Source organism: Echiichthys vipera (genome assembly GCF_963691815.1).
Source record: "Echiichthys vipera genome assembly, chromosome: 23".
Taxonomy (NCBI): domain Eukaryota; kingdom Metazoa; phylum Chordata; class Actinopteri; order Perciformes; family Trachinidae; genus Echiichthys; species Echiichthys vipera.
In genome coordinates this window covers 14,563,024-14,635,112 of record NC_139848.1, presented here as the reverse complement: position 1 = coordinate 14,635,112, position 72,089 = coordinate 14,563,024, and the positions used below count along the sequence as shown (strand labels likewise).

General features: G+C 42.0%; 4 protein-coding genes across 4 annotated transcripts in view; 3 read left to right on the top strand and 1 right to left on the bottom strand.

Moving 5' to 3' along the window:
- The window catches only part of LOC310964681 (ubiquitin-protein ligase E3A), a 15,223-nt gene extending 13,330 nt beyond the window's left edge, over positions 1–1,893 (top strand). Inside the window, exon 11 of the mRNA XM_083937918.1 lies at positions 314–1,893. Within this exon, the coding sequence (XP_083794044.1) occupies positions 314–434 (121 nt within the window). The 3' untranslated portion in view covers positions 435–1,893. The remainder of the gene's footprint in view (positions 1–313) is intronic.
- An 8,403-nt stretch (positions 1,894–10,296) lies between these two features.
- LOC310964923 (cyclic nucleotide-gated channel alpha-3-like) lies at positions 10,297–20,969 on the bottom strand (the record flags this gene model as incomplete). Its single annotated transcript, XM_083938248.1, has 8 exons — positions 10,297–11,660; positions 11,748–11,854; positions 11,938–12,039; positions 13,219–13,404; positions 13,684–13,740; positions 14,010–14,102; positions 20,380–20,536; positions 20,852–20,969. The coding sequence occupies 8 exons, from the start codon at positions 20,967–20,969 to the stop codon at positions 10,297–10,299; spliced, it is 2,184 nt and encodes a 727-aa protein (XP_083794374.1).
- A 21,487-nt stretch (positions 20,970–42,456) lies between these two features.
- On the top strand, positions 42,457–57,750 carry LOC310964781 (uncharacterized protein; the record flags this gene model as incomplete). Its single annotated transcript, XM_083938040.1, has 14 exons — positions 42,457–42,545; positions 43,555–43,671; positions 43,771–43,884; positions 45,346–45,462; positions 45,556–45,669; positions 45,768–45,863; positions 46,849–46,927; positions 47,336–47,564; positions 48,541–50,359; positions 50,471–50,644; positions 51,355–51,528; positions 51,659–51,826; positions 54,811–54,857; positions 57,191–57,750. 14 exons carry the CDS (start codon positions 42,457–42,459, stop codon positions 57,748–57,750), a joined length of 3,897 nt encoding a protein of 1,298 aa, XP_083794166.1.
- Positions 57,751–63,388: 5,638 nt separating this feature from the next.
- Positions 63,389–69,619, top strand: LOC310964569 (uncharacterized protein). The gene is made up of 4 exons (XM_083937747.1): positions 63,389–63,475; positions 63,556–63,609; positions 64,586–64,708; positions 69,317–69,619. The coding sequence occupies exons 2-4, from the start codon at positions 63,564–63,566 to the stop codon at positions 69,415–69,417; spliced, it is 270 nt and encodes an 89-aa protein (XP_083793873.1). The 5' UTR covers positions 63,389–63,475; positions 63,556–63,563; the 3' UTR covers positions 69,418–69,619.
- Positions 69,620–72,089: the final 2,470 nt, after the last annotated feature.

Sequence of the window (72,089 nt, the reverse complement as noted above, 5' to 3'; positions counted from 1 at the left end):
AGGGTCTTGAAATGCGGTCTCCAGGCCTGCAGCTAAACCCTACTCTGCTGTTTTGCTAAAACCAGAAATTATGCTAGTGCTTACTGATTGGCTATCGCATCACAGCATCACACAAATTCTCCTGAAAAAAATCAATATATGGACCACTTTACACTGACTTTGTTTGCAATGATGTCGCGGCCGTCACGTCCGGTCTGAACACAGCTTTACAGGAAGAGAAGGAAGAGATGAACACAGGATGAAAAGTGTAAAACGTACTTTTCCCCATCACTGGGACTAAACCCCGGTTGTGTGTGTGGTCTTGTCTCGGCAGGTTACCGACGTCTCACACTTGCTTTAACGTGCTGCTGCTGCCTGAGTACAGCAGCAGGGAGAAGCTGAGGGAGAGACTGCTGAAAGCCATCACCTATGCCAAAGGGTTTGGCATGCTCTGAGCCCCCCCCCCCCCCCCCGCTCCAAAACACACAGCAAAAACGGACTCCTTCTCAGAAAAGCCCATCGAACCCTGCTCTGCCCTTCCTTTATCAGACACGATCTAAAAAGGTGACAAAAGACAGAGTGTTTGTGAGGAAAAGTAAATTACGAGCGAGGTGGACGGTTCCAACAGAGCGCCGCAGCGGTCCTTCTGCTGTGCGTCCCATCAGTCAGTGTAAACACAGAGACCTCCTGATCAAACACCCACCCCGTCGTCTTCTTGTGTCGTCAATGTACAGAGAGGATCATTTTCCTTATTATTTATTTTAAGGTTAAAATGGGTTATTTGTCATGCCCGCCTGGCGTCATAGCTTCCCGTACTCGGGCGGGGAAAACAAGGGAGGGTTCTGTAAACTAGGGACAATAAAAAAGTGTAATTATGGCGTAAAATCCTCCAATGGTCTTTTTCGACACTTACATACATCAAATAAGCCATCGAGATGTTTTTTTTTTGTCGTGTAACAATTATTAACGGGGAAATCCGGGAGAGTCGCTAACAGTCGGACGTGGCTAACACTGATTAGCTTGGGGCAGTATGGTGAAGGCATTCAATCGTCTTTTTTAACTACTAATACTGCTCAAGATAACAGAGAAGAGTCCCTACACAGAAAACAAAGCAGCAACAGCGTAGTTAGTGGACCCAGAGTTTATTAAAAGAGTGTTTTAAAGACTTACCTACTGGCCCCTGTACCAGCTCCTCTCATAGTAAATTCCATTCCAGTGGATTACCAAAGTCAATCCCAAAGGAAGGAGCCCATAGGTGCTTTGTTTTGTGTGTAGGGACTCTTCTCATGCTACCACAGAGGTTTGCTGTTATTTTGAGCAGAATTAGTGGTTAACAAAGACGTTTGAATGCCTTCACCGTACTGCCCCAAGCTAATCAGTGTTAGCCACGTCCGACTTTTAGCAACTCTCCCGGTTTTCCCCAACTGTCTCGATGGCTTATTTGATGAATGCAAGTACCGAAAAAGACCCTGGGAGGATTTTACGCCCGGATTACACTTTAAACCCCAGTTATTGAACAAAAAAAACATGTGTAAAAGTAGAACCTGAGGAGATCTAGTTGTAGAGTTGTAGAGTTACTACAGAATATTGTATTCCCCGCAGAAGAAAAGAGTTCTCGCTGATCATTCCACTCACAGCCACGTCCATTTTTGACCCATAAGCGTTTAGAAAGTCATTTGGTCCAGAACGGCACATGACGTAGTTCCTTGTTGGTTTTTTGGGCCTTTTTGTTTCCGGGGTTGGGGTTAGACTCAAATCTTGTCAGAGCTGTGTAAGTGCACTTAGACATTTTCAGAATGTTTATTTTTTCGTTTCGTTTATTTTTGGCCACAGGTTGCCAACTGATTGTTTGAAGCATTTTATTTCCATGTCTTCCTGTGTTGACGATTCTAAATAATAAAAACAGTATTTATATATCGATGCGGTTGGGACAGTGCGAAAGCCGTATTGTGCACGTTTTGGAGGATGTAACAGACCGGTCACTGATGATGATCTCCCATAACAGGCGGTAGAAACCCCAGTGAGCACTTTGTGAAGCGCAGGTTCACAGCCGCCTGTCTCGGTTCGGTTTAAGCCGAGTTTCTCTAGAGTCACAGAGGCAGTGTGTGCTGAGCTTTGGGACGCTGGCTGTGGTTACATCTGTAAAGATAAAGTGTTTGTAAAAGCACAATCTGAAACAACGAGCCCAGGGTCAATCGATTCTGAAGCCACTGATTCTCAGAAGATGGTTTCCTATCAGTCCTCTGAGGTTTACGGAAAAGAGGATCAGGGCCATGTGATTTTTACGGTATAATGTAAGATTTTTTTCATCAAAATTCAGTTTTTTTTTTCTTCTTTTTTTTCTTCTGAGTTCAGTCTTTTAAAGTCAGGATAAAGTAAGATTTTTTTTCATTAAACTTCAGATTTTGTTTTTATACGGTTTTTTTTTTTACATTTTATCTATTTTTGACTTCTCTGCATAAAAAAAAGTCAAATTCCGAAAAAAGTTTTAAAGAATTATCCTCATTTTCTGAATTCTCAAATTCTGAGGTCTTAAAAAAAAAGTGCAAAAATAACAAATTCTGCGAAAAAAGTCAGAATTCCGAAAAAAAGACATTTTCTAGAATTGAGAATAAAGTCAGAATTCAGACTTTCTTTATTACTTCTTTTTTCATACTTTTTTCCTCCTTCCCCTTGTTATTCTGAGTTCACCGTCCTTTTAACATCAGAATGATGTCCCCTCAAAATTCAGATTAATTTTTTATTTTTGAGTTTTCTCAGAATTATGAGTTTTAAATAAAAAGAAAAATTAAGATTCAATTTAAAAACCTTTCCCTCAGAATTGAGAATAAAATCTGAATTCTATCTTAATACGAAATTCAATCTCAGACTTATTTTTCAGACTTTTTTTCCCTCATAATTCTGACTTTAAAGTCAACATTCTGACTTTGACTCACGTGGCCCTCGTCCTCTTCCGTAGCTGTTAGGATAATAACACTAAGCAGGCGGAAACGGTTAACCCGGCTCTTTAGGACAAACAGATCCAACTTTCCCATAACATTCACAATCTATCGCTTACTCTGACCTTGAAGCGAGGCTGGGCCAGCTGTCTTTGTTGTGAACGCTCAAACATCCTCTGACTCGGGGGGAGACGGAACTGTTGGACACGTCACTGTGATCGGCTTCACGCCTGGATCCGTCACTTTCAAAGGGAATGAACGCAGGTGTAACCACTGTCAATGGAAAAGTCTACCAAAAAGGTGAATAATGGCACTTTTTCCTGTTTGAATATCAACTGTGAAACCATCCTCCCACAGAACAGCCAGATCTTTTTGTTGTTTTTGTTCAGTTGTACCTTAAAGAACAGGATTTTCTTGCAAAAAGTCTTCAATCGTTGACACTGTAGAGGAGTGCTCATTGTTTAAACCACTTATTTGAGAGTGAAACGGTTTACTTTTAACGGTTGAATCAAATAACTGCGGTAAGTATGGTAGCTTAAGGTCTGCTGTCACCATTCTGTGCACCCAGTACAACATGGAAATAAATTGGCAGACTCTTGGTTGGTTCAGTTCTGTGAACCATCACAAATCCGACTTAACACCCTTTCAAAATAAAATCGCGTCATACCTTTTGCGTTGTTGAAATACAAGGCTTGGAGTCCGAAATAGTTCTTTGAAAGGGCGTTACCTCACGACTTAGAGATGAAGATGGACGTGATATCACTGAACAAAATACCCAGCGACAGGCGCCGTAGTGGACGGGCGGTAAAGTGACATGACGTGAAACTAACATCAGCGCGATTGTAAAAAAAACTACCTACATTGACAGAAACCATCTTTAGGGAGCTGTCAAGACGTCAAAGAGACAAAAATACATTCAAAGTCTGCTCATAGATTTTCAGACCTTGGAGCAGTGAAAAATACACCTCAGAAATGTTTAAACACACACGTCCTTTAACTGTCACCTGTTTTACCTCCAAATAAGTGGTTGAGATACTTTCAGTAGACTCCTCTAAAGGTATAGCGTTCATGTAATGGTCTGCTTACTTGCTTTTTCTGAGCTTTCAGCCACATCTCGTTATCCTAATCAGGGGATGAAGCTGACTCAGGTGTCGTCCCTTGACCTGCGTTTGCGTCCTCAGTCACCAGTTGGAGATGGTAACTCGTGTCTCTGTTCCCAGACTTTCTCGGGATGGAACGTTTTCGGTTAAATGTCGAGGGCCGTCGAGAAACCGCGTGACCACCATAAATGACGTCGACTGTCTGTGAAAACCAGAGCTAAACCAGTCACAGCGTCACTGGGTAGACGTCCAAAGGTCACTGACGAGACCAAGGATCATGTAATTACGACAATTGGGCAAACTCCATCCACCGATTTAGAGATATAGTTGAAAGCTCTTCTTAAGAGATGTTTATTTTTATCCAGGTGTCGTGTTCAGATGGATAGCGTTTGGCTGAAAGTCTCCGCAGAACGTAGCGTTGGAGATCTGCAGAATGACGCGTAACGCATCTTTTCACGTCGGCTGACCTGACTCCACCATATAGATTGATTCGCATTTGCTCAGCATATCCATCTGGTAACTCGTTTGGAGATCTTTTGATCTTTTGCCTCAAAACCAACGCTAATTGGTTCGGTCGCTTGGCAAACGGCTCCAAATTTTCTCCACTGCACGTTACCAAACTGATCTGCGAGTAAAATACAATGGAGCTCAGAGTTCAGGATGGTCTTACGAGGCTAGGACCCCCAGGAAGTGCGCCGGACTTTGAAGCCAATTTGATATAGTGGCCGAATGGTGAAATTGCAACTTTTTTCCCATTCGATTTACATGGCGTCTGTAAATCCGTAGATACATTTTTTCCGAGCATCACAACCCCCCGGCTGAATTCTGTCCGGATACATTTTGAAAGTCTAGGAAGAGCCGCACGATTAAATCATTTAATCTCCATTCAAGTTAGCAGGAGCGCTAAACAGGAAGTAGTCCAGTCACTAGTGCTCCCGCTCTGCAGACCCTGTAGTAGTGCCGATCATCCGGGTATTCCTTAGACGCGGGGGTCTTCAGGAGCCACTGAGCAGCTTTCATCGGAATAAACGGGGCTCCACCTCAAATCCGGTTCTCTTTAAACATCCATGGTTCTGCAATATTTCAGCAATGCATCGTTCCACGGGGACGTCGGCCGCGGAGACAGGCCAAACACCGCTCATCTGAACGCGACGCCATGACACAGACCTTGATTAAAATGGGTAAATACCCAGATTATTGAAATATTTGTTTTATCCAAAGCTCTTAGGGGACTAGGACTCTCTCCTGATGGTCGAGTCGTTCATGGCAGACGGGCGTATTTATTCAGTCCTGGTTGTTGGAGTGTTGTCTTTGGAGATTGTGACGTCTCGCTCATACACTGGTGCATCGAAGCCCGAGGTTCTTGCTGTCCTAACGACTTGTCCGCAAGAGGATCTCTTTTTCAAAAAACTGTGCCGCAAAAACATACCACTTAATCAAGTTCGCAACAGCGGCCGCTCTCTCTGTTCCATTACGTTCTCATCCGTTCTCATTGTCATGGTTCCTGGCTGCACCTGGGCAAGAAACGACGTCGGAGAACACTTTTCATTGCTTGTTTTTCAGCCTTCATCGGAGGACGGTACAAGGAGTGCCCCGAAAAACGCGGACAAACGGTGGACTGTGTTGGAGATTCACGACAGCATACTGTATGTTTGTGTGATTAATAACTTAGCCGGCGTTGTTGTACCGCAGTAACGGTCAATCACGGTGAAAACAAAGGTTACCTGCAACTGTTATTGAGCCCAGGTGTGGTTTCAGCTGTTTACTCTGTACCTCTGTTGTAATGCTGAAGACGCTGCTCACGTGGACGTGTGAAAGGGCCGGAGAGCCGCGGCGAAGGTAAAAGGTGAACGGTCAACCTGATTATGGAAAGGGAAGCAGTTTATCATCGATCGGTTCGACATCACAGTTACACTCTTAAAAGATACAAATTGATGAAAGGCTACAATATTCAGTGTTGTGAAAACATGCTAAATAAAGATGACAGCTTTTTTCCAAACTTGTGTCGCCTTTTTTCATCCTGACTCGAGTCCTTTTTGTTGTCGTGACGGTGAATCTTTATTGTTCAAAATAAAACATGCGTAATGGTCCAGTTGGATCATGGTGCCACATTATATGGTATGGAGTTTCCAGCAGTGTTTTTTTTTGGTCACTACCACCTGTGTCTTATTAGTGAGAGACCGATACATCAGCCGGCCGATATTATAGGCAGATATTTGCGTTTACGTGTATCAGTATCAGCTGATGCGGGTTACATGCAATACTTTTTTCACGCCGTTATTTACAGACCGGCGTCGACACGTTGCTGGAGACGCCTTTTTCAAGTTCAATGAATGTGCCTTTTTTTTTTATTTACTCATGAAACTATACACTAAACTTGGGAACGGTATTAAACATATAGACTAAAATATTCTTCTTCTTATGGTTGACTGTGGCTCAGTGTGAGAGTGGATCGTCCTCCATTTGAGAGATCGGCGGTTCGATCCCCAGCTCCCCCTGTCCGCATGTCGAAGTTCATCATCTCATCTTATCTTCAGCCTCTTATCCGGGGTCGGGTCGCGGGGGCAGCAGCTTTAGCAGGGGACCCCAAACTTCCCTTTCCCGGGCCACATTAACCAGCTCTAACTGGGGGATCCCGAGGCGTTCCCAGGCCAGTGTGGAGATATAATCTCTCCACCTAGACCTGGGTCTTCCCCGAGGCCTCCTCCCAGCTGGACGTGCCTGGAACACCTCCCTAGGGAGGCGCCCAGGGGGCATCCTTACTAGATGCCCGAACCACCTCAACTGGCTCCTTTGGAAAAGACACTGAACCCCGAATTGCTCCCCGTGCTGCACATTGGTGTGTAAATGGTTAGATTAGATGGTATGTAGATCTCCATCTGTGTGAACGGGTGAATGTGACAAGAAGTGTGAAAGTGCCTTGAGTAGTCAGAAGACTAGAAAGGGGCTATATTAGTACAAGACCGTTTACCATCAAATTGGCAGTCAATTTCCATCATCGGCCAAGGCTGATGGAAAAAAAGAATCCACATCGGTCGATCTCTAATTACAGCTAATCAGCTAATGATGAAAAATCCAAAAACGTAATGAACCAAGGGTTGGCTAAACACCCAGGGCCCTGCTGCCTCCTCATGCAGTCACTTTTGATTCTTTTTTATTAGGGGGTAAGGCACAGAACAGGATCCAGTGATATAATTACATTGAGTATCACACCATGCATCACAACTGAAAATATAACCATACGGCAACAATGGAAATACTGGGCATCCTGATGCACGAAGAGCAAGATATACAGTCTGCCTCCCAGGATGTCTTCTTATTTTATACTTGTGGCCCAATAGGAACATGACTGGGCGACAAACAAACAATTTGCACATAAAAAAAAACAAATAAGTAACTGAGGGTTCTTGTAAGTAAGTGTTGAAGCTACAGTATAAACAGAAATACAGGGGAAGCCAAAAGACAGGAGAGGAGAAAAATAAATGAATAAAGATAAGGAAGCGAGGGGGTGGGGGTCCGTCAATCAGGAGGCAGAGAAATGATATATATATATATAAAATATATCAGAGTGCCCTTTGAATATCTGATCTTCTCCAGCTTTAGAAAAGACATGGTGTCATTGAGCCACTGAGTGCTAGAGGGAGCTTCCAGGGAAGAAGAAAGATGTCGATGGCGGTTAGAGGTGAACCGATTACGGTCGTCTGGGAACCCGGATATGGCGACATGAGGGGGGTGGGGGGCTGTATTTTTGCTACGGGTGTCGAAATAATGCTGCCAGAAGCGAGAGAGTAACAAACAAGAGTAAATCATGGTTTAAAGTGCAAGATGAAGCACGGCATTTGTCTCAAACGATACGAAGTATAAGCGTGAGAGGAGCGCAGGCTGAGCGAGTGTAAATGTTCTGAAGAGCAGTGACCCATCAGTCAACGTCCAGGTGCAGAACCAGTTCCTGTTTTCAAGCAGCTCGGACTTAAGTAACTGGTGATTAACCCAAAGTGGGCCGGGGCTTAGAAGCTCCTCCCACTGTGGACTTGGTGGTGATGAGGGAAACCCTGGAAACAAAGCGTCGGCGCATTGTCTAATTAGAAGGTGACACTTCTCCTGAGAGAACTGTCAAAATGTGAAAAAAACATCCTTGTAAAGGTCTTTAAAACATTTCAGGCCCTTAAGCCTGTGAATGTTCTCATTTGTCCAGGTCATCGTTCTCCCCAAAGCAATTTCAGTCAAAATCAACAGACCTAGTTATTTGTCTAGGAAGACGTTTCACCTCTCATCCAAGAGGCTCCATCAGTTCATGTACGCAGGCTGGGACTGGACCAGGACAAGGACCAGGACCAGGCTGGGACTGGATCTGGACCAGGACCAGGACCAGGCTGGGACTGGATCTGGACCAGGACCAGGACCAGGACCAGGCTGGGACTGGATCTGGACCAGGACCAGGACCAGGACCAGGACCAGGACCAGGCTGGGACTGGTCCAACTAACTGGTGTGAGATCCAGGTATTTAACCTCTCACAAGGCCGATGATGTCACTGGAGCCCTTTGTGCTCTAAGTGCCAACGACCGTCGTCCGGGTGTATTTCAGGCCCTTTGTATGCCATGCAAAAAAAAGGAATCTGAAAATGGAGGCCAAAATACCTAAATAAGGGAGCTAAAGTAGATGCCGACTTGAATTTGAAGAGCCTAAATTGATACCAAATATTAAGTGCAGAGCGTAACACTTGGTCATTTGTAAAGCTGTTTCTTTATCGAGCAGATTTGAGAGCGAAACTATCGGAACCGCAGTTCAAAGTGTCCTGCTATGACACAGAGCTGGTTTAAAATTGGCGAAATATCCTTTAAATTGTTGCATTTTAATCGTTTAGCAGCAAGGACGAGTCACAGAGGCTCACCTAGTTTCACTGACCGCGTTAAACCTTCAATATTAAGCCGTCCGTCTTTGACCCCGTCCTTAAATAATGCTGACGTCGTTACTGTTTCATTCACATTCTCAACACTTTACTTGGTGTGTTGCTGCTTAGTTGAAATAGCTGCTGAAATAGTCACAAACTTCAAATGAGTTTATTTCAAACAGATTTCCGTGAGTGGGAGAAACCACACATTACTGAAGATCAAGGCAGAAGATTTGTTTTTTTTAGCTTTACAGCATATAAATATGTTCTACTGGTAAAATACAATTATGAATGTGAAAAACAAGCATCATAAAGCGTAGCGTTGTCAGGCGGCTTTGTCATTTATCACTAAAATCAATCATTCAAATGATCAATGCAAATTTTGGTTCTCAGACCAAATTGGTACCTTTTTATTAAAACCTTTAATTACTCATTAAAAAGTTGTTTTTAATTGAACCGAATGAGCCACGTTTCTTAATTACAACACACAAACAGCTGGTATGGTATGGAGGCCCGAACCTGCCAAAGTTAAAAAGAAATAAATGACAACATGAATAAATTAAAATACCATTAAATGAACCAAAAATATTATTATAAATAAATAACAACATAAATAAAAATGCCATTAAATGAACCAAAAATAATATTATAAATAAATAAATAACATAAATAAATTCAAATGCCATTAAATGTACCAAAAATAATATTAAATATAAATGTAGACATTTATTTATTAACTGTTTAACTCTCTTCTTTATTCATATACATTTGTAAATATCTATTTATTTGAATTGCATTTCTTTTCTCATTTATTAAAATTAATTTATACGTTTTTTATTTTCTTTTTAATTCCTTTATGCATTTCTTCTCTTCATAAATCAAAAATACCTAGTGGTACTATTAATAGTCACATGTGTATGAATAATGATAGAATATATATATATCAAAATATAATAATAAATTAATGCAAATAAACACAATGGAAAATTAAAGAAGAAAGTAAATAAATATGGAAAGGAATACAAAGGTAAAAAATAAAACAGCTAATTAAAACAGACTTTTTAATCAATTAATTAAATATGATTTTTGGTACATTTAATGGCATATAAATGTATTTATTTGTGCATTTATTTTGGCAGGCTCAGTCTTCCACATATTGAAACGTTGCCTGAATATTATCAGCACAAAATGAAGGAAATGATCAGAGAGCATGCGTTTAAAACACGTAAATGTTAAGTATCATTAACGTATTGAGTCATCGGTGTTTATGAAAACGTTAAACTTCTTCTGTTTGACCGTATACGCGACTGTCTGAAGAGTCAGTACCAGGGGATGTCATCAGTGGAAGCGCCCCTCAGCCTGGTGGTGGTCGTGCCACGCCAACATCTACTCATCATCTTCTGTTCTGAGGGTTCTGACCTGGTTCGACATGTTCGTGAGCCGCTGCTTGAGTTTACGCTGGGAGGAGTCATACTGGGATGTAAGCTTTCTAAACTTCGCCGACATGACGTCCAAATTGGCTTCAATCCGGTTGACTTTATTCTCCAAGTCTTTGGCGTCCGTGGCGGCCAGCAGCGATTCGTCTATGAGGTTGTCTTTCATCAGGATGGCTCTTCCCTTCTCCTCCAGGATTTGTTTGGCGTCGGGATACTCAGTCAGCGCCTCCATCAGATCGTCTTTGGACAGGGCGAACAGATCCGAGTAGCCCACGCTGCGGATGTTGGCCGTTCTCCTGTTACCCGCTTTGCTGCCTTTGATCCCGAGGATGCTGATTTCCCCGAAGTACGCCCCGTCGCTGAGGACCACGAATTGGGTGACCCCATCATCGGCAACCACGGCCAGCTTTCCTCCTTTGATGATATACATTTCCCTGCCAATGTCCCCCTTCTTACAGATGTAGTCGCCAGGACTGAAGACTTGAGGCTGGAGTTTAAGGACCAACTCGACCAGCAAACCCGCTTCACAGTCTTGAAAGATGCGCACTTTTCTCAGGGTCTCCAGGTGTACGTTGATGGCGATCTCGGCCTTCAGTTTGTCCGGCAGGTTCTTCAGCACCAGCTTTTCGTCGCATGTTTTCTCCTCTGTCCACAGGTAGTCGAACCACTTCACCACTCTTACCTCCAGGTCTCTGGTGACCTTGCGAAATTGCATATATTGCTTTACGGAGTCGATCTTGGACTGGAACTCTACGCGCGCAGTGCTCATGTTGGAGATCATGGCACCAACGTTGCCCACAATCGTAGCAAAGATCAGAACCCCGGTGAGGAAGTCGGCCACCACGAAAAAGTACTCAATGTCTCGGACCGGGGGTGGTGTCTCACCGATGGTGGTCAGGGTGAGAGTGGACCAGTAAAAGCAGTAGATGTACTGCCTGGCCAGGCGGGCCGCCTCAGGGTTCTTCTTCATGTCTGGATACACCCAGGTGTCCGAACCAAAGCCGAGCGTCTTGGAGATGGCGAAGAAGAGGCAAGCGTTCCAGTGGATGATGATGATGATGTAAAGCACAAGGTTAGCAATTCGGAAGATGTTGGGGAAGTTGGTTCGCGTTTCAGTCCGGTCAAAGAACTCAAAGAGGCGTCCCAACCTGAAGAGACGGTTGAACCTCCACTCGGGGTTGTCAATTCCAACTGCGAGGAAGACTATATCTGTGGGGAAAATAGATATGACGTCGAATTTGAACTGACGTGTCTTCATGTACTTTTCTTTCAGGACCTTGTCGTCCCTAACAAGAAGTCCTTGTTCCAGAAAACCTGTTGACACAATAGAATGACATCATTACCATCATATACTCAGTTTTCTCTAATCCTCACACATTCAGCAAAGCTTCTGTCACGGACCTGTCCTGGCTCTCACAAAGGTGTCAAGGAAGTAGAAGGCATCTGAAATGTAGTCCAAAGCTATCCAAAGCGTTGTATTTTTGTACTGCAGTTCATTAAAACAAGCCCTAAAGGGAAGCACAACCATGACAAAGACTTTCAGAAAAAACAAAAAGGGAAAGAGGAAATAGAAAATGCGGTAGATTCAGACCTGGCGACCAGCAGCATTAGGTTGTAGAACACTGGGACGGCCATGGTGCACAGCCAGTAATAGTACGTGTCTGTGGCGGGGTCCATGATCCACACCTCCTTTCTGAAAGAGAAAAGGGATTTTATTGTGTTAAAGCTTGTTCACCGTAGTGACTTTGAATTTCAAATTTGGTCCGACTGCTATTTGTGTTTCTGTCTTTAAGTTTTGGCAAAGGTTAGAATGGATTGTGTTTCCAAAGAGACTTTCACAGATTTGGATCTTTATTTTTTACCTTTATCACACGAGGTACTTTAAAAGTTGAACATAATATATATATGAAAAGCTATATTTCATAAAAAAATAACACACCCCCGGGGCAGATTGAGGGGTACAGAATGGAAGTATTGCTATTCCAAAAAAAATAATAATTTAGTCTGAATTCATATTTTAAAAATCTTTTGATGGATTTGACAATACCAAAACCAATGCGGGTTGCCAAGGTTGTCTGTTGTTGGGTGCAGCTAAGTTTCATTTTTACTTGGCTAATGGCTAACGGCTAGCGGTAACTTTAGTCGAAATTGGCGGTTACCCTGTATGAGTCATCTTTTGACGTGGAGCAGACTGAACGCTTGACACACTCGGCAACGGATCTGGCAATTCTGCTGGAATTCTTTTTTGTTGTTGCGACTACGATCTTGACACACTAGATGGCGCTATTCTGCTCCTTCTCCATATTCTACCTTTAACCTTTGTTACTTCTACCCCGCACAGATCGCAGCAGCACGTCTGAAAACCTTCGGGGCGGGGTCATGTTTCCCGCTCTGTTGCGTCACCTCTTCTTTTAGCAACACTCTGTAAGCGTTTGGGAACTGAGGAGACTGATTTGTGGTATGTGTTCCTATTCTAGCTTAAAGCAGGATTTCAGCTGCTCAACAGTTCGGGGTCCCAGTTGTGATACTTTCATGTTTCATAAAGCTCCAAACATTTTCACCGGTGACCAGTCGGGACGGCAGGAGGCCAGTTTAGAACCCGGACTCTTTGACTACGGAGCGGTGCTGTTGTGCAGAACGTGTTTTGACGTTCTCTATTTGGCACCACGTGTCGCTCTAAAACCTGGTTACGGTTGAGCTTTAAAAGTGCGTTTACAAATGTGCAGGTGACCCATGTGCCTTAATAACAAGCCAGATGGCCCTGCTCCATTTTGTGGTTCCAAAAGATCCCAAATCTGTACAAAACTATGAATAAAAGTATCTATTATTGGACAGAGAGTTGCAGACTTAGAAAACAGTATGTTGTACTCACGGTTCTTCCTTTTTAACATCCTTTTTGTCATCTTTCTTATCGTCCTTTTTGGGTTCTTCTTTCTTATCGTCTTTTTTGGGTTCTTCTTTCTTATCGTCCTTTTTGGGTTCTTCTTTCTTATCGTCTTTTTTGGGTTCTTCTTTCTTATCGTCCTTTTTGGGTTCTTCTTTCTTATCGTCTTTTTTCCTGTAAATGTCCAGAAAGAGGCAGGTGAGATCGAATATCTTTAGTTTTAGTTTAGTTTAGTTTATGAAAAGAGCCTGAGGGGGGCGCGGTGATACAGTACAGTCCTGCTACTGTCTATTATTGAAATATTAAATTTAGTCATCATGCACTAATTGTTTAAACATTTTAATATGAATGCACTGAACTGCAGCTGATTTAAAATTTAAAAGAGAGACTCTGTGTGTGTGTGTGTGTGTGTGTGTGTGTGGGTGTTTTATGATCCATATATAATCATCTTACCCATCGTTGTTGTTGCAGTTGTTCATGTTTTGTTCAGCAAGGGCCCGTCGACCGTCACTGGAAGAGAAAGAAATAATTGCATCGGCTTTTTTTGTAACTAAGACCATAATAAATAATTACATCGGTCGAACCTGATGGTGTTATACACAGGGACAACACCAGGGTGTGCTAGAGGACTGGATATGTAAATACAATACAAAACAGAAAGCAAAAACAATTTAAAAAAAGTAATAATAAAGCAAAATTATCGCAGGACCCCACGCGCTCTCGCAGGACCCCGCACGCACTTGTAGGACCCCACACGCGCTCGCAGGTGTTCAGCTCACCTGCTCCTCATGTTGTCCTCCATCCTCTGGCCACTGAGGCTGGACCCTGCAGGGCCAACACTGCTCCTCCCAAAGGGCATCGTGAGGGACGGCCTTGGAAAAGAGAAGAAACAGAACTCAAGTAAGACTTTTTTTCTGATGGCCAGCGTGTCTCAGGCTGAATTTAAGTGTAAGTTATCTATAGTCCCCTCCCCTGATCAGATGTCTGATCCTTGGAGAGGCTGATGAGCTGACAGTCCAAATGTCCAACACAACAAAAGACACAGATGTTCATCAGGGAACGTGTATTGACAAGTGCCAATCAGAAGCTTTGGGTCTGTGGATGAACTATTGAAAAGAAAACAATGTTGACTGTTTCTACTGAATAACCAGACGGAAATACAACAACAAAAAAGTTAAAAAGCACCTTAAGGTGTAATTCCGCCATAAAATCATCCCATGGTCTTTTTCCGCACTTACATACATCACAGTGGTGGCTGCTGGTCTTTCATGGAGGGGAGGCTTATTTTTCCAACCTACATTATAAATGTGTTTATTTATTTATATGTAAATTCTACCCTTTTCGTTCCTTTTCAAGAAATTTATCTGTGACCTTGTCGTAACATCTAGGCGTCTTTTCCAGGGACTTGACCAGTGTCCTCTTAAAAAGATGAAGCTTTGAAGCGCGTATTGAGTCAATGAAATGTACACACAGCAGATATATTTCATCACTTTTTCGTTTTTTTTGGGTGATATTTTAGTGGAAGTTGAGCGTGTCTTGCAGTGTGAGAGCAATCACCACTGATACATACCAAAACAATGTCCTGCACATGCCAAAGCCGTAAGTGCGGATTGGAACTCATTACAGGAAGGTCATTTTAGCCAATCACAAGGCTGGAAAAATTCATACCAGAAGAAAAACCAATGTTGAACCGAGGCCGGGCAGGTTCCTTCGGGTGGACGGACAGTGAGACCCAAACAAAGTGCTGAAAAGTTGCTAAATAGCAGCAGTATTTTGGCTCGGTCTTCCATAACAGCACTTCTGTTAGCTGGCCACGTCTAGAGGGCTCCACAAGTCTCCATGGGTACAACTGACTTTGACGTTGTTTGTGACGTGTGACGTCAAACAATGTCTACTGTCCCCTCATCACTGCTGAAACCAGACTTTTTCAAAAAGTTCACCCTAGACTTCGGTTACAAAAAACTCTGGTTTCAGGAGCCCCCAGCTGCGGTTACGTTTGGATGAAAGGCCAAACCAGGCATAGAAACACACACTTTCAAAAACACCAGCGTTGGGGCGGCCGGTGGCTCAGTGGTTAGAGCAGCCGCCCCGTGTAAAGAGGCTGAAGGTCCTCGAGGCAGTAAATTGTAGAAAAATATAGAAAAAAATACGAACAATATAAACACAGGGAAATATCCACGGTAACTGTGAACATTAAAATAGAACAAGTGAACTCTTTACCTACTCTGTAAAGTGTCCTGAGATAACTTTTGTTATGATTTGACACTATAAATAAAATTGAATTGAATTGAAATTGAATTGAACTTGTTTTTGGGTGTTGTCTGAGTTAAAGTCCCAGGACTTTGACCCTTTCAGTGTGTTTTCACTTCATCACACTGAAAATGTCTTGATCATCAGATTCAGATACACCTTGATAACAAAGCTTACAAATGTTAGCTAGCTAGTGCTAACATTAGCATCTGTGGTATCTTGGTGCAGATGATATGGAGATATATTGCAGAAAAGCCCACTGTCTCCGTTCTTGTTGAATATAAAAATGTGTATTACAAAAGGTACAGCGTCTTCAAATCTCTTGCACGGAGTTAGCTTATATTGTGTGAGAGGCACTAGGAAGTGTCCTCAGCATCATCAGCAGTAACAGTGAGGCTATTCCTAATAAAAGCCAGCAGTGGGTCCCAGGTTTGGTGGAATGCTGTCAGAGATCCCCTCTGTGAAAACCTTAACTTCTTGAACCTTAGAAATAGTAAAATTTCACGTATCCAACTATGATGAGTCGGTGGAAAAAATGTTTCCATTTGAGGAGAATGGTACGTCTGGGGAGCAGGGTGGTAAAGGCCACGACACTGTGTAGTAATGGGCAGATTTTTAGACGGAGGGAGCCCAAAAAGAGCAGTCAGGGGATTTGGTTCCAAATTTGTGTTAAGAGCCTGTTTGAGGGTTTGAAATATATCGGACCAAAATTCAAAAAGCTTCGGACACGTCCAGAACATGTGTGTGTGGTCTGCTGAGGACTGCTTACAGCAGTTACAAGCATCACTGGGACTAGGGTATATCTTAGCCAGTTTAGCGTTGGTGAATGGGCTCTATGAAGCACCTTCCACTGTAACAGGCCGTGCCTGGCACAAATCAAGGATGAGTGGACCAGTTTCAGTATGTCCCTCCACTGGATCTCATTAATGTCTACCTCCAAATCCTTTTCCCATGCATTTTTAGGTGAGGCAGTGGGGACTGGGCTCAGAAGAGCAATCTTATTATAAATGACAGATATCAGTCGTTTGTGTTGTATGTTGAGAGACAGGAATTGGTCCATCTCAGCTTCAGGGGGGCGGTTCAGAAAATGTGGGGATTGCTTTTGGATAAAATGTCTCATTTGATGGTACCGAAAAAAGCGGCTATCAGAGAGGCTGTATTTGTCAGACATAGATGCAAAGGACAACAAAATACCTTTGTCATACAGGTCCTTAAGCGTTTTGAGGCCCTTATCTGACCATATGTGGAAACCAGGGTTGTTGCAGGAAGGGAGAAACGCGAAACGCGAAACTGGGGCAAGGATTGAAACCCTTTGCAAGCCGTACTGCTTCCTGAACTGGATCCAAATTTTAAAGGAATTAGGAAGTGCTAGTCCCCCTTCAGGTTTAGGGAGTTGAAGAACATGTTTTTAACACGGGTGGGTTTATTTTGCCAGATAAAGGCGTTAGGTTGTTGGTCCAGGTTAGTGAACAAGGCTTTGTTAAGACAAATTGGGAGGTGTTGAAAAAGGTACAGAATCTTTGGTAGAATTACCATCTTAATAAGATTACCCTGCCTGCAAGGGATAGGGGGAGGCCTGCCCATTTAGTCTGACTTGCATCTATCCAATAGTGGCTGGAAGTTCTTTTAAAAAAGGTCCCTGAAGGAGCTGGTGATAAACACCCCCAAATACTCGTCAGCTGTTTTAAAGGGGAATATGGATTGTGGGAGTGATCTTGCCAAGTTGTCGACAAAGAATAACTCACTTTTCTGAATATTCAACTTATACCCCAATAGGTGCCCAAATTTATTCAGGATTGATAAAACTGGGGGAAGGGAGGTTGTGGGGTTTGAAATAAATAAGAGAAGGTCATCGTGGACCAGGCCAAAACGAGTGATGCCTTCACACTCAGCAGACAGCCCTGCCGGGTCCCACGCCTGAAAGGGAAACATGCTGAACGGACGCCGTTAGTGTTTACAGACGCAGAGGGGGTTACATACAGAAGCTTAACCCAAGAAATAAAATTAAAATCAAAGCTGAATTTCTCCAAAATATAAAATAGGAAGCCCCACTCTACCCGGGCGAAGGCTTTTAGTGTGTCTAGCCCCACTACGACCTGAGGAGTGTCCGATCCATGTGAGAGTATGATGTGGAGACATTACATGACTTTGGAGGGTGAGGACCTTAGCAAGGATCTTACAATCTATGTTTAAAAGTGAGACCGGTCTGTAGCTGTCACATGAGGTAGGATCCCTGTCTTTCTTCAGGAGCAATGAAATAGATGCTTCATACAAGGTCGCTGGCAGTCTGCCTTCAGTAAAGGAGTCATTGAACATTCTCACAAGGATGGGAGCTGATAGCATTGATTACGCCTTAAAGAACTCGACTGTAAAACTGTCTGCATAGACTTGATCCCTTCATGCATCTCCAACAGAGAGATGGGTCTACCGAGCTCCGTAGCGATGTTTATATCAATCTGAGGGTACATTAAGTAGTCTAAGGGGTTTGGGGTCGCTGCAGTAATTGGGCTGCACTTAGAAGTATATAATGCAGTGTAGAAATCAGAAAAAGACTTGTTGATCATCACTGGATGAGAAGTGAGGCTACCGTCTGGTAGTTGAATTTTAGAGATCAGTCTAGAAGTCTCCCTGCTCAAAAAAGTTTTGTTTCGATTGTCGTAGTAGTAGCCGTTTCTTATATAGAGGGGGAGATGGCGAGATGGAGTAAGTTCCATCGAGTTTTACCAGTTCCTCTGCAATTTCCACCAGCCTAGCCTGTTCAGCCCTTCTCATTTGAGAAACATAGGATATCAATTGTCCTCGAACGGTAGCTTTAAGTGCTTCCCACAGAGTTCCACTGCTGACATCAGGGGTGTCATTAAACTCTATGTAAGAGCGGATTTGAGTTGCAACAAAATCTTTAAACTTACTATCCGACAGTAAGTGTGAGCTGAACCTCCATAGTGAACGTGGAATTGTATCTCATGGAAAACTAATGTCAACTGTGGTAGGAGGCTGGTCAGAAGTGACTATTGGGTGATATTCACATGCATTCAAACAGTCGAGGAGGTTGTTATCGAGTAAAAAGAAATCTATTCGGGAGAATGTGTGGTGTACATGGAAAAAAGGAGAAAGCTTTGCCCTGGGGGTTTCTAAACCTCCAGGGATCAGAAATTACCAACTGTGATTCATATGTTTTTTCTGTGTGTGCTGATTTGGATAGCATTACCTGTGTAGGAGAAGATCTGTCAAGAGTCACATCCTGCACCAGGTTGAAGTCTCCACCCACGATAATGCAATGACTGTCAGCGTTTGGGATTTTGGAAAATAGCCTTGTAAAAATTTGTTCATCGTCACAGGTAGGTGCATAAACTGAAACTAAGACCACTGGTGTGTTCTGAAGTGTGCTCGAAACTCTGACATAGTGGCCGTCAGTATCTAGGATTATATTTGTTGGCTCAAACAGGACCCTTTTATGAATGATGATGGATGTCCCTCCAACTCTATCTGTAAATTATGAATGGAATAAGTGTCTCATCCAAACCCTCTTAATACGGGAGGTGTTGGCTGAGCTAAGATGTCATTTCTGCAGAAACATCACATCCCCCTGAAGTTGCTGCAACTATGTTCATTCCCTTAGTATTCCAGAAAATCAGACGCACTGCAGTGCCTGTCTTTAAAGCATTGGCCATAGCAACAGTAATAAGTTCAAATGACACTGCATGACCTAAAGTATTCTATAGTAGTCGAGGAAGAGAGTGGGGAGGGAGGGTGAAACAGAACAAAACAACAAAAAAGGGGAATAAAACAACATTGTGACCACTCTGAGGGCTACTACTATAGCAAAAAACATCTTCTGAGCTCTCCAGCTCGCAGCTGCTGAACTGAGCTTCTGGATTCTCTCCCCCCAAAAATAACAGTATTTGAACCTTTAAGTCACAGAGAAAAAAAACAAACAGAAAAAAACATGTAAAGTCAATTAGCCAAGAGAGGGCACCAAGACGTCTTAAGAGAGGCAGGCCATGAAAGCATTCCTCTACACCAGGGGTGGGCAATTCCGGTCCTGGAGAGCCACTGTCCTGCATGTTTTAGGTTTCTCCCTACCCTAACACACCTGAGTCTAACAATAATCAAACTGTGACAAGCATCAGCTGCTTGATAACAAGCAAATCATTAGAATCAGATGTGTGTAGAAACCTAAAACATGCAGGACAGGGGCCATCCAGGACCGGACTTGCCTACCCCTGCTCTACACCAAATAAGATTAATAGAATGCCTGCCTATATGAAACCATATGTATACGCTTTATTGGTGTAGATCCCCACTATACATCAGGTTATGACCAGTGTCAGGCTTCAGTAGAACCCACTGACTAAATGAATAACAGAAAACAAGAATACTTCAGATACTGTAACTTTGTGGCGTTGGGTGATAAATATTTAAGTTCAAATTAAAATAAAGCTTTGAAGAAAATATAGAATAATGAACTGAAATCCACATGTAAACGAGCTTCCAGTACGTGACACGGGAGCCGACTGAAGGCACTCTGAATTTACACAGCAGTATAAAGAGGCACGAAAAGAAGATGATAAAAAGGGGATTCAAAAACGTAACGTCCGTAGTGTGTTCAAAATGTCCGCTTAGTGATTTCTGTTCAAAACTCTTAAGAGTCAGAAAATCACTTAATTAACACTGAGAAAATAAACTCCGGCCACAGTCAGGGGCTGCTAAAGCACAGCTATACATTCAGCACCACGTCGACTCACGGTTATCCAGATAACGTGACAGTGGCTCTTCTGTGCTGAAATCAAAAGCCCTCCACGGTCATCAGGTCTCTTCCTCCCTCCGTCCTTCATCGTGATGACCAGCCTGGCAGGGAACAGCAGCACGGGTCTGAAGCCCCGGTGTTAAAGCTCCTACATCACCTCTCGGTATTGCTGCCGTTGCTCCACCACACCCGGTGCATAACCCTCGTATATGGCGATGGAGAAGCCCCTGTACCGTAGCATCCCTCTCCTGGCTAGGGCCTCGGGTATGATTTTGTCCTTCACCTGGTACCTGTGCAGCCTGACGAGGACTGCGGTGAGTCACATTCTTTGCCGAAAACTTCCATGAGCAACTCACGAAGAAGGCTGTCGGTTACTGCTTCAGGTAGTCCATTCACCCGGTTATTGTTTTGCCAGCTCGTGGACTCCAGGTGGCTAGCATAGCGTTGCTCTCTGTTAGCGTGGCACAGGAGGCATCCAGCGTTAGCAGGCGCTCATCTTGTAAATTCAGATTTACCTTGAGGGAGCCTATCTTCTGAGCGTGGTCGGACACTGTGGCGTGGACGTGGTCCAGCTTTGCTTCGATCATGAAAGGGAGGCTTTGAGATCAGCAGTGAGGGCTTTGCCTTGCTCTTCCTGAAGGCTAATGATGGCGACCATGCTGAACTCGTCACCTGCCTCCTCTGCGGGGCTAACCTCCGCCCCCTGGTCTTTTACAGTCTGTCTGGTCGTATAGGTACACATATTTCGGTGGTGTGTCCGTCAAACGAGCAAATATTACTTTTGGCTGCAACTTTCGGGGTCCTGAAACGGGAAATCATCAAAAGTTGCGGGAGCGAGACTTGACCCGTGTCTACTCCATCTCAGCCAAACCGGAAGTCTAAAACTGGACATTTTAGATCAAACACCATACGAGTATATAACTTTGGACACTTCACATTTAGCTTAGCGCTACTCCCCAGCTCTGCTCTTTTGTCCAAATACGGCCATGTCCGGTGTCAAAAATCCAAGATGGCGACGTTCACCTTGTTTTCAAAACGGTAGTCCACAAACCAACGGATGACGTCAGGGCAACTGCGGCCCTCTCCATTAACCAGTCGGTGGTCTTGAGCTGTTGAAAATGTTTGGGAACTCCTGATGAGGAGAACTGGACTTGGACTTGGACTTGGACACGCGGGTTTTGATTCTGCAACAGATGTCCCTTTGTAAATGAGACATACTGTACTTTATAAAAATGTAATTTCCCTTGTGGGATAATTAAAAAAAGAATTCTTCTTCTTCTTCTTCTTTACACCAGACTGTTTGTGTTGAGTCCCATTAGCTCAGCATGTTTCTCAGCTGTTAACTCAAATCCTTCTCTCCCAGATTACACGGGCTAAAATTAGATTTCCAACCCCGTTTGACTTGTTGAGCTTAAGACTTCAGAGTGGTTTCTTCCTCCTAAATCACACCGTAACATTAAATACAATCACTACATGGTGTTTATTTAGTTTACCTGAATGGAGTGATGATGATGAGCAGTTCAGATGGTGAGGAGATGTCTGGGCGAGCTCTGACTGAATCCCATGTTGCTCTTTATTCCTTCTTCTTCCACAAGTCACAGGAGCAGACGACACTGGTGCTTTTCTGAGGGCAGGATCTTCTCCTTCTGTTCACTCTGCACTACGTCAGACGATGAAGGGAGGAGGAGGAGGGGGAGGATCATCTCACCTCCCTCCCTCAGATATATTAAAGCTCAATGTTTTTATACCTCTTAAAGTTCCTGTGTGTAATGTTTTACATGCATTGTTCGTTTTTATTCTAAATGTGTGAACCAGTTGTTACGCAACATAAAAACTGACAAAATGACAAAAAATAAACACAAAATAGAAACAATGGCTTAAAATAGTAGATGAAAAATGATTCAAAATTTATGAAAAATGACTAAAAATTTATAAGACTGATTAAAAATGGGCGCAAAATGACTAAAATAGAGACTAAATGACTAAAAATGTACGCAGAATGAAACTAAATTAACGTAAAATTACTCAAAATTACTAAAAATAGATGCAAAGTCACTAAAAATGGACGCAAAATGATAAAAAAATAAAAACAAAAATCACAAAAATGACTCAAAAATTACTAAAAATGAATGTGAAATTACTAGAAATTGACACAAATGATTCACAATAGACGCAAAATATTTCAAAATGAATGTAAAATTACTAAAAAAAATGGACACAAAATTAAAAATGAACACAAAAATCACTGAAAATGGCCGGAAACCACGGACGTAGCAACACCCTGTCCTGAGTGGGTAACGTCAGCGGATTCATCCAGACTCCTGGCTGACTCGCCTTTTTTTTTAATGACCATCAGCTAACGATAGCTGAGTGAAACCTAAGCTAATATGACAGTTATTAATTTTACAGCATAAAACCAACAGTATGCAGTTCACTGACGTTGATAACAACAGTTTTCTGAGAAGCTTTAAGAAGACAGGAAAAGAGAAACATTTGTATGAAATTATGAATCATATGTGAGCAGGTATCAGCAGGCGGATCAACAGGACTCTTTATTTATATCCCTTCCAGTCACAGTTAATCTTCTTAGTGCAGCTAAAGTGAGACATCAGACTCCTCTCCGCTCTGTTTGTGACTGCTGTGACAGTGAGAGATCACTGAGAGTGTGAAAGGAAATACATCGTCCTCAAAACAGGTCGACATTGATTTGGTCAATAGGTAGATGGGATTGTTATTGTATTAGAGGGACTTTATATTTTACATTAGTTAAATTCAATCAAACTAGCATAATAATATGCAAAATGACTAAAAATAGATTCAAAACCACCACAAAAAGATGCAAAATGACAAAAAATAGGTGCAAACCACCACAAAAAATGCAAAAGGACTAAAAATAGATTCAAAACCATCACAAAAAGATGCAAAATGACTTAAAATAGATGCAAAACCACCACAAAAGATGCAAAATTACTAGAAATAGATACAAAACCACCTCAAAAAGATTCAAAATGACTAAAAATAGATGCAAAACCACCACAAAAATATGCAAAATGACTAAAAATAGATGCAAAACCAGCACAAAAAGATACAAAATGACTAAAAATAGATGCAAAACCGTCAAAAAAATATACAAAATGACTATAATAGATGCAAAACCACCACAAAAAAATGCAAAATGACTAAAAAATGATGCAAAACCACCACAAATAATGCAAAAGGACTAAAAATAGATTCAAAACCATCACATAAAGATGCAAAATGACTTAAAATAGATGCAAAACCACCACAAAAAGATGCAAAATGACTATAAATAGATGCAAAACCACCACAAAAGATGCAAAAGAACAAAAATAGATGCAAAATGACTTAAAATAGATGCAAAACCACCACAAAAAGATGCAAAATGACTAGGAAATAGATGCAAAACCAGCCAAAAAGATGCAAAATGACTAAAAATAGATTCAAAACCAGCACAAAAAGATGCAAAATGACTAAAAATAGATTCAAAACCACCACAAAAAGATACAAAATGACTAAAAATAGATTCAAAACGACTATAAATAGCTGCAAAATGACTAACAATAGATGCAAAACCACGACAAAAAGATACAAAACAAATAGTTTTTCCTTTATCTCTCTTCCTTTACATGTTTGAAATTAATTTAATTGAAACTGAAGTTAATAAGTTAGTTATATTCAAAATATGAGGGTTGTATTGTTTATCTTGGTTTCATTCTCTTGATGGGTCATAATAATTTGCTTCAGGCTCCTTATTTATTATGATATATTTATGTATTTGCGAAATCGTTTGGTGAACTGAGCATAATACTCGCTGTAGACGGCGTGAGCCTGTTTTCATGTGAGCTGGTCAGATTAGCTGCTGTAAATGAGATTAGATTTAATCTGGATAGAGAAGAAGTGATGGATCACAATTCACCTGTTGACTCGTGCGGCTTTAACTACGGTCTCGTGTTCCGGTTATTGTAAAACCTGAACCCTGTGTTTTCTTCTGATTATAGTGACGTTTTTTGTCTGTGCACAGACTTCGGGTTTGAACATTGAACATTTGAGATAATGGAAGTACACAACTCAAAATATACCACACAGGTTCAGATACTTTAAGGCAGAGATGTTATCAGGCTGTTCTCTGGCTTTTTTAGTGCATATGACAACGAAAAGTAACGTGCAGTAGACGTAGTATAGATGCAAAAAGATGCAACATGACTAAAATAGATGCAAAACACCACAAAAAGATGCAAAATGACGAGAAATAGATGCAAAATCACCACCAAAAGATGCAAAATGACTAAAAATAAATGCAACACCACCACCAAAAGATGCAAAATTACTAAAAATAAATGCAAAACACCACAAAAAGATGCAAAACGACAAGAAATAGATGCAAAACCACCACCAAAAGATGCAAAACGAGTAAAAATAGATACAAAACCATCACAAAAAGATGCAAAATGACTAAAAAATGATGCAAAACACCACAAAAAGATGCAAAATGACTGAAAATAGATGCAAAACCATCACAAAAAGATGCAAAACGACAAGAAATAGATGCAAAATCAGCACAAAAAGATGCAAAATGACTAAAAATAGATGCAAAACCACCACAAAAAGATGCAAATGACTGAAAATAGATGCAAAACCACCACAAAAAGATGCAAAATGACTAGAAATAGATGCAAAACAATCCCAAAATCATACAAAACAACTAAAATGATTCCCCAAATAATCCTGAATTATCAGCCTCATGTTTCCCAGCTGGTGAAAGACACGCAGCACGTGTGCATCTTGTTTTTGAACATAAATTCAAAAATACACAGGAGCACTGATCACTATATTCATATGTTACAGAATATGTGGTTTTTCTGTGGAAAACGCAGAGTGACTTGACCAGAACGGACTCTTAGTGACTGTTTGTGTCATTTCTTACATGAGAAATTCAAGTGTGACGCTACTTTAATGTGTAAACCACAGTGAAAAGTGCAGATGAAGTGGCTGACTGCTGGTGCTGCTCCGTCTGCAGCCTCAGCGCGTCTCCAGGCTGCATAATCACCGGCCCCATGTGCATTTATAATTGCCTCCAGTGGACTCAGTGAGTCACCGCGCTGTCGGGAGCCTTTTTAATATCACTGTCATCTGTTCCCAGAGCTGCTGATGTGTTAATGAGCTGCTGACGGCCAGCACACGTCCCACTCAGCAATTCAATCATTACAGCGTCAGCTCTGTGTGCCTCCCCACAGGACCGTCGTCCACCTTTCCCCCCTCACACACCTGCTGCTCTTCAAACTGCTGAAGAGGTGGAAACCTGTTCTTATACATGCAAAACCACCACAAAAAGATGCAAAATGACTAAAAATAGATGCAAAACCACCACAAAAAGATGCAAAATGACTAAAAATAGATGCAAAACCACAACAAAAAGATGCCAAATGACTAAAAAGAGATGCAAAACCACAACAAAAAGATGCCAAATGACTAAAAATAGATGCAAAACCACAACAAAAAGATGCAAAATGATTAAAAAAAGATGCAAAACCAACACAAAAGTTGCAAAATGACTAAAAATAGATGCAAAACCAACACAAAAGATGCAAAATGATTAAAAATAGATGCAAAACCACAACAAAAGATGCAAAATGACTAAAAATTGATGCAAAACCGACACAAAAGATGCAAAATGACTAGAAATAGATGCAAAAACCATCACAAAAGATGCAAAATCACTACAAATAGATGCAAAACCAACACAAAAGATGCAAAATGACTAAAAATAGATAAAAAACCACCACAAAAAGATGCAAAATGACTAAAAATAGATGCAAAACCACAACAAAAAGATGCCAAATGACTAAAAATAGATGCAAAACCACAACAAAAAGATGCCAAATGACTAAAAATAGATGCAAAACCACAACAAAAAGATGCAAAATGATTAAAAAAAGATGCAAAACCAACACAAAAGTTGCAAAATGACTAAAAATAGATGCAAAACCAACACAAAAGATGCAAAATGATTAGAAATAGATGCAAAACCACAACAAAAGATGCAAAATGACTAAAAATTGATGCAAAACCAACACAAAAGATGCAAAATGACTAGAAATAGATGCAAAAACCATCACAAAAGATGCAAAATCACTACAAATAGATGCAAAACCAACACAAAAGATGCAAAATGACTAAAAATAGATAAAAAACCACCACAAAAAGATGCAAAATGACTAAAAATAGATGCAAAACCACCACAAAAAGATGCAAAATGACAAAAAATGGATGCAAAACCATCACAAAAGATGCAAAATGACTCAAATAAAGATGCAAAAACATCACAAAAAGATGCCAAATGACTTAAAATAGATACAAAACCACCACAAAAAGATGCAAAATATCTAAATAAAGACGCAAAACTGCCAGAAAAAGATGCAAAATGACTTAAAATAGATGCAGAACCACAACAAAAAGATTAAAAATGACCCAAAATTGATGCAAAACCACCACAAAATGATTAAAAATGACCCAAAATTGATGCAAAACCGTGCCAAAAAGATGCAAAATGACTAGAAAACAGATGCAAAACCACCCAAAAAGATGCAAAATGACTCAAATTAGTACAATACTAGTTATTATTCTGATTTGAAAGTATAATATAAAGCGGTCAGGTTCAAAGTTGCTCTGATAATCACAAAACTCCCACATGGTTTTGTTCATTTCAGACATATTTCTCATTAGCTTTCATTAGCTCCGCCCAACAGGATGTCGGCCATTTTTAATTGTGAGCATTTTTCATGTATTGTATGCAGACTTTCTCGCAAACCTCCTTGAGAGATAATTCGATTGGCTTCAAATGCGTCTTGTCTGATATTCACGCTAGTGTGACGCTAAATGCCGAAGGAGCAGTGAATAGCTCTAACAACGACGTCATAGGTCATGTGGCATTTCGGGCGGAAATGAGGATTCAGCGGCGATGTCAGCATAATCCAAAAAGCTTCACAATTACGTTCGGTTCGCCTCAAATTTCCCATTCTGGAGAAGAGTCGAGGCCTGAAGACATCTGCACGTCCATGCTGAGTCATGGCGCCACCCACTGACAACAGGAAGTGACAGATTTACATGAAATTACTCGGTGTGGTCTACACGGGATATACAGCTGTGGTTGTTCTCTGGCGCCACATAGTGGACACAGGAAGTGGGTCCAAAATCTGCTTCTCCCCCCTCCCTCGACTGTTTTGAATGTATGTTTATAGTCTGTATATGTTCACTTGTGTTTTTTACAACAAAATAAATACATTTGAAGTTGGAAACCCCCGACATGCAGCAAGGTTTACAGCTTTAAAGTGAAATTCCGGCGTAAAATCATCCCATGGTCTTTTTCGGCACTTACGTACATCAAATAAGCCATCGAGACAGTTTCTTTCATGAGAACTATTGAAGCTGCAGTAGGAAAGTCAAATTTCATGTGTTTACAAGTTTCACGCCCCTCCCCCTCTACCACCATGCTCCTCCGCTCCCTTCCATCGAGTGCTCATCAGCGCGCGTGCACAGGAATCTGGTGGTCCTGTGTCTTCCCTCATCAATAAACTACATGGTGTACACGTTACACTGAGGTAGGCTGACTGACTTACTCATAGCTAGCAACTGCTAACTTTATTTAGCTAATGCCTGGCTTGAGGCGTGTTCCTGTGATATTGTAACATGATCGAGGGGGGAGGGGGGGATCTGTGGTAGATTTTTGTAAAAAACAAACAACAAGCTCTAGGTGCACGTAGAGGCATGTTTTCTTTCTAAAACCAGATGATTTATGTTGTTCTATCGGAGCAGAGTGTCGGTTAAAGTGAATATGACCAAAGAAATGTTGCCGGATCTACTTGTGTTATATGTTGTTCAACTATTTAGTTGGTTACTGTGCCCATGTCTGACATGTTGTAGGGAGGGAAAGTGGGATTTATGTTGTTTTTTGGGGGGGAGTCTGTTCTCGTTTCTTTACTTTAAGGGAAACGTGCAACTGTTGCACTTTTTCTTCTTTCACCGCCTGCAAATACAATCAAAAAATGTGGTGAAGAAAATGAAAAAGTGTTGCAGAGTGGGACTTGAACGGAGAAAACCAGGAGAGTCGCTAACAGCTGGACGTGGCTAACGCTGATTAGCTCGGGGCAGTAGGGTGAAGGCACTCAAACGTCTTTTTTAACCACTAATACTGCTGAAAATAACAGCAAACCTCTGCAGCAGCATGAGAAGAGTCCCTACACAGAAAGCAAAGCACCAACAGCGTAGTTAGTGAACCCAGAGTTTATTACAAGAGTGTTTTAAAGACTTACCTACTGGCCCCTGTACCAGCTCCTCTCATAGTAAAGTCCATTCAAGTGGATTACCAAATTCAATCCCAAAGGAAGGAGCCCATTGGTGCTTTGTTTTCTGTGTAGGGACTCTTCTCCTGCTGCTGCAGAGGTTTGCTGTTATTTTGTGCAGTATTAGTGGTTAAAAAAGACCTTTGAATGCCTTCATCGTACTGCCCCGAGCTAATCCCTGTCAGCCAGTGACGTTAAAACATAACAACGTTACTTTAACGAGCAATCTAATGAATTACTCCTCCCATCGTTATAACGCTGTTACTGCTAGTGCCAAAAAATGCGGCTTGTTGTTATTAGCTTAACTGAAAAGTGCATAAATGATGGTGATGGTCGAGAAAGATTCAGAGGTAGAGTGGGGCGGGGTTTGTTGAATCAAAAGCGTTTCGAGTGGGTTCCAGTGTCAGTAATTTATATATGATTGTTATTATAATCTGTTAGCAAAGTCCGGCTGTTAGCCACATCCGGCTATTAGCCACATCCAGCTGTTAGTCACGCCCGGTTGTTAGCGACTCTCCCTGATTTCTCTATTAATAATTGTTACATGACAAAAACTGTCTTCGACGGCTTATTGGATGAATAGAAGTGGTGAAAAAGACCCTGGGATGATTTTACGCTGGAATTACACTTTAATTACAGCTATCTCATCTCATCTTCATCCGCTTATCCGGGGTCGGGTCGCGGGGCAGCAGCTCTAGCAGTGACGCCAAACTTCTGGGCCACAGAAGTTTGGCCCAAACTGGGCCACATTAACCAGCTCTAACTGGGGGATCCAGAGGCGTTCACAGGCCAGTGTGGAGATATAATCTCTCCACCTGGTCCTGGGTCTTCCTCGAGGCCTCCTCCCAGATGGACGTGCCTGGAACACCTCCCTAGGGAGGCGCCCAGGGTTCATCCTTACTAGATGATCCTGAACCACCTCAACTGGCTCCTTTCATCGCAAAGGAGAAGCGGCTCTACTCCGAGTTCCTCACGGATGCTGACCTTCTCGCCCTATCTCTAAGGGAGACTCCAGCCCCCCTCTTGAGGAAACACATTTCGGCTGCTTGTACCCGGCAAATACTTCCAGTCATATTTCTATTATAATACTGTACGTTTGTGCCATTTTCAAGTGTGCCTGTGACTTAACAGAGACAATGCAGTCAAGAACAAATAAATAAACAACAGATGCTCATTTTAATCTCCATCTAAGATCAGCAATGTTGTTATTATTAGGATTAGGATTAAACGGTGACTTTTATCAGACGCACAAAACAAAAAAAACAAAAAAAATGTCGCCGTCGGATAATGAAAAAAACATATGGGTCGACCTCGACTCAAAACGATAAGCTTCCAGAGATAACCGAGGGAATGTTGTGACACAATTAAACTTGATCTGGATCAGAGTTCTCCCTCGGTTCTGGTCCTCCACGGCCCTCTCCACCAGCGTCCAAACACATTCACGTCTTTTCACCTTCTGAGGCTTAAGTTCAGTGAAATCATTTCTCTTATGAGCGAGTTCTCCAGCGGCTTGTCTCCTCTTTCAATGAAAACTTTCCCAGACCGAGCAGCTGAATGGTTTCTCTCCGGTATAAGCTACTGTGGGTCTAGGAACCATTCAGCCGCCCACACTTAGGGCAGCTGAATGGTTTCTCTCCGGTATCAGCTACCGTGGGTCTAGAAACCATTCAGCCGCCCACACTCAGGGCAGCTGAATGGTTTCTCTCCTGTGCGGCTTCTCGTCAAAATGTCCACTTTGTGTGAAATATTCGAACAGACTGAGTATTTTTGTATTTATTTTATTTATAAAACTTCATTTAAACTCGGGAATATGTTGAGGAGCAACCTCATTTGCAATATAACCGAGATAAAAACACAGAACGTTTGAAAAATACACGAGCAAATCTGAAAATATCAGAAAAGTAAAGTGACACAGAATGATGAAAACAGAGAAGTCAAGTTACAAACGAGCAGTTAGAAGTCAAATCAGACGCAGCTTTGGATTGAAATTGTCCCGATGAGAAGAGTGGGAGGGGAAGTTACAGGTTGTTTTGCAGGCACACAGTTAGAAAAGCAAGATTTTTCTAATTTGGTGTAAACGGAGGGATCCTGCAGTGTGAGCCGGCCCTTTGAACGTGTTTGATGGAGACTTTCCTTGAAAGAAACTAAAGAATTGCACTTTTTCCAAGGTAACATTCAAGCACATTTGAAGCACTTTTAAGGTCAATTTTAAAGCTTTTCCAGCTTCTTACCGCTGAGGTAAAACCCATATTTCTACAAATCAAACATATTGAAAATATGAATATGCTGAAGAAAGATGGTGTTTTGCTAAACTTATATGAAACTAAATTTATGAAACTTAAATTGAGTCTCGTAAAACCAGAACTGGATAAGAAATTTGAAATATTTAAATTTATATTTGTGAGCTTTTTGTTGTGAGCAGAAATGCGGATACAACAGCATTTTCAGGCACTGTATCCAAAATTCAAGCACTTTTCAAACCTTGAAAACACAACATTGAAATTTTCAAGGATTTCAAGCACCTGTACGAACCCTGACGTTTGAAAGTAAATTCGTCATTGATCCAAATTCCAAGATATTTGTACTCGGAGACTCTTAGTGGAGATCATTTGATTATTGTAAGTGACATTTTTCTATTTGGTGAAATGCATACATTTGGTTTTACCTGCATTATAGCTAGTTTGTGCTTATTTAGAGCAACTTGTAAGTCGTTGAAACGGTGCTAAAGAGATTCAGTTGCAGATGTGACTGAGTCAAAAAGGCAAAAACAAAATGGTGTCATCTGCATAAAGGTGAATGTTACAACCAGTGACAGAGCAGTTAAGAGCAGTTCGCGATCGGCCTTTGAAAAGTCAACAAACAGAGCTGCACAGAGTTTCTTCTTGTCTAAAGCTGAAGGGTTTCTCTCCCGCGTGGATCACCACGTGTCTCCTCAGATGATCCCTGCGGCTAAATGTTTTCTCGCAGTAGGTGCAGCTGAACGGTTTCTCTCCCGTATGGACGTTCATGTGGAGCTTTAAATGCGCGCTCTGCGTGAAAGATTTCTTACAGACCGGGCAGCCGAAAGGTTTCTCTCCTGTGTGAGTCCTCAGGTGCGTCTTCAGGTTTCGCCTATGGCCGAAGTTCTTCCCGCACTCCGCGCAGCTGAACGGTTTCTCTCCCGTGTGGATGCTCATGTGCCTCTGCAAACACCCGCTCTCTGTGAAAGATTTCTCGCATATGGAGCAGCTGTACGGTTTCTCTCCTGTGTGCGTCCTCATGTGTAACTTTAGGTGACCCTTGTGGCCGATTCTTTTCCCGCACTCAGGGCAGCTGAACGGTTTCTCCCCCGTATGCATTCTTATGTGCGTCTTCAGAGAACCCGTGTGGCGAAATCTTTTACCGCACTCCGGACAGCTGAAGGGTTTCTCTCCTGTGTGAGTTCTCATGTGCGTCTTCAGACTTCCCTTGCAGCCAAACCTTTTCTCACACTCAGAGCAGCTAAATGGTTTCTCTCCATTGACAGGCGCTTCCTCATTATTGGGAGGGTTTAAACCTGACTGAGGTTCTTCTGTCTCCTTCCAATCATCACTGTCATCAGTCTCAGGTTCAGAAGAGTCTCCAGTCTTGTCTTCACTATCTGGTTGTAAATGTGTATCTGGATCTGAGTCTCTGGCTGGTTCTGGTCCTCCACAGTCCTCGCCACCAGTTTTAATCTGTTCAGTTTGTGTTTGATGAAGCTGTGAGGACTGAGGTTTTTCTTCTTCATCCTCTTCACTCTTTACAGGAACAGGAGTGAATGAGGACTTGATATCCGCCTCCTCCAGTCCCTGAAGCTGCTCTCCCTCCTGACTGATCAGACTGAGTTCATCCTGTTCTTCTTTAATGTGTGGGTGTTCTGGGTCCTCCTGGTCCAGACTGGAGCTCCACTCCTGCTGATGCTCTTCACCAACAATCACTTTATGGACATCTGAAGGTAAAGCTGAAAAAAAAAGACAAACAGCCATTAATGTGAGCATTAAAGGTTAATAGAATATAGCGAATGAGCAGAACTAGTGTTTCAAGATCGTAGACGCAACAACAAAATATAATTCCAGCAGTTGGGTTGCCAGGTTGGTCAGAAGGCCCAGTAGCCTACATGAGACCAGAGTCTGTTTGAGCCTGTTTGAACCCATCCCCTCCAGCATATCGCACCATAAAAACAAGGATTAGAAGAGTTTGACTGACAGTTAGCATTAGCCGTTAGCGTTAGCCGTTACAGCTAAGTAAACCTAAAAGTTAGCTAACAGATCAAGGAGAAGCGTAGCCATTTGGGTGTGTGTGTTTTTTTCAAAGATTAATTTTTGGGTGTGTTTTAATGGTGTTTCTCTCAGTCCATGGAGTGAATGCTTGGCCTATATTGACTCTGGTTTTTGCCCGTCTCCGCTCACTCAGCTGCTGGGACAAATAATGCCCCCTTCACAACAGTAGCTGCACCCAACAACAGACAGCCCTGGATACCAGCAACGCCCAAAGCTATTAGCTGATACAATAGAAACAGAACGGGACACAAAGTCATTGTCAAACCCGTCATAAATAATGATTCAGATTTCATATAATTTGTTGTGGAAAAGCAATACTATCATTCTGTACACCTCAAAACGCCCCGTGGGTTTATTGTTTAAAAAGAATATAGCTTTTAATAAAGATTCTACATATTCAACCTTTAAACAAGACGAGGCCAGCCAGATTCATAAACAACAGTGTCATCTGCATACATCCACTAAATCATTGATAAAGAGGCTGGGGAGTATGGTTCCTAAGACGGTGCCCTGAGGGATCCCCAGTACTCCTCTTCTTTGATGCGAAAGATTCCCTGGGTGAACCTGTGATGTACCGGTTCCGTGGGTTTGGCAGACAGGTCAAACATCAACAAAGCAGCATGCGGAGTCACTTGTAAACGTACAGAAACACTGGATACAATATCAAAACCCGCTTTTAACCCCCAGGCCGAAAAATGTGTGAAGTCCTGATGGGAGGTACATAGCTTTCTGACCCTGCAGCCTGGCGCTATATCCACTCAACAAAAATTGAGAATTGAGCTTTTTTTAAAACATTTTTTTTTTTACATTTTTTGGAATTAAAATGACACATTTATGTAGCGATGATATGCGTCTGAATAAATGACATTAAACTTCACTTTGGATCAGACACTTACCTGTGTAGCCTGAAAGCACGGTGGATCTTAGTTTATTAGGTTTATAGAAATACATAGTTTGTAGGTTACACTACTAAAACAGAGTATTGTAGCGCTGTAGTGTCGTGTTGTTTGCATTAACATTATACCGGAGACATCGGCTGTTGTGTGATGTTAGTTTAGTGTTAGTTCCCCCCTCTTTTTTGCCTACCACCAAAATGTCCCACCACAGCCACATGTAACTAGTGTGTATTGCTTTGGTTGTATATCATATTTTATTAACCTATTATTAAAGCGTGTTTGGATGTTGGTTAGCTTGCAAACGATCGTGTATGTTGCTAATTCATGTCACAAACAGTAGCTAACATTAATAAAAGGTTCATAAATATGAAACATAAACATGTGGCTGTGGTTTACGATAAACAATCATATTGAATTTTTTCTGTTGAACATCAAGAGGCAGACAGTACGGTATATTTTATAGTCTATAGTAATTTTCTCATTGTTTCCACCACAAAAGATGCAAAATGAATAAAAATAGATGCAAAACCAGCACAAAAAAAAATGCAAACTTTCATTTTCCAAGTGAAGGTTGGACCATACTTCTGTTTTTCAGTGATTTTTTTATTTTGAAAACGTAAATAAGATGAAAAAACAAAAGAAAAACGATAACTAATAATAGCCATAAAGCAAAATGATCGTACCAAAAAACGCATGCAAATATAACTTACCCAAAAAGAAAAAAATGGAATTTTACATTTGTAAAAAGTAGTGGGAAGAAATATAAATAATTCAATCCCAACCCTTCTCCGTGATCAGATGTATTTTATTTTATTATTTATAGTATATTAAATAATGATAATATATAAAATATCACCACGTATCTTTACTTAACTTATTTTTAAAAAATACATAAATTATTTTTATTATATGATCCCTTCACTTTTACACTAACAAAATAAATGAATAAACAGTAAATAAAAAGATAAACAGTAAATAAATAGATAAACAGTAAATAAATAAATAAACAGTAAATAAACAGATAAACAGTTGATAAATAGATAAAAAGTAAATAAATAAATAAATAAAGAAACAGTAAATAAATTGATAAACAGTAAATTAATAAATCAAAAGTAAATAAATAAATAAACAGTAAATATATAGATAAACAGTTAATCCTCTGAGAAACTTCAGGAGCTAGCTGCGGCTAACAGGCTGCATGTGTTTGAATGCTGTAGCTAACGTTAGCTTAGCATCATTAGCAGAGCAGTAGAAAGAAAACAAACCTCCTCGCAGCTTCGTTTCCGGTTTGATAACCACCTCCAGCTGTTTCCGGTGTCGGTCCATCTCTGATGAACAAACAATCATCGGTTTTTCTGCCGTTATTTGGCTTCAACTAACGGCTTCTCTCCGCTCACTGCTTCCGGTGTTCAGGTCGGGAAATATCCAACGTCACTTCCGGAGATGACTGTCAAAATAAAAAAAAATGTCATTCTTTTTGTACAAATAAGAAAAACAAACATTTTTATTGATTTAATTTCTGTTTATTTTAATAAAATCTTCAAGTGTTTATCAAACTTTAGAAACATTAATAACATGCATTAAAATGTACAGACGGTAAAAAATGCTAATAACTAGAAATAGATGCAAAACCAACACAAAAAGAAGCAAAATGACTAAAAACAGATGTAAAAACCGCCACAAAAAGAAGCGAAAGGACTAAAAACAGATGCAAAACCACCACAAAAAGATGCAAAATGACTAAAAATAGATGCAAAACCACCACAAAAAGATGCAAAATGACTAAAAATAGATGCAAAACCACCACAAAAAGATGCAAAATGACTAAAAATAGACGCAAAACCACCACAAAAAGATGCAAAATGACTAAAAAGAGATGCAAAACCACCACAAAAAGATGCAAAATGACTACAAATAGATGCAAAAACCACCACAGAAAGATGTAAAATGACTAAATATAGATGCAAAGCCACAACAAAAAGATGCAAAATGACTAAACATAGATGCAAAACCAACACAAAAAGATGCAAAATGACTAAAAATAGATGCAAAACCACCTCAAAAAGATACAAAATGGCTAAACCAGGACAGGCTATAGGGTTAACAGCGTCCATAACGGTTCTTAAGATATTATAAAAATAAAAGCTCATTGGTGTTTCGGTTGTGAGCCGAATTTCTCCGTCTACACCCCAGACTCAATCAAGCTAGAATATGTTTTGAATTAATTGATATATTTATATGAAAAAGTAAAATTATTATTAATTACGTGGTTTTGTTGACGGAGTATGGTGCGCGCAGCGTGGGCAGTTTGTGGACCCTCACACCGGTCAAAGGCCGCCGCCTGGTGGTGGGTTTGTCGAGCTGCACCGGGCTGTTTCCAACGCTAACTCGCAACCAGTCTCCACTGTGTGTTTTACGGATTGTAGGCGTTGACTCTATGGGAACAGCAGCGGTATCAACTCTTCTAAAAGATACAATATAAATAAAATAAGAGCTCATTGGTGTGTTTTCCGTAAGCCGAACTTCTAAGTCTACATACCCGTTTCTGATAAAGTTGAATTTATGTTTAGAAAAGCGAGATGTTTTTATGAAAAAGTAAAACAAATGTAAATTGGGATTTTTATTCATGGAGTATGGTGGGGGGATGTTCGTGTTTACAATAAACGGTATGTTTCGTGGGATAATTTTTGTTAAACATTACAACAACGCAAACCAAGGAGACATAATGAATATGAACGTGTGTTTTAATGTCATGCAGTCAGAGCATCACACTCGTCCCAGGCTGAAAACTGCACGGGACTTCCGGAAACTGCATTTTTTTTTCAATATAAACAGGAAGCAGGAAGTAACCAGATGTTTTAAATTTAAAAAAATAGGGTATTCAGCTGAATAAAAAGAGACTTTCTTGGTTGTTTCACATCAAACATCTTGGTTCTCAACTGTTGTGTTCAGGAACACATAGTTTGACTGCAAATGAGGTGAAAAGCTCTTTATTCTTTCTTCATAATGTCCTGATAATGTCCAAACATAAACCAGTTTAAAAAAATATATAAGGATTTTTACAAGGTACAGAAATTAGGAGGGTGTGTGATTATCACTGTGTGTATATTGTTTATTTACTTTATTTATGTATCTGTATGTGTTATCTTCAGATATATATATATATATGTGTGTGTGTGTGTGTGTGTGTGTGTGTGTGTACGTCCGTGTGTATGTGTGTGTGTTATATATTATAATAATATAAAGAATAATCCCTATTCAGATAAATATCTTTGTAATAGAATGATGCTTTGTTAGATATAGAACAAGGGTTATTGAATAATGACAAATGGAAGTTGTTATTATTGTTATTATTACTTTATAGAAAGAAGGCAAAATATTTCAGTAATATTTATTAACAAGGGGTGGGATAAAATACGTTTATACTTCTTCCCACTCCTTTTCAAATATGTAAACAGAATTTATATTTGTTCAGTTTACTTTGTTAAACTTTGTTATTGTACTTTTTTTTTCTCTCTGTTGTTTCCCCCTTTCCTTTATGACTGCCCATTAATGTATGATCATTTAGTTTTTTTCACATATTCAAAATAAACTATCTAAACTAAAATGTGGCAAAAAAAGCCTGTTGAAGAGTTCAGACGTCAGATAAGACGTAAAAGCTTCAGCTGTATTCTCCGACTTGTTTCTTATTGTGAGTTCTCTCTCTTTCTGCTCAGGGCTTCAGGTAACAGCTGCAGGAGTTCACGATGCGTTCAGGCGCTGGTGCCAGCTCAAATCCAGTGGCGTGCACAGAGGGGGGACAAGGGGGGCCGGTTGCCACCCTCACGGCCCAATTGTTGAAAAGTGCGAGTCACGTCCAGAGCCCTCCACCAGTCTCCATGGATACAACTGACTGTTCCCCGTGGAACAGTGGGACGTCAAACAATGTTGACAAGAAATTGCGGTTTCCTCGGTTTTCGTGTCCACACACGACCGCAGAAACTGGACTTTTCACAAAAGTTCACCCTGGACTCCAGTCACAAAAAAACTCCGGTTCCAGGAGCAACACCTGCGGTTACGTGTGGATGAAAACCGTGCAGGGAAACGCACGCGATCAAAAACACCCGCGTCCAAAAACACCCGCGTACGTATGGACGGCCCCTTGATGTAGTCAAGAACTGCGACAATGGCAGCTGTGGTGATCCCCCTTACCACAATCTCAGTGCTGATTGGCTGACGCGCCACAGCGTCAGGCGATTTGGCTGAAAAGTTCAATATTGTTGAACGCGTTGGACGCAAATATACACTCAGTGGTAACTTTATTGTTACCTGCTGCTGTTCCCTCTCTGTAGAAAGTAGGTGGTGCTGTGTGTTCACAGATGCTCTCCTGCATTCCTCATATTTGAGTTACTGTTGCCCTCTATCAGCTCCAACCAGTCTGAAGAGGAGGAGGAGGAGGGGAAGGACAAGAGGAAGAAGAGGAGGAGAGGAAGAGGTGGAAGAGGAGGAGGGGAAGAAGAGGAGGAAGAGGGGCAAGAAGAGGAGGAGGAGGGGGAAGAGGAAGAGGGGGAAGAAGAGGAGGAGGAGAGGAAAAAGATGAAGAGGAGGAGGGGGAGGAGGAGGGGGGAGAAGAGGAGGAGGAGAAGGAGAAGGAGGACAAGAGGAAGAAGAGGAGGAGGAGAGGAAAAAAATGAGGAGGAGGAGTAGGACAAGAGGAAGAAGAGGAGGAGGAGGGGGAATAAGAGGGGGAGGAGGAAGAGGAGGAGGAGGGGGGAGAAGAGGAGGAGAAGAAGGAGGACAAGAGGAAGAAGAGGAGGAGGAGAGGAAAAAAATGAGGAGGAGGAGGAGGACAAGAGGAAGAAGAGGAGGAGGAGGAGGGAGGAGGAGGAGGGGGAAGAAGAGGAGGAGGAGAGGAAAAAGATGAGAAGGAGGATGGGGAAGAAGAGGTGGAGGAGGAGAAGGAGGAGGAGGAGAAGGAGGACAAGAGGAAGAAGAGGAGGAAGAGAGGAAAAAGATGAGGAGGAGGAGGGAGGAGGAGGAGGGGGAAGAAGAGGAGATGAGAAAGGTGAGTAGGAGGAGGGGGGAGAAGAGGAGGAGTAGGAAGGAGGAGGAGAAGGAGGACTAGAGGAAGAAAAGGAGGAGGAGAGGAAAAAGATGAGGAGGAGGAGGGGGAAAGGGATGAAGAGGAGAAGGAAGAAGAGGAGGAGGGAGGAGGAGCTCCAACCAGTCTGGCCATTCTCCTCTGGCTAAAACAAGGCATTTGCACCCACAGAACTGCCGCTCACTGGATATTTCCTTTTCTTGGGAGCATTCTCTGTAAACCCTAGAGATGGTTGTGCGTGAAAATCCCAGTAGATCAGCAGTTTGTGAAATACTCAGACACCAACAACCACGCCACGTTCAATGTCACTTTAATCACCTTTCTTCCCCGTTCTGATGCTTCTTTGAACTGCAGAACACCCTCTTCACCACGTCTACATCCTTAAATGCACTGAGCTGCTGCCGTGTGATTGGCTGATTAGAAATGTGCGTTAACGAGCAGTTGGACTGGTGCACCTAATAAAGTGGCCGGTGAGTGTGGATGGCTTTCCGTGTCTTTTGTGACGCGGGTAACGCGAATAAAGCGAGACACGTGCCTCTGTCTGCTTTATTTTCTTCTTCTTCAGACCTCAGATCTGTTAGTTTCCTGTGTTGTTGAGAACAGTAGTTCATAATAAATATGGAAATATGAACATGTTTCATGCCTGGATGTATTATTTAATCGAGACGGTAACATTAGAAAACTAAACCTGACACTTGGTGCATTCTTAATCATTGAGCCTGTGTTTAAATCAGGTAAGATCAAGTCTTATGAAATGGGGTTTTGACTCAAATGCTCAGAATGAATCTCTATCATCAGACCTTTATGATCCAGCTGATAATGTTTGATACAGTCCATCAATCTTTGACTTCAGTTGTTCCAAAGTTCAGAGCCGCCCTGCGATCATATTTCCTCCCATAACACTTGAGATTGAAGATGAGTGCAGAGAGTTGAGTCTGTACGCGGATCACTCGACCTTTGAAAACCTCCTACGACGAGTCACGTTTGCTCCGGTGAGTTTCCGCTGACTTCCCTGTCATTTTTCCACTTGGTGCAGATTGTTTTGACGATCAAAAGGTGAGTTCACCAATGTTTTTCCTGCCATTTTGTCTCCAACAAGAATCCGTTTTAAACTGATCTCAAAGGTAAAGTGATTTCTACAGCCCGATTCAGCGACGACATTATTTAAAATCTCTTAAAATCACCATCAAAGAGGATAGTGGATTGCATTTGTGCTTTTGACAAGTACAGGTAGGCGTCACCGAGGATCACCACAGCCGCCATTGTTGCAGTTCTTGACTACATCAAGGCAGGTAGTTATTTATGATCTGATCATCATCAACAGATTTAACCAGTCATGCTGTGATCACACCGCCCGCGATTGACGCCATTGAAGCATGGCGATTACACACAAAGTCAATCCACAAAGGCGATTTGAACGCGGGCGGCGCGTTCCTCGCTGTACTCGCGTTGCTTGTGACGCGATGGAGGCGAAAATCAATCGAACGCCTTCAACGTGCAAGTTAAATTTTTTCAACTTTTCAGCACCAATGGTACATCACACCGGGGACCACCACAGCCCTTGTCGCAGTTCTCGAGGAAACCGGCCTGTTCCTATGGATATAACTCTGACCTGTAGGTGGCAGCTATGCGCCTTTAGGCAGCAAGTCTGCCAGAAATCCAGAAGAAGAAGAAGAAGAAAACCGTCAGTGCAGAGTGAAGCGTAATCCATGAACGTATCCCGTTCTGATCTACAAGAGAGCCGCGGAGGAAGATCAGCACCCTCTACAGCTACAGAGGTTACATCCCTGACGGCGTCTTTCGCGTGCGGCGTGACAGCTTTAAACTAAAACCATGATGCATGGTCAAAGTTACAATGCAGCACTTTGTAAATATCCTACAAACATTTTTTTAGTTTTCCCTTTTTGAATTTTAACAATTATTTTTTATATCAAAGACTTTTGCATAACAGTACCGATGGGGTAAATGAGAAGCTGCTCTATTATGAAACCTGCCCCTAGGGAACCGCAGTTTTTTGGCACTTTGATTGAATCAACCAGGAAGTCGCTGTGCTTGGTTGAGACTGTCCCTGGTTAGCACTAGCATAACTTCCCATTTGAGTAGGGAATAGCTACAGCTTGGAGCTAGGGGTTGGTCATCCCTATGTCCAACCCCTAGCTCTGCCTTCGCTGATTTAATTCAGCATTTTGTTAGGGTTATGGGTTACGGTAAGGGTCAGGGTTAGGGGGTAGTGTTATGGTCTACATAAGCCGATTTGCCGTGGAATTAGGCACTATTTGTGGAAAAATAACAGATCAGACCCTTTTTTAAAAAAGGTCCGATGTTCTCCGGTCTCATACAAAGGGGGTAACATAGGACCCTGGGAATATAGGTACGCTCCCCTTGGTGGGCAAAGTCAAGACTTGGCCTGGCCGAGCTACTGTTAGCTAGCTGCTCTTAAGGCAGCTGCTAGCTTACTGCGTCATTTGGCTGTTCGACGTATCTCGGACTTCCACAACAAATAAAACGCAGCAACGGTGGTTGATGAGAGAAAGAAAACAGCAAGAGAATATATTGTTTTATATGATGAAACGACACTGATGTTTCTCGTGATTAAATCGTTGCCATCATATCCATTCTGAACGCAGCTTTAGACGTATGTGCTGTGCCCCAAAAAAGAGCTGAAGGAGTGTTAATTCAGTGTGCTGTCAAGTGTTAATGGGTGCATGAGGCTTCATTCAGTGCGTTTCCATGCACATCAGTAACCCGAAAACGGCCTTACCCGGGTGAAGGTAATAATCAGATTATTGAAGTTCCCCCCTTATGCATGAGTGGGGGTTGAATGGGAAAATGACGGAGTAACTATTTCTCCGGTACAGTAGGTGGCGCTCCACCAGCATACAGCTGGTCGGAATACGGCTTTTTTTTCTGGTTTTCTTTGTCAAAATCACAAATGGCAGAATTACGATCGAAACGGGTCTTCTTGGTAGTGATGTTAGTTACCATGGCAAAGTCGTCCCTCAGTTTAAAGGTAGCACTCTATTGTTGTTATTTCAAATTGTTTTTGGCACCATTGCTTCCTAGTTTATTCTATTTTCGAGTCAAATGTCACTGCCGCGGAGTGGGGAGCATGCGCAGACGAGAAGCCCGGGAACGCTGTTTACATGTGCGTATAATCAGGGTACTGTAGGAGTTCTCTAGGTCTTGTAGCTATGAGGTCTGCGGTATGAGAAGCCCGACTTTAACCGGGGTACGGTGTTTCCATGCCGTTTGACAAACCGGAATATGACCTTAACCGGAATATAATCAGGTTTTTAAACTGCATGTAAACGCACTGATTTAGCTTCATGAACCATTCTCTTTATTTTTCTAAATTGACTAGATGGTGCTCTACAATTAACTGAACATGGGTCATAATTTGCCCATCACTACTTTCAGTCCTTTGTTGAACAGAGAGCACCATCTCGTGGACTCCGAAAACAAAGAAAATGGGTCATATCGCCTGATAAAGCCTCATTTGCCCAAACACTACTTACAGGTACATTCGAGTGACAGTGAGGCGCACTGGTGTATCCTGCAGTGTAAGGCTTGTTGTAATAAATGAGCATGTTGTTGTTTGTGTGCAGGTGGGGACATGAGTCAGCGTGAGGATGGACAGGAGGGAGTCCCGCCGTCTAAAACCACTCTGTGTGGGGAACATAACGCCCAGACCAAAGCTCACAGGTGAGATCAGGATCTCTGACGCTCCAGGGGTTCTTTTCATTACGTTAAATTGTGGTTGACGCACCACAGCCTCACACGATTCAACTGAAAAGTTCAATATTTTCAACTTGCACGTTGGAGGTGTTGGACGCAAATATCGATCGATTTTCCTGTCCATGCGAGTAACGCCCCGCCCGTGGTTTTAGCGTACGTTGATTGACTTTGTATTTAATCGCGCTGCTTCTATCATGTCTATCGCTTCCGGTTTGAACGCAGCATAAGAGACGGCCCGTGAGGGGAACGAGGAGACACGTTAAAGTGATGAAAAGAAGCCTAGGCCTCTTCTCCATGCAATGTATTCTCATCACCAGGTTTATGGGATATCTTACGAACAAGTTTTGCACAAACATTTGTATGCAATGTTTACGATTAGGTTAAGACACCAAAACTATTATGTCACAGTTTGAGTTAGGCATTAAAACGACAAGCGGCCGAAATGGGTTTTCTCAGGAGGGTGGCTGGAGTCTCCCTTAGAGATATAGAGGTGAGAAGTTCAGCCATCCGTGAGGAACTCTGAGTAGAGCCGCTGCTCCTTTGCGTTGAAAGGAGCCAGTTGAGGTGGTTCAGGATCATCTAGTAAGGATGCCTCCTGGGCGCCTCCCTAGGGAGGTGTTCCAGGCACATCCAGCTTGGAGGGGGCCTCAGGGAAGACCCAGGACTAGGTGGAGAGATTAGATCTCCACATTGGCCTAGGAACGCCTCGGGATCCCCCAGTTAGAGCTGGTTAATGTGACCCGGGAAAGGGAAGTTTGGGGTCCCCTGCTGGAGCTGCTGCCCCTGAGAACCGACCCCGGATAAGCGGTTGAAGATGAGTTATTAAAAGAAAAGAAAAAAAGGTGAATGACGAGCAACCAGTTAAAAGTACAGCATCTCCACAATTGAATTGCTTGTCTGAGACACATCATGTATTTGATTACCGTTAAAGTACTTGTAATGAACATGTAAGCCCTTTAAAATCGTGTGCTTGTAGGAGGATCAATCCGCAGAAACAAGACTCTCCAGCATCCAGCTGTGTGTCAATGAAGAGTGACCGGTCCAAGGGTCGACCTCTCGACTTCAAACATGGACCGCAGTCTGTTGATCCAGGGTAAGAATTGAAAGAATAGTATTTTCTCTGGCAAAAAAAAACCCCAAAAGCATTTGAATTGACTTGACATGTGCATTAATGGATGTTGGCTTTAAACAGGATCCCTCTGCAGAGACCAGATCCCTGTGGAATCAGCTGTGTGTCCATGAAGAGTGACCGGTCCAAGGGTCAACCTCTCGACCTCAAACATGGACTGATTGAGTCTGGTCTAAAGTGAGAACTCAGCGTGTTATCCAAAAATAATTTCATTGAAAATATGTATTAATGCACAACCTCGCCAAAAAGAAATATGCTATGACTTCATAAAGTTAACTTAAGGGTAGTTCAAGTATGTTTACATGATACATAATGCTTCTGACTAAATTTGCCTACCTTTTAGTTTAAAAAGTATACTTAAAGTAAAAGAGCAGTAAACTCTGAGTGCACAACTAGTTTATGTCTAAGTTTTACTTTTTACTTCAACTGTAATACAAGTGAACGTTTAGTTTACAAGAAACATACTACTAGTTCACTTTTTACTCAGTGAAAGTGTGTTTTCAGGTATAGACAAGGAAAAGACACGGTTATATACACATGAAGGGAGGGGGACCACAGGTGGAAGCAACAGACCTCATCGCGGTGTGGCATATACTTGTTAATAAAAGCCAAGTAAAAGGGCAATATATATATATATTTACATGGATGGATTACTGAACGGTCCTACAGGGTACAGGCCTAGGGGCCCAGGGGCCCATAAAATCAGGGCCCTGAATCATAAAATGTTGCTGAAAAAACACCCACAAAATGACCATAAAGAGAAGCTAAATGACCACTAGTATACACAAAATTACCAACCATGTCCACAGAGACAAAATATGACTATATGGATGCAAAACCGTCCATGTATATATTTAAATTCTACTTACACTAACACTACCTTTTGGATATCACAATCAATCTAGGGATATTAGCATATATTTTGTACCTTTTAGTTTATTTGGTGTATTTGATGCATGTTAGATCTTAGAGCCAACACTGTCATGAGCGGTGCGGGGAATATTTAAATGAATATTTATTGGGAAAACAAATAACAAACAGTGTCCAGGGAACGAGGAAAACAGGTACGGGGTCCGGGTGTAGACGATGAAGGACAAACGCGAGGGTCAGAAGACAAACACCAATGGGTGGTGGACGAACAGGAACTCTGGAAACTAAAACAAAAGAAACAATTGAACAATTAACAATGAACAGCGCAAAACGGATAGAGAACACCAGCATAGGAAAATGGGAGCCAACCAAGAGAGACACGTTACCACGTAAATGCGAAAACTCCAGTGCTGATGAGGTGATGAGCCACAGCTGGACGGAACCACGCCTACCAGCAACAACAGACAAACACAAAGGGAAAGACACAAGCAGGGAGAAACAGACAGAGGGAGACAAACTCACACAAAAGGAAGAGGGAAGGGCCTGACAGGACAGGAATCCTGACAAACACATGCACATGCTCACACGTAATCAACCAGACAGACTACAGTTAACTTCAATAAACCAAGTAAGGGCAATTACAACGAAACTCATAGCAGGTAAAAGTACTCTCAACGGCCTAAAGGCTTTAGCTGAGCAGCATATTAACAAAGCTATTGACCTAACAGACTGTGTATATATAGTAGATTATGTCCTATATCTTTGTAGGAGGATCAATCCGCAGAAACAAGACTCTCCAGCATCCAGCTGTGTGTCCATGAAGAGTGACCGGTCCAAGGGTCGACCACTTGACTTCAAACATGGACAGCAGTCTGTTGATCCAGGGTAAGAATTGAAAGTATTTTCTCTGGCAAAAAAAAAACCCAAAACGTTTGAATTGACTTGACATGTGCATTAATGGATGTTGGCTTTAAACAGGATCCCTCTGCAGAGACCAGATCCCTGTGGAATCAGCTGTGTGTCCATGAAGAGTGACCGTTCCAAGGGTCGACCTCTCGACTTCAAACATGGACCGCAGTCTGTTGATCCAGGGTAAGAATTGAAAGAATAGTATTTTCTCTGGCAAAAAAAACCCCAAAAGCATTTGAATTGACTTGACATGGGATTTAATGGATGTTGGCTTTAAACAGGATCCCTCTGCAGAGACCAGATCCCTTTGGAATCAGCTGTGTGTCCATGAAGAGTGACCGGTCCAAGGGTCGACCTCTCGACTTCAAAAATCAAAGGTAAGCATGAATACAGATCTATCGACCATTATGAGAAGACTATCATGTTTTAGTACAGATCTTTATACTTGATTTTGTTTCCTTTCATTAAAACATCACATTAAATAATCAGAGCAGTATTAATTGTGTTTATCTTGTGTTGAACAATCATCACAAGAGACTGTGTGTTAAGCTGTGATCACACCGCACGCGATAGACGCGATGAAATCGCAAGAAAAGCGAGCAATGCGCTGCTTGATCATATTGGGACCATTGCGCCAATCCCGCCTTTGGAGCATCAAGGCAGTGCGGTATCTTTGCAGCAAGCGTGTCAGCTAAGTCATTAGCCCGTCTAGCAGCCCCTCAGAGGCCTAAAGTTTTAGGGTTAGCCATTATAGGGACGAATAGGAAAAAAAGGGCAAATATAGCATGTCTTTGCCACTGAAGAGGGCACTTTAGCACGCGTGTTGGCTCCCAGGGCACACGTTTTTCATCAATTTGGCCACCCCCACATGCACGCCACTGCTCAGAGGAAGTGTGTGGCTCTTAAAAGAGCCGTTGTGTTGCAGTGAGATCAGGCCGTCAGTGATTTAACCTCCGTAGCTGTAGAGGGTGCTGACCTGCCTCAACGGGTCTCCTGTAGATCAGACCAGGATATTCTCATTGGATACGCTTCCCTCTGCAGTGACGGCTTTCTTCTTCTTCTGGATTTCTGGCAGACTACAGTCAAGAACTGCAACATTGGCGGCTGTGGTGATCCCCCGGTGATCCTCCAGATGTTATGACGCTTACCACAATCCCAATGCTGATTGGCTGACACGCCACAGCGTCACGCGATTCAGCTGAAAAGTTCAATATTTTCATCTCGCACGTTGGAGGTGTTGGACGTGAATATCGATCGATTTTCGTGTCTATCGCGTCGTGGGTAACACAAGTAAAGCGAGGAACGCGCTGTGATCACAGTATTAAAGTTATATGTTCAAAATTGGGACATTTGTTTCCGCAGACTTCAGCAGCGAAGCCCGGAGGTTTCTAGTGGTCATTCTGCACAGCAGCATCAGACCGACCTGTACTCCATATTCATGGTATGTAAATGTGCAAATAAAACTGCTACTACTGTATATTGCAACAACCAACTGCCTGCATGTTTTCACGCCAGTCATTTCGATGAGGGGCGGGTGGCAGAGGGGAATGGGTGGCAGAGGGAGTGGTTTAGATCTCCATGTTGCACACTGTAGACCAGCAGCTTTGTGATGTGGTTGACAAAAATGACACGTGGAGTCCCCCAAGGCTCCATTCTCGGGCTTCTTCTGTTCTGCATCCACATGCTAGCTCAGATTATAGAAAACAACAATATAGCTTAACAGTATGCAGACGATACACCTATTTACCACTGCCACTGAGTATCGTGCTATACAAATAAACTTACCCTGCCTTTCTGTTGAATGTGATTGTGTTGTGCTAATTTAAATTTGAATATTATTCCATTTCAGCTGCTTGAGGAGAACATTGTCGGGTTTGTGAAGAACGAGCTGAAGAAATTCCAAAAGGCTCTGAGTCCAGATTACCCAGAATGCTCGGAGAGTCCGGGGGAGGATGAGGAGTTGTTGGACGGTGAGGATGAAGAGCAGAGGAGGAGCAGCAGAGAAGCGTTCCTGAAGATCACACTCCACTTCCTGAGGAGAATGAAGCAGGAGGAGCTGGCTGACTGTTTGCAGAGCAGTAAGAGGATTTGAACCGATATATTTATGATGGAAAGATGAAATAGGTTATCTACCTTAAAGGTTTAATTTACTGTGCCAAATCATAACAAAAGTTATCTCAAGAAACTTAACAAATAGAGTAGGTCTAGACCACACTCTATGGCAACATTCACACTGCAGTTACAAGTGACAGCATGAAAGAAGTTTCTTTCCGTTGACCAACTATGTATAGAGAAGAGGAGATGCTAACAGCCCCAGACGATGAACACTGATTAGCTCGGGCGGTGCGCTGAACGCATCCAAAATGTGTTTTTTAACCACTAATACTGCTCAAAATAACACCAAACCTCTGCAATAGCATGATTAGGGTCCCTACACATAAAACAAAGCACCAACAACAAACCATATTAAAGCGTATTAAAAAGGACTGTTTTACAAGTCTGGGCCTTACCAGTAGGTCCATGTTGACAGGTAGTCCATACAAGTCGATTATCGAATGCACTGGAGTTTAGTTCAAATGCATTGCAATTGCATGTTAAGCTGGAACAAATCATCAATGGGCTCCTTACTTCTGGATTGCATTCGATAATAGACTTGTACTTAATTTACTACGAGAGGAGCTGGTAGTTGGGCAGTTGGTAAGTCTTTTAAAACAGCATTTTTTTTAAATAAACTGTGGGTTCTCTAACTACATTGTTGGTCCTTCGTTTTATGTGTAGGGACTCTTATCATGCTACTGCAGAAGTTTGGTGCTATAAAAAAACTGTCTCAATGACTTATTTGATGTATTTTCATGCTGAAAAGACCATGGGGTACATTTTCACCGTACTTACATTGAAGTGACGTTTTATCATTGAGTGTACACCTCCTCTTTCATCATTTACCAACATGATTATCAACAGGATAAAGCACTATTTTTACTGTGAAGGAACTCTACATTTAAGTCGATCAGGTTAACTAGTGTAAAAACATTTTTATTTGTCTTGATCCTTCAGAAACTGGTGCTGTAGCTCTCGTATGCCAGCGTAAACTGAAGTCAAACCTGGGGCAGAAGTTCCAGTGTGTGTTTGAGGGGATTGCCAAAGCAGGAAACCCAACTCTTCTGAATCAGATCTACACAGAGATCTTCATCACAGAGGGAGGGACTGCAGAGGTCAATGATGAACACGAGGTCAGACAGATTGAAACAGCATCCTGGAAACCAGACAGACCAGAAACAACAATCAGACAAGAAGACATGTTTAAACCCTTACCTGGAAGAGATGAACAGATCAGAACAGTGATGACAAAGGGAGTGGCTGGCATTGGAAAAACAGTCCTAACACAGAAGTTCACTCTGGACTGGGCTGAAGGCAAAGCCAACCAGGACATACACTTCACATTTCCATTCACTTTCAGAGAGCTGAATGTGCTGAAAGAGAAAAAGTTCAGCTTGGTGGAACTTGTCCATCACTTCTTTACTGAAACCAAAGAAGCAGGAATCTGCAGGTTTGAAGAGTTCCGCGTCGTGTTCATCTTTGATGGTCTGGATGAGTGTCGACCTCCGTTGAACTTTCACAACACTGAGGTCCTGACTGATGTTACAGAGTCCACCTCAGTGGATGTGCTGCTAACAAACCTCATCAGGGGGAAACTGCTTCCCTCTGCTCGCCTCTGGATCACCACACGACCTGCAGCAGCCAATCAGATTCCTCCGGAGTGTGTTTGCATGGTGACAGAGGTCAGAGGGTTCACTGACCCGCAGAAGGAGGAGTATTTCAGGAAGAGATTCAGAGATGAGGAGCAGGCCGGCAGGATCATCTCCCACATCAAGACTTCACGAAGCCTCCACATCATGTGTCACATCCCAGTCTTCTGCTGGATCACTGCTACAGTTCTGGAGGAAGTGATGAAAACCAGAAAGGGAACAGAGTTGCCCAAGACCCTGACTGAGATGTACATCCACTTTCTGGTGGTTCAGTCCAAACTAAAGAATGTCAAGTATCTTAACAGAGCTGAGACAGATCCACACTGGAGTCCAGAGAGCGGAAAGTCTTTGACAGTGATTGAGTCTCTTGGAAAACTGGCCTTTGATCAGCTGCAGAAAGGAAACCTGATCTTCTATGAATCAGACCTGACAGAGTGTGGCATCGATATCAGAGCAGCCTCAGTGTACTCAGGAGTGTTCACACAGATCTTTAAAGAGGAGAGTGGACTGTACCAGGACAAGGTCTTCTGCTTCGTCCATCTGAGTGTTCAGGAGTTTCTGGCTGCTCTTCATGTCCATCTGATATTCACCAACTCTGGAGTCAACCTGCTGTCTGAAGAACAAACATCTTCTCGACTTCCTAAATTCTTCAGAGACAAGCGTAAACCGAGACATTTCTATCAGAGTGCTGTGGACGAGGCCTTACAGAGTCCAAATGGACACCTGGACTTGTTCCTCCGCTTCCTCCTGGGTCTTTCACTGCATACCAACCAGATTCTCCTAAGAGATCTGCTGAAACAGACAGGAAGTGGCTCAGAAACCAATCAGAAAACAGCCAATTACATCAAGGACAGGATCAATGACAATCTGTCCGCGGAGAAAAGCATCAATCTGTTCCACTGTCTGAATGAACTGAAAGATCGTTCTTTAGTCGAGGAGATCCAACAGTTCCTGAGTTCAGGAAGTCTCTCCACAGATAAACTGTCTCCTGCTCAGTGGTCAGCTCTGGTCTTCATCTTACTGTCCTCAGGAAAAGATCTGGACGTGTTTGACCTGAAGAAATACTCTGCTTCAGAGGAGGCTTTTCTGAGGCTGCTGCCTGTGATCAAAGCCTCCAAAAAAGCTCTGTAGGTGGAGGAATCACTGACTATATGAATATATAAGAAAAATATCTTATACTTTTAGAGGAGAAAGAGCAAAACATGTTTAACTTTTGTTCATCATTATTTTTTCTTCAGACTGAGTGGCTGTAACCTCTCAGAGAGAAGCTGTGAAGCCCTTTCCTCACTTCTCAGCTCCCAGTCCTCTAGTCTGAGAGAGCTGGATCTGAGTAACAACGACCTGCAGGATTCAGGAGTGAAGCTTCTGTCTACTGGACTGGAGAGTCCACACTGTGAACTGGAAACACTCAGGTTAGTATTGTTTAAGTTACCTGTAAAGGTGGGAAACGCGACGCGTTTCAGACCCATTGCAATAGATGCATTGAATTCCCAAGAAAAGCGAGTAACGCCCTGCTTGATCATATTTGGAACACATTGTGACCAGCGAGTTAAATGTGCTGATTGCGTCATCCACACGATGATGATGCAAACCCACCTATATAAACATTTTTCACCCGCTGTTTCCTTTTTCTTATAAACCATGGCTGAGATAACCACCGTTACTAAATTGAAAGTGCTTCTGCCGCTGGGGGAACCACAGCACTCAAACCCCCTCCTCCCTTTTGACTGGCTGAAGCACCACAGCATTACGTGATTCGGCATGTTGGACACATTGGACCTGAATATTGATTGATTTTTGTGTCGCGAGTAAAGCGCTACCCATCGTGAAATGGCGTATGTAGTATGACTTTGTATGTAATCCCGCTGCTTCTATCACTTCCGATTTGAACGCGGCATAAGAGTACTGCTCAATTTAATTGAAAATTATATTACATTTTTCAAATTCACATAAAAACAACGCCTAGTTATGCACAACCTTAATTATTTCAGGTTTCTTAGGGGTGTATCACTGGAAATTCTATGGTTTTATCGGTTATCGTCACCTTGAGCCTTGCACACCACAGGTCTAAGTCATATTAAATATAGAAATAAACTCCCTCAAATGTTTAATCTCTTTAAAGGCTAGATGTGTGTAAACTGTCATGGAGAAGCTGTGAAGCTCTGTCCTCAGTTGTCAGCTCCCAGTCCTCTAGTCTGAAAGAGCTGGACCTGAGTGACAACGACCTGCAGGATTCAGGGGTTAGGCTGCTGTCTGCTGGACTGGAGAGTCCACACTGTGAACTGGAAACTCTCAGGTAAGAGGTCACCAGTTTGTTGAAGAGATTAGAATCTACATGATTTCCACTCTGGTTGATCTCAATGTAGACTCTTGCCTACACGTTAACTTAAATATGGTTTTACCAACTATTGTTTTATTTTATTTAGAATGTCAGGCTGTCTGATCACAGAAGAAGGTTGCACTTCTTTGGCCTCAGCTCTGAGCTCCAACCCCTCCCATCTGAGACAGCTCGACCTGAGCTACAATCATCCAGGAGACTCAGGAGTCAAGTTGCTGTCTGCTGGACTGGAGGACTGGAGACTGGACACTCTCAGGTATGGACAGACAGCAATGAGATTCCAAACTATAGTTGTGCCTAAACCATTGTAATTCATGTCATTACATTTCCATTCATAGAAACAGATTTAATAATGAATTATAACAAAAATGTTAGGATTATTTATAATTCAGTATTATGCTTCATAAATACTGAGAACTGATATGAAAGGTGAAGGAGAGCAAGGGGAACTCAACCTCTGCTATCAGAGACAATGGCCCTCATTTATCAAACGAATGTACAGCAGAAAAACGTGCGTACGACCATTTCCTGGCAAACTTTGGCATTTATCAATTTGGACGTGAGCGGGAGCTACGATCAAATCTCACGTCAAATCAAACAAAGTATCAGATGATTAACATCTTGGTATGGTTCTTCTAGGTGGCAAAGGTTATCCCCTAACAGAATACCTTATAACCCCGCTGACAAACCCCGCTACAGAGCAGGAGCGCAGGTTCAACAGTGCGCACACACACACACACACACACGGGTCATATTGGAGCGCTGCTTCGGGTTGACTGCCCCCGTTATTCTTTTCCATACAGCGTTTTTATGGGCCCCTTTTATTCCACTCTTAAGACTGACAAAAAGCACATCTTTATTTTGCTCCATCTCGGGTGTCAGGATGCCGATCTGTGTGTCGGAAAAGTTTCTTTTCTAACCAGCGTTTCTCCTCTGCATGTTTGACCTCAGTGGGCGAGGCCTCAGAACCAGGAATATTTAAGGGCGTAACATGTTAATGACGATCGAATTCAGCTGCCGCATTTATCAAGGCCCGCTCATTCGTACGCTGAGATTGGTCAGATACAAATGTTTCATAAATCACACGTGGGTCCTGTCGTACGACCAATTCTGCGCTCAGATCTGCGTCCGTTTTTACGCAAGATTGATAAATGAGGCCCATTGAGTTTGTACTGTAGAACAGACTTTTGGGCCTGCGAGCACTACTTCAACATTTGATAGTGTGGAATCTGAAGATGTAATGTAATAAAAGTCTGCTGACGCCGTTCTTGTTGCATATAAAAATATTTATTACAAAAAGTAAAGCGTCACTACTGACGTATCCCTGACCTAAGGGGGGGTTCAACCTTGTTTACAGGAAGAAGGGGGCCCAGGGAGGAAAGATATACAACGGGCCATCACTCTGGATATGTTAAACAAAACCATATGAGTATATACAGTATATGACTTTGAACACTTCAATAGCCACTTAATTCATTGATTCATTAATCTTATCTTAGTATATCTAGCCTCATCATTCGAAGGCTGCTACAAGTTCTTTCTGGTGTACAGGGACAGAATATTTCATACAAACAAATCACAGGATCAAATTCTTTATAAATGAAGATTTATTGAACTAATAACTACATAACTAAACTACTATTTGGACAAACTAATAAATGGTGGGAAAATAAGGCATAAAAAATACAGCAGAAGACGAGCAGAGGACTCTCAGAAGACTAACTTTCTTCTAAATAATTTTTGTTAATATCTCTTGAAAAGGGGCCGTGTTCTAGGCTCAGTGGCATGAACATCGCCCCCTCCTACTCAACCTTATGTTTCAATAGTTTGGGTATAATCTCTTCCTAATAGATTCATATAATGTGTTGCAAACTTGATTTTCCCAGGTTTGTAATATGGCAATCTCAACTTCAAACACCTTCTATGAATAAACATGTCATCATGTTCCATCCATCCTTCGGTCCAGCGCTAACCTGACTCCACCAGTTGGATTGATTTGCATGATTCTCACTTTCTCAGCGGATCAATCTGGGAACTCTCGTTTGGAGATCATTTGGGAAGGGGGCCGAAATACTGGTTGCTGTGATTGGACAAACTATCTGTCTGTCACCAACATTAGGGCCAAATCAACCAATCAGATCAACGATGCATGAGGTGCTAACGGCATCGAGGCAAAGCTCAGACAGTAAACAACATGTGGGTAAAGGATATTTGCCGTTTGTGTAACGTGAATTTACGGATCAAAGGCCCAGTTTCAGGTGCCCGGTCTATATTCAACAGAAGGATCCAAGAGAAAAAAGCGGTAGTGAGCGGCTCAAAACCAACACTGATTGGTTCCGTCGCTTGGAAAACTTCTCCAATTTTTTTCCGCCACACGTTACCAGACTGATCTGCAAGTAAAATGCAATGGAGCTCGCGAGATTAGGATGGACTTGCGAGGCTAGTTCAACAACTCCAATGTGCAAGTTGAAGATTTTGAGCTTTTCTGCCAAATCGTGTTATGCCGTGGTAAGTTAGCCAATCAGAAGGGAGGAGGGGCGCAAGTGCTTTGATCACACCATGCGCAGAAGAACGACTATTCAGAAATTGGGGAGAAGATAGTAGTAGCATTATGCGGGCACCCAGATTTGTAAGACCCAAGCTGTTATTTATATTTGGGCCAAAACAAGAAGTAGCAAACTTGGGTCAAGCTTTGGCGTGGATGTTGCAGTGGGTGCGATGGTCCAAATATGATCAAGCAGCCTGTTACTCGCTTCTCTTGTGATTTAATGGCATCTATCACACCCGGTCTGAACAAGAAATAAGGAGATGCCACTTCAGAAAGTTCAGTTTTATATTCATCAATTCTTCATCGTTTAATCATGCTTGAGGGAAACATATTTTCTTATTTTCATGTTTGTGATGCTGCAAAAACAAACGCAGTTGCGTTATTCAGGAATATTTGAGGAGATGGGCCCTTAAAACTGCTTGAAAAAGTGAGGAGGGTTGAATGACGAAAGGCAGAACAATCTTACCTGTCAGTCTTTTGTTACTGGATGGAATCAATGCTCATTGGAAAATAATTATCATTTGGACAGTAAATCAAATGATCCTATTCTTCATGGACACAAGTTAAGTTAAGACGAGTGAACAGCAGTTAGGACTCACATTGGATAAAAGCTCATTAAGCCGGTTAGGGTTATTAAATGTTCCTGTTTACATAATCAGAAATAATATGCAGGTCTTTGTGTCTCCCTCCAGGCTGGACCATGGTGGACAGCAGTGGTTAAAGCCTGGTCTGAGGAAGTGTAAGTGTGGATTCAGTTTGATTCATGACATTAACGCATTCATTCAAACATTTTAAGCAATTTCGAAAATTTGAATTCATTTTTGCCATGCAATATTTAAAACATATTACTTAACCAATATGACAGTAAAGGACTCACCTGGGCCGGGATCAGAGTACACTTGACCCAAAAGTCCAGTTTTTTTGATTAGTGTAAATACTGTGTACCGTACCAGGGCACGGAGCGTCCGTCCACGTTTTAAATTTTGTTTAAGGGCATAGCACGCACCGATGTCATCCTCTGAACTGCTCAACCATGGGTGATAAAGCAGGAAGGCAGGCGAAAGTATCGCTCTTGTCCCCAAAATATAACCAAAAGTAGGCATAATGCAAAGGTTGACATCGTATGAGTCTGCCCAGCTGGCCACCAACATGGTGATATGTTGGTATTTGTTTAAGTGTAGGTTTGGGACGTCAGGTGACCAAAGTCCAACATCATAAATCACAGGTCTTTTAATCCAGGGGAGCAGGGTTCAATTCCCGTCTGTACCAGACCAATCCACAGTCTTTTATCTAATTCTAACCAAGAGTTTTTCCTGCCTAACCCTAACCGTCACCTTTTGTTGTCTAAAATCTGTCACGTAACGTTATTTTTTGTGCGTCGTTTCACTTCCGGTTTTGTGTCTAATGACTTCCGGTCTGTTCCTGTGGTCCGTCAGCACGTTTTTTTGTACAAATTTCTGTGCATTACTTTTCGTAGAATTTGGTACGCACCTGCCCAGTTACCAAAATCCAACGTCTTCCAAATATCTTGTGCCTAGAGAGTAGAAAGTAGAAAACCAACATTTGGTCCACCAAAACCCAAACGTCTACTAAACGTCAAAATGTCAACGTTGTTGGAGGTACAACAATGAAGCGTCTGTCCAACGTCCGGTGTCCTGGAGCCCGTCGTCCTACTGAAACCAAGTCCCCCCTACATCAACTTCCTGGTTGATCAAATAAAGAAAGGCCAAAAATGTGAGTTTTCTGAGTGTCCATTAGGGGCATGTTTCTCATTGACCCCCCATGTTAAACAGGACCTTTTCACAGCATCATTAAACCTATTTAAGGCCTGGTACAAGAAAAAACATTCTAGTCTGCATGTTTAGGTCATATCTCCATGACAACACTGAGGGGGGTGAATTTTTTTGTACCAAGCTAGTTTTTATTTAATTGGAGGTTAAAGTTTATGAATAATTATCTAGCCAGCTGCCACTTCTCCTCAGAGGCTAGTTGTCAGGATTAGCATGCTAACTCTGTCATCTCGACCTGGACTGCGGTCCAAGTGACAAGATTGTTTGCGCTTCGATCGACTGTACCAGCAGATTGTTTAAGAACAAAACTAATTAAATAGCTGCACTTGCACCGGGACTTGCAATATAACGTTAGCCTACTATCGATACACACATACACTAGATGCTAATCTGGGGCGGCAGGAGGATTCAAACCGTGAGGGTCGGTGTTTTACATTCTATGAGCATGGGACTCAGTTGTATATCAGTTTAAATCAGAGATCAGAAATGATGGCTGCACTTCACTCCCTGTGTGTTCACCACTGGAACCTGTCCCGCTCCTGAAAACAAAGAAATGACTCCCGTTCCCTCCCGGTCCCAGAAAAAAATCTTGCGTGTGCTGTTAGCCTAGCTCCTGGGCGGTCACGCTAATGTTGCTTATTCAGTATAAGCCAGCCAGATGGGCTTATTGCCCTCCCCCTAACATCACATACATACCCTTTTTTTGTAAGAGAAAATGAGGCGGAGTCAAATATTGACAAAATGGCTACTCCCAGAGGCGAGGACGATTGGATCAAGTTGAAAAAATTGACATTGACGTAGAGGCTACGTCCATTTTATATACTGTCTATGCATTAAACTGATATTTGTTTATTTATTTGTTTATTTCGGGCACGTCAGTTAGATAAATCATCATCACACATTATCTTGTTTTACAATTCACATGACCGAAAAGGAAAGCGGGAGAAGCAAAACCGTATCAAGTCCCGCCCCCATTACCCACAGAATACAATATCTTCATCATACTATTTTTATTGTGTCCTTTGACGTAACATGTTTCAACAGAATCCCAGTATACCAGCTTGCCGTAGTTGCTATCATCTGCACATTCTTGTTACATGTTCGCTGCCAGCTGGGGGGATCTTGCGACTGCAGCAGCAACATAAACAAACGTCAAACAGCTGAAGATGCAAGTGTTACAGGACGTCTGAGCATTTGAATCGACAGTACCTAACATGAAAAGCACCCCAAGTTAAAAATTAGATGATTAATCGCTGCCATTGTGTCTTGTTGTCTCTGTCAGACGCCTGTGGACTCACCATTGACACAAGCACGACACACAGAAAGCTGAAACTGCTTGAAAACAACAGGAAGGTGGCGCTGGTGGGAGAGAAAGAGCTGCCTTATCCCGATCACCCGGACAGATTTGACCGCTGCTGCCAGCTGCTGTGCAGAGACGGTCTGACCGGCCGCTGTTACTGGGAGGTTGAGTGGCGGGGAGACGTCGACGTCGCGGTGACCTACAGGGACATCCAAAGGAAGGGAGATGATGACGGCTGCAGGTTTGGAAGGAACGACCGGTCGTGGAGCCTGAACTGCTTTAACGGCGGTTACTCTGCGTGGCACAACAACAGGAAAACAGTCCTCCGTCCGTCCACCGCTGTCTCTCACAGAGTAGCAGTGTATGTGGACTGTCCTGCTGGCACTCTGTCCTTCTACAGAGTCTCCTCTGACGCACTGATCCACCTCCACACCTTCAACACCACATTCACTGGACCTCTTTATCCTGGGTTTGGGTTTACGTTTGGGGTGGAGTCTCTGATGTTGTCCCTGGCGTCCTCAGTGTCTCTGTGCTCGCTGTAGGAGACAGAGTTGACTTCTGGGTGAATATTGACGCCCAGAATTGACGAGGAACTAGAAAATGCATTTCCTGCAGAAAGTGCATGGAAATGTTGAGAAGCTGAACTGTAGTAGGAGTAGCAGCAGTAGAAGTAGAAGCAGTCGTATAGTAAGATGTATTAAATTAATCTAAGAATTCATACATAGTAAAACTCAGTAGGAACTAGAATATTTGAAGTAAACAGTTTAATATTCACACATTTTATACATGTAATAAATTCACTGAATAGGAAGGGTACATTTTATTATATATTTACAAATACAATTTTAAGGGTTCATTTTCCCTGCACATTAAGTTTAAAGTAGAATAAATTTTTACCCACTTATCCGGATGAGTAAAAACACATTTGTGATAACTGTGACGTATCTCTGGAACGGCAGTTCGGAGATACTCAGGGGTAGAACCATTGGAAAGGCCGTACATGAAAACATCCAGAAATCAACTTTCATCTCTCTACGACCTTCTGTTACCGAGTTTCTGCAGAAAAAGCATCACCGGAAACTCCCATGATGCATTGCGGGATATATTTTATCAATAAAACTGCATTTTTCTCAACAATAACACATCATAAACACCAAATATGATATATCACTGTGTCGGTCTTGATCTCAGCTATCAGAATAATTATTATATGTAATAATTAAAAATGTCCCACTGCGACAGATTTCTGATGTGCTGTAACGACACTAGATGAGATTGGAAAGACCATTCATTCTCTCTTTGTGATAATAAAATCATACAATGATGATAAGCGTGATGAAAAAGTTTCTAACAGTGTGTTTAAAGAAAATGTGTGGTAGATTGTGTTTAGTTTAATATAAATCCACACAACCAAGTAATTAAACATGTAAAAACTAAATAAAATTTCTAAAATCTACGTTTGAACAGCAATTTCCTTTCTATGTAAACATGTTGTAGACTTTATTTAATTCCTTTAGATAAATATAACTTAGTTAAACAGAGTAAAGTAACATTTACTTAATTTCGTCACAAATGTTACGTTCAGAGACAAGTACATTACACTTGATACTGGTGAGTGACTTGTACGTGACATTCATCAGTAAATTGACTAATGATCCCAAGGCCAGGTGTTACAGCAGCTCTCAACTGCTCATCTCTGTCATCCTGAATAATTCGCCAACAGGAGACTCAGTGGACACTTAATGTAATGAAACAAATATTCCTTTATGGATCTAATGATGGTCTTTTTACACACATCTTACCTGATTTTAAACTGGACAAACAGATCCGCCATGTTGTCAAAACCGGCTTCTTCTACTTGAGGCAGCGGGCCAAAGTTAGGCCAGTTTGATCAACCAAGGATTTTGAAGTTCTTATACACGCTTTTATTTCACTCGTCTTGATACTGCGACACACTTTGTGCTGGGGTTAGCCAGGCTTCCCTTTATCGCCTGCAGTTGGTGCAAAATGCTGCTGCCTGTCTTTTAACAGGCACACACAAGCGTGAGAACATTTCCCCCATTTTAGCCTCCCTCCCAGTGTCCCCTCCCTCCTAATGCATCAACGAGTTCTCATGAACAGGTCCGTATTGAATTACATGAAAAGTGGTGCAAAGAAATTTGTACGAAAAAACACGCTGAAGGACCGCAGGACCGACTGGAAGTCAAAAGACCCCAAACCTGAAGTGCAATGACACACAGAAGAAAACATTATGTGACTGATTTTATCCAGTAAAAAGGTGACGGTTAGGGTTAGGCATGAAAAACACTTGGTTAGGATTAAACAAAAACCTGTAACTGGAAAATGGCTGTAAAAAAACATCAAACCGGAAGTGCAACAACGCACAATCAACTACGAAACATTGATTTTAGCCAACAAAAGAATGAATTTAGCCAACAAAACAACGATTTTAGCCAACAAATCAACAAGTTTAGCCAACAAAAGAATGAATTTAGCCAACAACAGAACTATTTTAGCCAACAAAACAACAATTTTAGCCAACAAAACAACAATTTTAGCCAACAAAACAACAATTTTAGCCAACAAAAGAACAATTTTAGCCAACAAAAGAACAATTTTAGCCAACAAAACAACGATTTTAGCCCACAAAAGAACGATTTTAGCCAACAAAAGAACGATTTTAGCCAACAAAAGAACGATTTTAGCCACAAAAGAACAATTTTAGCCAACAAAAGAACAAATTTAGCCACAAAAGAACAATTTTAGCCAACAAAACAACGATTTTAGCCAACAAAAGAATGAATTTAGCAAACAAAAGAACAATTTTAGCCAACAAAAGAACAATTTTAGCCAACAAAAGAACGATTTTAGTCAACAAAAGAACAAATTTAGCCAACAAAAGAACAATTTTAGCCAACAACAGAACAATTTTAGCCAACAAAACAACAAAGCAAAGAGGTGCAAAGAGCGGTAGTAAAATTGTTCTTTTGTTGGCTACAATTTTTCTTTTGTTGGCTAAAATCGTTGTTTTTTTCGCTAAAATCGCTCTTCTTAGGCTGAAATCATTGATTTTTGGCCTAACTCATTGTTGTGTTGGTTAAAATCTATATAGAGACGAGACAGATTTAAAAAAACACCGGGGTCGCGGTCTTTTCGTGAGGAACTCGGAGTAGAGCCGCTGCTCCTTTGCGTTGAAAGGAGCCAGTTGAGGTGGTTCGGGCATCTAGCAAGGATGCCCCCTGGGCGCCTCCCTAGGGAGGTGTTCCAGGCACGTCCAGCTGGGAGGAGGCCTCGGGAAAGACCCAGGACTAGGTGGAGAGATTATATCTCCACGCTGGCCTGGGAACGCCTCGGGATCCCCCAGTTAGAGCTGGTTAATGTGGCTCGGGAAAGGGAAGTTTGGGGTCCCCTGCTTAAGCTGCTGCCCCCGCGACCCGATCCCTGAATAAGCGGTTGAAGATGAGATGAGATGAGACCAGTACAGTGCACAGTTTAGGAGCTGCCACTCCAAAACCTGATCACCTCTGAGCTTCAGCCTGACCTGAGGCCCCGCAAAGGTATGTGGGGCTGAAGGAGGTCCGAGAGGTAGGGTGGAGCGAGCCCTGAGAGACATTTAAGGGTAAAAAGAAGGATTTTAAAAGTGATGCAGTCAGAGTGGTCTCGTGCAGTTTTCGTGCATATATTAATGAGAAGTATTACGTAGTTATTCACAGCGTTTACTGCATGTTTTGAAAGCATGTGGCGTAGTATAAGACAGCGAGCCACTGTGGAAACACAGTACTTTATTATAGCGGAGCGGGGTTCGATTCCCGTCTGTACTAAACAAATCTACAGCCTTTTTTCTAATCCTAACCTGACCTAAAGCCCAAGTGTTTTTCATGCCTTATCCTTTTGTCGGCTAAAATTGTTCTTTTGTTGGCTAAAATCCTTGTTTTGTTGGCTAAATTCGTTAATTGTTGGCTTGTTAGCCAACAAAAGAACAATTTTAGCCAACAACAGAACAATTTTAGCCAACAAAACAACAATTTTAGCCAACAAAAGAACAATTTTAGCCAACAAAAGAACGATTTTAGTCAACAAAACAACAATTTTAGCCAACAAAACAACAATTTTAGCCAACAAAACAACGATTTTAGCCAACAAAACAATGATTTTAGCCAACAAAAGAACAATGTTAGCCAACAAAAGAACGATTTTAGCCAACAAAAGAACAAATTTAGCCACAAAACAACAATTTTAGCCAACAAAACAACGATTTTAGCCAACAAAACAACAATTTTAGCCAACAAAAGAACAATTGTAGCAAACAACAGAACAATTTTAGCCAACAAAACAACAATTTTAGCCAACAAAAGAACAATTTTAGCCAACAAAAGAATGATTTTAGCCAACAAAAGAACAAATTTAGCCTCAAAACAACAATTTTAGCCAACAAAACAACGATTTTAGCCAACAAAACAACAATTTTAGCCAACAAAAGAATGATTTTAGACAACAACAGAACAATTTTAGCCAACAAAACAACAATTTTAGCCAACAAAAGAACAATTGTAGCCAACAAAAGAACGATTTTAGCCAACAAAAGAACAAATTTAGCCACAAAAGAACAATTTTAGCCAACAAAACAACGATTTAAGCTAACAAAAGAACAAATTTAGCCAACAAAAGAATGAATTTAGCAAACAACAGAACAATTTTAGCCAACAAAAGAACAAATTTAGCCAACAAAAGAATGATTTTAGCCAACAACAGAACAATTTTAGCCAACAAAGGAACAAATTTAGCCAAAGAAGAGTGATTTTTAGCCAACAAATCAACAATTGTAGCCAAAAGAGAACAATTTTAGCCAACAATTAACAAATTTAGCCAACAAAACAAGGATTTTAGCCAACAAAAGAACAATTTTAGCCGACAAAAGGATAAGGCATGAAAAACACTTGGGCTTTAGGTCAGGTTAGGATTAGAAAAAAGGCTGTAGATTTGTTTAGTACAGACGGGAATCAAACCCCGCTCCCCTATAATAAAGTACTGTGTTTCCACAGTGGCTCACTGTCTTATACTACGCCACATGCTTTCAAAACATGCAGTAAACGCTGTGAATAACTACGTAATACTTCTCATTAATATATGCACGAAAACTGCACGAGACCACTCTGACTGCATCACTTTTAAAATCCTTCTTTTTACCCTTAAATGTCTCTCAGGGCTCGCTCCACCCTACCTCTCGGACCTCCTTCAGCCCCACATACCTTTGCGGGGCCTCAGGTCAGGCTGAAGCTCAGAGGTGATCAGGTTTTGGAGTGGCAGCTCCTAAACTGTGCACTGTACTGGTCTCATCTCATCTCATCTTCAACCGCTTATTCAGGGATCGGGTCGCGGGGGCAGCAGCTTTAGCAGGGGACCCCAAACTTCCCTTTCCCGGGCCACATTAACCAGCTCTAACTGGGGGATCCCGAGGCGTTCCCAGGCCAGCGTGGAGATATAATCTCTCCACCTGGTCCTGGGTCTTCCCCGAGGCCTCCTCCCAGCTGGACGTGCCTGGAACACCTCCCTAGGGAGGCGCCCTGGGTTCATCCTTACTAGATGCCCGAACCACCTCAACTGGCTCTTTTCAACGGAAAGGAGCAGCGGCTCTACTCCGAGTTCCTCACGGAACCACCGCAACCTCTGTTTTTTTTTAAAATCTGTCTCGTCTCTATATAGATTTTAACCAACACACCAACGAGTTAGGCCAAAAAACTATGATTTTAGCCAAAGAAGAGCGATTTTAGTGAACAAAACGATTTTAGCCGACAAAAGAAAAATTGTAGCCAACAAAAGAAAAATTGTAGCCAACAAAAGAACAATTTTACTACCCCTCTTTGCACCTCGTTGATTGAGTTTTATTGTTATTCACCTCTCTTATTGCACTGTACGGGTGTTTTTAAAAAAAATATTTATCTGTCTCGTCTCTATGTCTCTCTGATGTTGACACTTCTATTTTCTGTTTTTACTTTTTCTCCACAGCACTTTCAACTGTGTGTTGCTCTAGAGATAAAGTTGGATGGGATTGGACCTTTGCCCGCCCCTGCAGCAACAAAGTGTAGGTTCCTTTCTTGCAACACAGCTAGAAAGTCTGTTGTGTTGTAATCAGACGGGACTTTCAGGTTCTCGTGGTTTATTGCACAACGCCATGCATTAGAAGGGACGAGTGCTGAGTAAAGGCAGCAGAGGAGAAGTCTGGAGAACACAGACACATTTCAGACTGAACACAGGGAAACTCTGCAGGTGGGTCGGACGCATTCTTTGTCACCTTAATGTCATTTGTTATATTACAGTTATATATTAACGTATTATGTGAATTTTAGGGTAAAAAATGAAGGCTGCAGCGTTCATCATTCTCCTGCTGACTCTTTGCCAAGGTACGTATGTTTTTATTTATTTATATATGCATATGTGTGTGTGTGTGTGTGTGTGTGTGTGAGAGAGATAAGATTATTTTATTAATCTCAAAGGTGAACTGGAGCAGCTAATTAATCCATTCATCAACAAGATGAAGGCATACCTAGAGCTTTATATATATATACACAATGTAGTAAATAGTCTAGTAACATTAATTAACAGAGAATAATGACATTGACATTTACTAGATTCAAATGTATATAAAAAAGAATGATTTTAGCCAACAAAAGAACGATTTTAGGCAAGGCAACTTTATTTGTATCGCACTTTTCATACACAAGGGAGACTCAAAGTGCTTCACAGCACAACATGTCATGAATTCAAATGCATTACACAAAGACAAAGAGAATAAAAACACAGACAATAATAAAAACAGTGCGGACGTTAAAAGTGCGAAGATTTAGCAGAAAGCTGAGGTGAACATAAAAGTTTTCAGTCTAGTTTGAAAAGTGGTCAGAGTGGGTGAAAGTCTCAAATCTTCTGGAAGTTTATTCCAGCTGTTTGTTGCATAATGACTGAATGATGCTTTCCCTTGATTTGAGTTTACTCTACGCACCACTATATATATATATATATATATATATATATATATATATACAATGTAGTAAATAGTCTAGATTAATTAACAGAGATAAAATAGACCCCCCCCCCTCAAAAAAACTAAAAATCACATTTATGGTTTTAATTAGAGAGTGCTCAAAACATTGACATTCACTGGAGTCACATGTATATCAAAAAATTAAAATATCGTTGCTGTCATATTTGGAAGTTACATCTTATATTGCACTGACTACTGTTTATATATTAGATCTCACTTGATTCAACAGTGCAGTACAGATGTTTCCTAGCAACAATTTGACATGTTACTAAGGCCTTTGTGAAGTTTTACCTTGCTTTTTTCTTTTTTATAATGTGTGTTTTTGCTGTTGTTCCCAGGCGAAGCACTGAAGTGTAACTACTGCTTCTCAAAGGAGAGTGACCTCTGCACTCCGACCAGCACCCAGACCTGTTCAGGGTCAGCAAACGCCTGTGCTGCCGTCATACTCACAGGCCCGCTGAGTAAGTGCTGCTACGGGGGCCAGAAAAACATTTAGCATTTAGCAACTGAGCAGCCTGGTTCATTGTGTTTACCTGACTAAACTGCCCAAAAACAACCCTGACCTCTACACACTCAGGTATACCTCACTCGGCCAGACATATTCCCGTTCTTGGTGCAGACGGACGCCACAGCTCTGCAGTGTTTCAGTGTGTCAATGGCTAAATTAGCCTAGCAGCTAGCATAACTTTCCCTCTGGCCATAGCATAGGAACTGTCATGAACGGTGCAGGGAAATAACACGAAGGGACTGGACCCAAATGCAGACACGGACACAAAATTAGTAAAAATTGATGCAAAACCACCACAAAACGATGTAAAATGACTAAAAACAGATGTAAAACCACCACAAAATGATGCAAAATGGACACAAAACCACCACAAAATGATGCAAAATGACTAGAAATAGATGCAAAACCACCACCAACGGCACAGCTCTGCAGTGTTTCAGTTTGTCGATGGCTAAATTAGCCTAGCAGCTAGCATAACTTTCCCTCTGGCCATAGCGTAGGAACTGTCATGAACGGTGCGGGGAAATAACACGAAGGGACTGGACCCAAATGCAGACACGGACACAAAATTAGTAAAAATTGATGCAAAACCACCACAAAACGATGTAAAATGACTAAAAACAGATGCAAAACCACCAAAAAATGATGCAAAATGGACACAAAACCACCAAAAAATGATGCAAAATTACTAGAAATAGATGCAAAACCACCACCCACAGCACAGCTCTGCAGTGTTTCAGTTTGTCAATGGCTAAATTAGCCTAGCAGCTAGCATAACTTTCCCTCTGGCCATAGCGTAGGAACTGTCATGAACGGTGCGGGGAAATAACACGAAGGCACTGGACCCAAATGCAGACACGGACACAGGATCAAGGAATAAACAAATATTTAATAAGGACAACAAACGGGGATAAATACAGGGGACAAGAGCAATACGGACGAGGCGGTTGAGGGTAACAGGAACGGAGAAACGACGGACGGTTAGGGATCTGGACAGGGAAACAAGATCGCACGAAACTATGGAGGGAAACAAAGAAACAATTAATAACAAACAATTAACACGGAGCGAAAAAACAGGTATGAACGAGATACGGGAGCCAACCGACGAGAAGTTACCAGGTAAATGAGAACAACGGTTTCGGCGCTGAATGTGTGTCACCTCCAGCTTCTTATACCCCTGGAGGTGATCAGCGTAACTCGATGCAGCTGGGGTAGAACCACGCCTTCCTGTTCCTGGACAAAACAACACACAGAGGAAACACATGCAGGGAAAAACAGACAGGGGGAGACAAACTCACACAAGAGGGAGAGAGGAGGGGCTGACAGGACCTGGATCCTGACAGGAACGTTTTTTCAGCCTTAGAGCCGTAGAGTGAATATTTATTTTTATGATGTTGTGGTATCTTATAGTCCGATTACTAGGGCTGTCCCGAATACTATTTTTTAATTTTCCGTCCTTATGAAATGAGAATATTGGAATATTGGGAAGAAGTGAGCCGAAGCCTGGCTCCAGTCTCTGGTCTGTTCCTCTCTTCATTTAATCACCAGAAAAACAACTGTCTGCTGGTGTTACATCATTTATTTTCTTTAGTAAAAAAAAGAATATCTAAATACCCAAAGTGAAAAACGAACAGCTTCCCGACCAACGAATATTTGAATATTGGGGTCCAGCCCTACTGATTACCCGCCTCTTACGGAGTGATTATGTGATTAGATCTGGACTCTGACACTTCCTCCTCCAAACTTAACTGACTTCTTTGCACACTTGTGGTTAATTTATTCCCCAGTCCTACACTGAACATCAGACACAAATAAATTGAACTTTGATGTCATGGTTTGGGGATGTTTTCTGCAGCAGGAGTTGGGCCTCTTGTACAGCTCCATGGCAGGGTGAACGCACATGTGAACCTCCTTCAGCAACATCCGATACCTTCACTGCAACTGTCTCACAATCAGCTGCAATTTTCATGCAAGACAGTGGGCCTCATTTATCAATCTTGCGTGAAAACGGGCGCAGATCTGAGCACAGAATTGGTCGTAGGAAAGGACCCACGTGTGATTTATGAAACATTCGTATCTGACCAATCTCAGCGTACGAATGAGCGGGCCATGATAAATGCGGCGGCTGAATTCGATCGTCATTAACATGTTACGCCCTTAAATATTCCTGGTTCGGAGGCCTCGCCCACTGAGGTCAAACACGGAGAGACGAAACGACGGTTAGTAAATAAACTTTTCCGACACATAGATCGCCATCCTGACATCCGAGATGGAGCAAAATAAAGATGTGCTTTTTGTCAGTCTTAAGAGTGGATTAAAGGGGCCCATAAAAACACTGTATGGAAAAGAATAGCGGAGGAAGTCAACCCGAAGCAGCGCTCCACTGTGACCCGTGTGCGCCTGTGCGTGTGTGCACACTGCTGAACCTGCGCTCCTGCTCTGTAGCGGGGTTTGCCAGCGGGGTTATTAGGTATTCTGTTAGGGGATAACCTTTTTCACCTAGAAGAACCATACCAAGATGTTAATCATCTGATACCTTGTTTGATTTAATGCAATTTATCGAGGGTAGCCAACAACCGAGGAGATGACTTTGGCTATGCAGTGCGCTTTCCTTTTCATTCATTCATCTTCAACCGTGTCCCTGTCGGGGTCGCGGGGGGCTGGAGCCGAGGTTTTTATTAAATCTAAAAGAATCGTGTGTCACCTGGCCATGACGTTTAAAAAGCGACAGCTTGGCATCACAAATAACCTGTACATTTATCGAGTGGTAGTTTTTGCTATTGATGAATGCGTAATCATTCATGGATGGTGCCTTCAGACGCACATGAGTACAATCAATTGCTCCAACCACAATTTTTATATATTTTTTTATTCGTTTTAAGAATCCGTTTTGATCTGTTCTTAATATGTGACTGCTTATGCTTAATGACAGCTGAGGTTTGTTCATTATTTTCAGCCAGATTTTGCTGCACCGCAAATCCACAGGCTCAAATGTGCGTACACGATCTCAGACCAGACGTGAGATTTGAGCGTAGCTCACGCTCACTTCCAAATTGATAAATGCCGACGTTTGCCAGGAAATGGTCGTACGCACGTTTTTCTGCCGTACGTTCGTTTGATAAATGAGGCCCAATGTCCCCTTTTTAAAATTTTTCATTTCATTTCATTTTTATTTATTTATTTGTGTCCTGCACGCAAAGTGCCCAACCCTCATGGGTTTATAAGACACCATCACAAAATGTGTTACAGTCAAAATACAGATAACTATACAGCTCCATCTTTGAGCAAAACATTCCCTCTTCTTTCCCAGGCTTTACCAAGAAACTTTGCTACTAAAAAGATTCCCAGCGTTTTGGCTCCTAGAGGCCACTTTAACACAAGTTTTGGCTCCTAGAGGGCACTTTAACACACGTTTTGGCTCCTAGAGAGCACTTTAGCACATGTTTTGGCTCCTAGAGGGCACTTTAGCACATGCTTTGGCTCCTCGAGGGCACTTTAGGTGACATTTTTGGCTCCTAGAGCGCACTTTAGCACACATTTTGGCTCCTAGAGGACACTTTAGCACATGCTTTGGCTCCTTGAGGGCACTTTAGCAGACATTTTTGGCTCCTAGAGAGCACTTTAGCACACATTTTGGCTCCTAGAGGACACTTTAACACATGCTTTGGCTCCTTGAGGGCACTGTAGCACACGCTTTGGCTCCTCGAGGGCACTTTAGCACACATTTTTGGCTCCTAGAGGGCACTTTAGCACACATTTTTGGCTCCTAGAGAGCACTTTAGCACACATTTTTGGCTCCTAGAGGGCCCTTTAGCACAGGTTTTGGCTCATAGAGGGCACTTAAGCTCATGTTTTGGCTCCTAGAGAGCTCTTTAGCACACGTTTTGGCTCATAGAGGGCACTTTAGCACATGCTTTGGCTCCTCGAGGGCACTCTAGCAGACATTTTTGGCTCCTAGAGCGCACTTTAGCACACATTTTGGCTCCTAGAGGACACTTTAGCACATGCTTTGGCTCCTTGAGGGCACTTTAGCAGACATTTTTGGCTCCTAGAGAGCACTTTAGCACACATTTGGGCTCCTAGAGGACACTTTGACACATGCTTTTGCTCCTTGAGGGCACTTTAGCACACGCTTTGGCTCCTCGAGGGCACTTTAGCACACATTTTTGGCTCCTAGAGAGCACTTTAGCACACATTTTTGGCTCCTGGAGGGCCCTTTAGCACAGGTTTTGGCTCCTAGACGGCACTTTAGCACGCGTTTTTGGCTCCTCAAGGGCACTTTAGCACAAGTTTTGGCTCCTCGAGGGCACTTTATCACACGTTTTGGCTCCTAGAGGGCACTTTAGCACAGGTTTTGGCTCCTGACACCTGCAGGAAATTTTGAGTCATTTCTTCTTTCCTCTAAAATAACCTGTAGATATCTAGTAAAGTAACGAGTATCTACTGTGTGATTAAAATGATAGAAATAACTAAACATTTAGGTGACACAGTGGACTTTTATCCATGTTGTCCACGTCCACATGCAGAGTTTCATGTCCTCCCGTTTGTTTTGATCCTCCAGGGTCTTCGTTCCGTCAGTGCATGAACATGGGGGTGTGTCAGGGCTACATCACGACGCCCGGCGTGTTCGCCACTTGCTGCAGCACCGACCTCTGCAACTGAGCCCGGACCGTGTGATCCAACTGTGTCTGCTGTTTCACGTCACCAGGACGCAGCTGTCATACAAATAAAAGTCTGATTTCTTTCACCTGAGTTTTAAAGAGGAAGTAGAGCTGTAATCATTTCATTTTCACTTAGTTTATGGTCAACAGCTGCACAGTGACATGAGGGACAAGTTATATATAAATAAATAATTATTAATTAATCATGAACTCAAGATTCTTTCTTTTTGATTTCCACTGAAAAATATTTATACAGCCCTTTGAACCATTCTGTGAACAATTCCACATTTTTGCCCCGACCACTGAAACCATGGTTTCATAAAGTCTGGGCCCCTGACTCTAAATGTTGTTGAAAACCCCAAAAAGTTTTCTCAAAGATCATAAATGACCTCAAGGATACACAAAAAAATACAAAAATGACCAAGAAGAGAAAAAAATGATGACAAACTGATGACTACTGAAAATAGGTGTAAAATGACAACGAATAAAAAAATGATCATAAATAGATGCAAAACCACCACAAAAAGATGCAAAACCATCACAGAAAGATGCAAAATGACCTAAAATAAATGCAAAAGCACCACAAAAAGATGCAAAATGACTAAAAATAGATGCCAAACCACCACAAAAGGAAGCAAAATGACTAAAAATCCACAGTGAATAAAACAAGGTAAAATAATGTGTAAGGATCAGTTCAGCTTAATGACACTGGAGGGCACCAGAGCTCTGTATGTGTGTGTGTGTGTGTGTGTGTGTGTGTGTGTGTGTGTGTGTGTGTGTGTGTGTGTGTGTGTGTGTGTGTGTGTGTGTGTGTGTGTGTGTGTGTGTGTGGGTGGGTGTGTCTGTGTGTGTGTGTGTTTGTACGTGTGTGCGTGTGTGTGTGTGTGTGAGTCTTTCTTCCTTATGAGATGAATTTCAATGACGAGTGGTGACAAATCACTTCACCTGTAGTTCAATGCATTTTTCACAGGAATAGAAACAGATTAGTTGATACATAAATATGTAAATACGTGTGTATATATAGGTAGAGTATACGTAAATAGAGCTAAAATGACAATTACGTTGTTCTCTTAAAACTCAGATCTGTTCAAAGAACTGCTGCGTTGTAGAAAAACGAGGTTCGGACCAGTTTGGACCCAGAAATCCTATTTTGAAAGGGTGTTTTGTAGCGTCTCAACAGCCAGATAGGGTATTGTGTGTTGGTGTGGTCCTCTATCTATACTATTGTGTTGAACTGTACCATGTTGCACAGTGCATCAACATTAGCCTGTAGCACGTGGCTACTGTCATTGTTGGAACTGCAGCAGGGTTTGGGGATCGGTGTGTGGGTGGGTGTGTTGATGAGAGCCTCTCTGGATGCTGTGTCTGTCACTGTAACTTGGGCATACAGTGTCCAGTCTGCACCCAATTTCTCATGCATGACGGATGCAAAACCAGCACAAAAAGATGCAAAATGACTGGAAATAGATGACAAACCACTACAAAAAGATGCAATGTGACTAAAAATAGATGCAAAACCTCCACAAAAGGAAGCAAAATGGATGCAAAACCACTACAAAATGGATGGAAAATGACTGAAAATAGATGCAAAACCAGAACAAAATATGCAAAATGGCTAAAAATAGATGCAAAACCTCCACAAAAGGAAGCTAAATGGATGCAAAACCATGACAAAAAGATGCAAAATGTCCAAAACAGATGCAAAACCATCACAAAAGGATGCAAAATTCATAGAAAAAGATGCCAAACCCCCACATAATAATGCAAAATGACTAAAAATTGATGCAAAACCACCATAAAAAGATGCAAAATGAGTAAAAATAGATGCAAAACCACCATAAAAAGATGCAAAATGACTAAATAGATGAAAAAACACCACAAAACTATGCAAAATTACCAGAAATAGATGCAAAACCAGCACAAAAAGATGCAGAATGTCTCAAAATAGATGCAAAACCATCACAAAAAGATGCTAAATGACTAAAAATTGATGCCAAACCACTACAAAAAGATGCAAAATGACTAAAAATAGATGCCAAACCATCACAAAAAGATGCTTAATGACTAAAAATAGATGCAAAACCAACACAAAAAGATGCAAAACCACCACAACAAGATGCAAAATGACTAAAAATACACAGTGAATAAAACAAGGTAAAATAATGTGTAAAGATCAGTTCAGCTTAATGACACTGGAGGGCACCAGAGCTCTGTACGTGTGTGTGTGTACGTGTGTGCGTGTGTGTGTGTGTGTGTGTGTGTGTTTGTACGTGTGTGCGTGTGTGTGTGTGTTTGTACGTGTGTGCGTGTGTGTGTGTGTGTGTGTGTGTTTGTACGTGTGTGCGTGTGTGTGTGTGTGTGTGTGTGTGTTTGTACGTGTGTGCGTGTGTATGTGTGTGTGTGTGTGTGTGTGTTTGTACGTGTGTGCGTGTGTGTGTGTGTGTGAGTCTTTCTTCCTTATGAGATGAATTTCAATGACGAGTGGTGACAAATCACTTCACCTGTAGTTCAATGCATTTTTCACAGGAATAGAAACAGATTAGTTGATACATAATTATGTAAATACGTGTGTATATATAGGTAGAGTATACGTAAATAGAGCTAAAATGACAATTACGTTGTTCTCTTAAAACTCAGATCTGTTCAAAGAACTGCTGCGTTGTAGAAAAACGA

Excerpts from the sequence above, each read along its gene's own strand:
- LOC310964569 (XM_083937747.1), top strand. The coding sequence starts at position 63,564 with ATGAAGGCTGCAGCGTTCATCATTCTCCTGCTGACTCTTTGCCAAG. Across the intron at positions 63,610-64,585 it reads CCTGCTGACTCTTTGCCAAG|GCGAAGCACTGAAGTGTAAC; the intron begins GTACGTATGTTT and ends TGTTGTTCCCAG. Across the intron at positions 64,709-69,316 it reads CATACTCACAGGCCCGCTGA|GGTCTTCGTTCCGTCAGTGC; the intron begins GTAAGTGCTGCT and ends TTGATCCTCCAG.